The 70466-nt window shown below is 41.2% G+C and overlaps 1 protein-coding gene across 3 annotated transcripts; it reads right to left on the bottom strand.

Annotated features, from left to right (window-relative positions):
• Positions 1-12163: 12163 nt before the first annotated feature.
• C23H1orf159 (chromosome 23 C1orf159 homolog) lies at positions 12164-39139 on the bottom strand. 3 transcript variants are annotated; one of them, XM_032779981.1, is made up of 11 exons: positions 38877-39013; positions 36852-36978; positions 31044-31132; positions 30809-30899; positions 28345-28420; positions 25821-25925; positions 24722-24787; positions 22735-22869; positions 17665-17690; positions 17116-17146; positions 12164-14618 (listed from the first exon to the last, which is right to left on the bottom strand). In XM_032779981.1, exons 4-11 carry the CDS (start codon positions 30878-30880, stop codon positions 14521-14523), a joined length of 609 nt encoding a protein of 202 aa, XP_032635872.1. In that variant the 5' UTR covers positions 30881-30899; positions 31044-31132; positions 36852-36978; positions 38877-39013; the 3' UTR covers positions 12164-14520. The 3 variants fall into 3 exon arrangements, with proteins under 3 accessions (XP_032635872.1, XP_032635871.1, XP_032635870.1); XM_032779980.1 differs by lacking the exons at positions 31044-31132; positions 38877-39013 and adding an exon at positions 39070-39139; XM_032779979.1 differs by lacking the exon at positions 31044-31132.
• Positions 39140-70466: the final 31327 nt, after the last annotated feature.

Here is a 70466-nt window from a genome sequence, read left to right as displayed (position 1 = left end):
TCTAGCTTGCTTGCTAGCATATATATACCTGCCCCTGGAAATTTCCACTACATTCATCTGATGAAGTGGGTATTCACCCACGAAAGCTCATGATTCAAAACGTCCGTTAGTCTATAAGGTGCCACAGGATTCTCTGCTGCTTTTACACTCAGGATGTTCATACCAAGATACAATTCAGCCTTTCTCAGGCCCATCAGTCACATCCACGACTTGGCGGGTAACATCACTCATCCATGAGTCTGTGTGGGTTAGTAAAAATAAAAACCGAGTGTCAGTTATGAGGAAAGGTAAAGAAAATTGTTGCCACATCCTGAACCTTTGCCCCCCACAATGCTGATTAATAAATGATCCAGGAAGGTTATAAAGACAGCAGCGTTTTCGCTCAATTTCCAGGCAACAGCAAAGGGAAAAAACCCCTTTTGCAATCTCGCGCTTTCTTGCCATAAAAAGCCCCAACAGCGGATTTGTAAAGCTGGCTCATCAACCCTGACTTTGAATTTCCTGGCTTGTAGTTGCAAATGCTATTGCAACAGTGGTGGTGGGTTGGCGCAAGGTATTAAATTTAATATCCTTGTTTGATTTTGTGTATTTAAAAAAGGTGGAGGAAACAACAGGCTAATTTTCCAGTGCTGTAGGAGGATGTCGAATCCTCAGAATGGTTCTGAGCGCGCTTTAATCTGCCACACAATCACTTAGTTACAATGCATGCCATTCTCCTCAGAAATTGATGAACAATAATTAACCACAGCTGTTCAGGTAGCGCTGCTGAATGGTGCCAGCATGATTGGCAGGCCGCGGAGACTTATGTTCTCGCTAGCTACAGTGTAGGGCCAGCATGAGCAGTGCGGGCTAGGGCAGATTTGAACTGGTGACCTAGCCACCACTAACGCAGTCGCAGCCCTCCAGCACCTTGTATGACTGGCACCAATGAGTAGATGCAGGCTTAGTTCCAAGACCGGCAGAACCCCCAGTGCAGCGTGGCGCCTGAATTCTCCAGGTGCAGGAGGCCTGCTGGAGAGACGCCAAAGTAACACAGACCCTGCCACTTACATCGAAATGAATCTGCTTGGCCAGAGGCCAAAACCAAGATGCTGCACAAGGCAGCTAAGAGCTTTTTAATTATGGAGCATTTTTATCTTTGTCTTTAATTAAGCACCTCGCCTTCATCTAAGGGCCTGACTGATGGCAGGGGTGAGGCTAGGATATTAGCTAGGCTCCCCTCCTGACTAGAATGAGGTATATTCCCACCCCGTCACCTCCCATTTCAGTGGAGCGTGGAGGAAAATGGCTTATCTAAACTATATAGTATATTTTGCAAGGGAAAGTACTTCCCTCTCAATTCCTTTGTCCACGCTCCATTCACGTCAGCTCCACGGCTAAATAGATTCATCTAAGCACAAAGGTTTGTCTTCAATGGGCTCACACCAGCCATATTGGCTACCTGAAGCAAAACTATTAGCTATAGTTCTGCTAAGCTAACAGTTTTCTTCAGGAGATAAGCCCTAAAGTGGAAATCCAGAGCCAGACACTGGACCTGGATACAAAGTTTTCAATAGAATGAGACCATCTTTCCAGGCTACAGCCAATATTGGAATGGTGGAGACAGCCCAGCCACCCTTCCAGAGTCAATGTGGTTATTCTAGGTAAACGGGGTTTGGCTGGGTTTTCAAACTGCCGCATATGCCTGCCTGGGATTAGAAATGAGCTTGGAACCTTTGTTACTTGGAAACAGCTTTAAAGCCAAGAAATATTTCAGCCCAAATGCCCTACTAGGGAGCCGAGCTGCATTATTTGGAGGAAGCCTGAGAGCGTCGGGACCCTGACCCCAGTGCTACCTCAGACATTTGTAACCTCACCTGCACGCACCACAGGCCAGACATGCAATTGCAATAAATTGTATTTCAAACCCTCAGGGAATCTCCTTTTATTTAAACCCCCTCCCTTCCTTTTTTCAGCAAGCCAGCACTATGCTGCCAGTGGGACATCCACTTGCACATTCAATACTAAGTGTTATATATCTACACGCAGATACGTCCCTTGTCTTCAAAGGACTGTGGCTCCAACCCTAAGTGTGCTTCCTTTAACTTCAATGGGCTTTGGATCGATTGTTAAAAACACATCTAGTCACCAGAGCATCGCAGAGATAGTGAAACCAATCCACAGTCACCAAGAGCATGACACTTTTCCCTACGCCGCACACCGTGGCTACCTAATACTACGCAGAAACAATAGCAGTAGAACGCTTGCCCTTCTGCTCCAAAAGCCCAAACCGCTGGAGAAGCTGTGCAGCAGAACACGGCCTATGACACACAGCTGAACAGTTCCAATTCCATGCAGCAGAGGGCAGTGACGAGGCCCCCCAGCTCATTACAAGAGAAAAGCAACGTGAATCATTAAAAAAAATTGCAAAAATACTACAGGTTAATGTACCTTGAGAAGGAGGCCAGTCCACCAAGAGGCCCTCAGGCTCTTAGGGCCACTTATAGGGCTACTGCACAACTATCATGTCTTTTAGGGTCTGAGCCAAAAACCCAATCAAAAGTTGAGGCTCCATTGTCTTCAGTGGCCTTTGGTTCAGGCTCTCTGGCTGCACGGGTTATACCAAATATTTTCCATCCGTTTCATATTAGACCCAAGCCCTTTATTCGAATGACCCTTGCTAAAATGGGGTGTTGGTGTAGGTATCAAAGTCACATCAGCAGGCTGTTCGGTTTCAGATGCATTGACCAGAGACCCACAATGTGGGAATTGCTCTGTGGCAGGCTACAGACCAACAGAGGGCTAGAGTATTGCGACGTCATGGGTTTAGGCAAGTCTATGATACATTCAGCACACTGTCTGCATCATGTCTTCGTATCACCTCCACCGCTAGCTGCCTGCGAACGGACATGGACACCTGCTGCAATAGTGACGAGACTGAGCAGAGGCTGCAGGTTTGGCTCATGAGATGCTTGCCTGAATACAGCCTGCAGGGTTTGGCATTAGGCATCTTATCATCTGCGTGCTGCAGGAGATAACTCAGATCCTGTGGGTATGTGGTGGGAGACTGGCCAGAGTGCGAATACATTTCAGATTGATAGTCAGTATCGTTACCAAGTCTGTGCACAACCACTCAGGGGTTGTAACGTTCTTCATAAAGCACTTGGAGATCTAAAGGTGACAAGTGCTAGAGAAGAGCTAAGAATTATTATTAAGAATTAAGGTTTAGAATGACTTTTCCTTAGTTTTCTATCTGTTGAACTTCTTCTGTCCCCTGTTTTTGGCCAACAAATATTTCCATTGTGCTTTCTGTGCTTTTGCAAAACTGGCCCCATGTGAGATTCTTCATGGTCGGCGGAGCCCATGTCTGTGTCAGACAATGGCCTAGCATCCATTTGCATGAGACCTAAATTAGTGCTTTGCAAATTTTCTATTTGCAGACCTGCCAATACACCTTCCTTAGCCTGGCTCTTCCAGTCCTGGACCTCTCCTGAGCTGAGCTGTCATCATCCCCCATCCACTCACTGAGAGCTGTGGTTCTGGGAAGTGGAGCTCAGCTCTGACTAGGAGGAGCCTATCAAACCTTGAGAACTAAAGCTTTCTATCTGCCAAGGTGCTGGAAGAGCCATAAATCAAATAACTTGGGTTCCTAATTACTTTAGCCTCTTTTGACAATCTCAGCCTTAGAGTGAATAATCAGAGCCTGAGTGATCATCTCTACACAACCCAGGTAGCCACACTAAACTCTTGAAGTCCTAGCTAAGCTTGCACAAGCTCAGTCTAAAATCCAGCCACACTGCTGGTTTTCCCAAAGCCCTGACCAGGAATCTGGAAGGGAAAAACAGACCCATGTCATTAAAAGCCTCAGAAGCTTCAACTACAACTAATCCCAAGCTGAAAGGGTAGTTGAATGTGGATGATATCCAAAAATGTATTGAACAGTATGAGTGAGAAAACAAAATACAGGATGTCACTGTCCAATGGACAATGAGCACAGCCATGATAGGGGTCATATGACTGGGGACAGGATATAAAGATTAATCTCTTACCAAATATCCAGTGTGTCACACCCTTATTATATCAAGGAAGTTGTTTGCCTTTATGGTGAGAGCAATAGCAGCAGTGCTATAATCCCGTAGTGCCCCTGCTCTGGCTGGTTCTTTAGATAAGATATACGCAACAACAAGCAGTATCATCTGAGGTGCATGAGGTTCACTAATAGTTAACCTTCTTGCAATTTTGTCAGCCTTGCTCACTGCCACAATTACAAGCTGTACCCCTTCTCTCAAAATCACGCTGCCTTCTGCTTCCTATCCACAGCAGTCACAAACCAAACCCCTCATCGCCAGCAATGGCGAGAACTAACTGAACACAGAGACCACAGGCTCAACCTGCCAGGCCGATTAGAATGCAGGTCACTTGTGCTTGGGTACGCTGGTTCAGCAATAAGAACGAGGCGTCCTTGTGGCACCTTAGAGGCTAACAAATTTATTGTGGGCTTTAGCCCATGAAAGCTTATGCTCAAAGAAATTTGTTAGTTTCTAAGGTGCCACAAGGACTCCCCGTTCTTTTTGCTGATACAGACTAACACGGCTACCACTCTGGTTCAGCGATGCTGCCACTAGGCTCTGCTTCTTTGGGTCGACGGGTGCTACAGTAAAACGTGAGTGGTCTGATTTCAAATGGAAGCTGTGTCTTTGTAACGCTGGATAAAGCACCCAAGATGTTTGTGTCTGGAACAGTGTTGTGTGGGGACAGGGAGTTTTAGGTCCTCAAGTCTCCCATCTGGAACTTCAATCGTTCCATGACTGGTGGCTTTTTATTTTATTTTATATATTTTATTTTATTTTATCAGGCTTTTTCTTAATCAAACATCATCCACGTGCAGCTAGAGATAAATGACAGCTTTTTGCTCAACAAATCTGCCCCAGGGTGTTTGTGTCATTTTGTTTGGCTGACAAAACCAAGCAGTTATCTAGTCTGTAGGCTCAGCAGAGTAAGTATCATGGTGGGACAGTGATTCTGGCTTGCTGCGTTCAAACTGTCAGCTAAACGGCAATTGCAGAGTCTTCATTACCTGGGTGCCCTCAGCCGTAGCTGGGTAGCCAGACTGAGCCAGGGTGTGGGATAATAAACAAGTTGAAATATCATCTTTTGACTTGTAAACTAGGCTAATTTGATCTGGAGTCACAGGGAGAGAATAAATAGAGAACTGCATCACGGCTGTAACCACACTTCAAATTGAACTTGTCAGACAGCCACAGTATAATTCAGTCTCTTTGGGGATTGCTTTTACAAACAGTTGTACACTCCTAGCTCCATCACAGAGACAAAGGCAAATCCTGCCCTTCATCTCTGAAAGCAGCAGCTGGGGTGTGATTCTGCTTGAGAAGGAGGAGGAAATTTGCTCCACAGAGACGCCTGCCACATAAGAGATTTTGAGAGCAGGATGGATGACTCTGCAAATGTGTAGAACCACAGAGAATTGTCTGTGAAGTCAGTGGAGCAAGATAGAGGATCTGGCCCAAAGCATTATAGGCCCCAATTCAGGAAAACATTTAAGTGTGTTCCTGGACAGGGATTTGTGTCCAGACCAAAATCAGATGTAAATACAGCCAGTAAATCCACATGCCAAGCCAAATGCAGCTTATTTAGAAGTCATCAGGAATGTGCATCACGGGCCATATAGCACAAATATTGCTAACAGTAACTCCCCATAAACACTGAAACAGACCTTCCACCTGTGCCTTGGTACATATCAGCTAGTTTTGCTTCACTGCGTTTGTTATAAAATAACTTCACACTTCAGGCCTGTAAAGTGGGGAGGAGAGATGCTGGTGATGTCTGTTTACATGATAAAAACAGTTTGTTGCCACTTATAAACTAGTTACAAGGAAGAAATCCATACAGCCCAAGTGACGTTTATTGGCATTTCTGACATCAATTGGCTCTTTACTTGTACCCTTAAAATGGAATAATCTACAGGATGACATCGTAACAAGGCAAGCGCTTCCATTTAGGCAGCCTAGGCAATCGCCTAGGGCACCAGGATTATTAGGGGGCAGCATTTTGCTGGCGGAGGGCGGCAGGTGGCTCTAGTGGACCTGCCGCAGTCGTGCCTGCGGAGGGTCCTCTGGTCCCACGGCTCCAGTGGAGCTGCCGCAGGCATTCCTGCGGATGGTCCGCTGCTCCCGCGGCTCCGGTGGACCTCCCGCAGGCACGGCTGCAGCAGCTCCACTGGAGCCTCGGGACCAGGGGACCCTCTGCAGGCAAGGCAGCGGCAGCTCCACCGGAGTCGCAGACCAGCGTGCGGGGTGACGAAATGGCCATGCACCTAGGGTGTTAACAACACTGGCGCCGGTTCTGCACAGTAGACACTATGAACTTGACTTCACACAACGTTTTATTATGACCATTCAGCCAGCTAAGAAAATTATGCAAACTACATGGTATATCAGAAAAGGAAGGGGAAAGGTGACAGTGGAGTGTATCTAAACAAGAAATAAACACTATTGTCAAGCACGTGACTTTCCTTCAAGACAAGCAGGAGGAAGCAACTATTGAATATTACAGATGATAGTGGAATATCAGGCAATAAAATGAATGGGGAAACCTTCCTGGATGCTTAGAGACCTTTATGGGCTAGCCCTGTTCTTGCTGGAAGTATCACAACTAGGAAACTTGCCTGGACACTAGATCAACAAGGAAGAACTGGGAGGATTTAAGCTGGGGTAGTGTTCAGTAGAGAGAGCTGTATTAGAGGCTTACCTACGGTATATTATTCATCCACTAGCTGTCTGCGTGCTGGACAGAGTTTGTGTAAATAGAGACAAAGATGGAATTTGAGCTGTGTGGACAGGGCCCTAGCTTAAATATCCAGTATAGTTGGCTCACATTGTTTGCTTCCTGCCTCTCTTCCAGTTTCAGTTCTTTCACATGCAACCTACCCACCTATAGGGGAGGAACAATCCATTGGCTTCTTTACAAATGATCTGCCATTGAGTCCCTCCCTGACTGCTTGGAGTAAGATAAAATTCATCCTACAGTGCCATCAATTATTTATTAGTAACCACATGTTCGCCAACAAGTCTCACATCAAAATGGATGGGGGTGAGGAGGAAGATTGCACTGGCTTCTCTCTTCTTTTGGCCATGAAAATAAAAAGACAAAGAGAGAGAAGGAGTGGGGGGCGGGTAATAGGTAAAGAAATCATCTCTTTTCTCTTTGTCCTTTAGTGTCCCTCTTACTTCTGTCCTTTTTTCTTCTCTTCTCCCTCTCAGCACCTCCTCTTCCCTTCCTCCATGACACTTTCTCCCTCTTTCCCCCAAATATTGGAACTGGAACTACAGAAAACACACAAGATACTTCATCCTGAGCCTAATTGCTGCTCAGAATGGAGAATGGGTGCAATACCCAAACACCAACCCTGCTAGTGTGGAGAATATACCGGTATTTAGCTGGGATATTGTACCTGAATGCCATTGGGTACTTTTCCTCAAGATTTTTTATTGGAGGGCCAGTGAACACACCCCAAGTAAACTCCACTGTACAAGTCAGCTTGAGTTTCATTTTGGATTTCCTGTGTGCCAGAAGACAATCTGCTAGCAAGAACTCATTATTTAAAACTTTAGGGTTGATCTTACCAATGTTTTGTAAAAGCTTCAGAACCCATATTACAAGTTAATAATGAACAGAAAGTGTTTGCCCTTCCCTGTCTCTGTTTATCATGTTCAGCACCGTGGAGGTCAGCAAAGCAAGGATAGGAATTCCAAGAAATGACAAACAACCAAACGGTATCTTTCATGGTGCTGAGTCATTAAATCATGTTGCCCTTGTATAATTCTCATCTGGTTCAGCACTTTTAATATTACGTCAGCTCTCAGGTCAGAGCACAGATGCAGAAATAATTGATTACAAAACTAGTATGTAAAGTCTTTGGATTGCATGTAGTTTCTGATGAATACACATAGTACATAGGTTACTATGTGTTTAGATGCATTATCTCATCAGCCAGCGATGCTATTGGCAATCCACACCCTTGCCTTCTTGTGCCCTGCTGGTCACCTGACTACGAGTTATGTTTCAGGTTTCAATATGCTCTCACCGCAAATGGAGCTTGGCTTACTTTAAAACCAAACCAAACCAAACCATGCACACGCACACACAGTTGCTATACTCGTTTGGGGCACTTTATTTATGAAGCATTAGAGCTTTACAAGGCATAAAAAAGTGCTGAACAAATAGACCTCCTATCCCCCAAAATGTACAAATCTAAAGGCTCAAGTTGATATAATAATGGGTTGTGGATTTGTCTTAAAGTGTCCTTGCAACTTTAGTAGTTATGGAAGGGGCTGCAATGACAACTCTGGAACCTGTGGGCCAGAACCTCCTCTCCCATTATTACACTGGGGTAGCTTCACTGGTTTCCATTCTGCTATTCCTGATTTACTCCAACATGAAAGAAAGTCAGTCCCTGAATTGATTTACTCAGTATCAAGCAAAGCAGAAGTTGCTCTGCCAGTTTCTCAACTCTGACCTTTAGTAACTGGAGAAAAGTTCTCTCTGTGTGCTCATTCATTCTTGGGCCTCTGTCAAGACTGCCAACTCGGCCAGTTAATATCGGTTCTGATAGTGGTTTGTGACATGGCCACTCACTCATTGGGAAACTGACTCAAACTCATTTCACACAGGCCAAAGTTATGGCATGGCAACAATCTGTGGTCATTAATGATTTGGGCTGGACTTGAATCAGCCGCTGATGCTAAGCAAGGCTCTGATTCTCATTAACTGCCTTCAGCCAACTAGTGACTTGGCTTTACTAATTACAGCTCATTTCCTAATACTTTACATGTTGGTAGCTTATTATATAACACATAAAACGCCCATCAAACAAGAATTCCTTTCTTTGTACACTTATCCACAAACTTTGGTGGTGTTGCATATCCACTACTAGACACATTTTTGTATCACTTTAAGGCACTGATTAAAATAGTTTGTGTATCATTTAAATAGCTCACAAAGTGCTTAGGAAAATACAACTAGTTGGAATCAACAGTTCCCCCCAGTAGAGCGGTAGTATTTCACATCATAAGGCTGCCAATGCCTGTTCTACAAATAAAGATTCCACCTCCTGTCCTCTCCAGTCTATTTCTGAGGCATGTAGTGCTCTGATGCCCAAGAAACAGAATATACATGATGGTCAGGGGTGCAATTGATTGTGGTGGACAGTAGCATTAACTTTAGAAACAGGGCCATGGCCATGAAAGGACAGTGAAGTAGTGGTATATTTTAGAGAGGAAGTGATTGAAATGAAAACTTTATCAACACTGATGTCACCAGGATAGCAAGCTATGAGGTCATAGGAATTTGTAGAGCTGACAGATTGTACTGCAGTGTTCTGGATCAGCTTTAGGAAGTAAATCCAAAGGATTACAGTCTTACACGGACTCAGGTTGTGAAACAGAGGGAAACATTTTAATTTAATGAGTATGATGGTATAGGGAAGAGAGGTTGCAACAAAGCCTAAGATCTATTTATAAACATTGCTCATTATACAATGAAACTGACAGGTCTACAACCTAAACCCTCCTTCATTAGTTCTATTATCAAAAAATCAAGTCAGGGTGATGGTGAAATCCTAATCCTTTCTAGCAAATAACTTTGAGTTGCATTATATCATATTGAAAATTATTGTTAAAAACAGTTTTCTCTGCATGCTTTGGGTAAAGATACATAATTGCATTTCAGGAATTCAGGCTTTTTCAGAGACTGGAATTTATCTGAATGCTGTTGCATCCAGTCAGTTACCAATAAAAAAATATGGCAAGGCACAGATTGTAAAATGATCAAGCTGACACCATTTCATTTCTTCTTTCCCAGGCAGCATTAAAAATAAATGACAAAGATGCAAAGTAGCTTTTATACATGCTAATAGACCTGACAGTGTCTTGTGGCAAGAGACATGCAAGCAAAATTCAAACACAAAATTGAGCCTCTAGGTATGTTCCTTAAAACACACTTCTACACATGGCAGTGCTAAGACAGGACTAAATCATCCTCTGGTTTAAGCAGGTACGACTCCTACTGAAGCCAATGGATATTGTATCATTGCGGAGACTGTTTTGTTGCAGCACAAAAGGTGTACCTGTCTGTGGGTCTCACATGGCCATTCAGCTGGTTAAAACTCCCTGCACAGCCCTTACCAGGGGCTTAAATGGGATGGAGGGGTTTGGGCCATTCTGCATTGGCTTGATGTTTCCCCACCCAGCTCCTTGTAGCTGCATAGAATGAATGGGCAAGTGATAAGCCTTAGCTAAGCCATTTGCCTGCAAAGAAACACTGTCTTTTATCTCCCTCCGCATACCCACACTACTTCTCCCACACTCAACTGATTTCTTTTTCGTGACTTCCTCCTGTCCCTGAGTTTATCATAAGGAAGCTGTAGAATTCCCTTAAGACACTGTGTACATTTCCAAGAGATACTCCCTGGGGAAACTTTCCCTGGAAGGAATGAGTGCAAGAAAGGCTCAAGAGGCAATCTCAGGACAGTTAGTTTCCCAAAATCTAGGTCCAGCCTCACTTTGGGCTCCAATCCCAGCCATTTATGGCAGGGTCAAGAAGGGGAGGAGTCCTAACCACACACAGTTAGCTGCCCAGACAAATTTACAGACACTAGCCATACAGTGAAGAATTGCTGCTGTACTTGTCTAGCTGAAGGCAATGTCATTTCTGCATCAGTTACTCAGTCTAAAGCAGCAGGATGCCAGCACCAGCATTTTAGAAAGAATATATAATCGGGTATCAGATTTTAGTAATCCAATGTTTTATATTTATTGTCCAAAAAGTGATGGTCCATCATACTCTCCTCAATACAGTGTGCACTCACCTTCAGCTTAAGGCATGAATATCTTAGAAAAGAGACAGTCCCTCTCAGGTATGCACTATATGCTGCCTCAAACTGTTCTCTGTTGTTGTACACTTACTTAGCTCCTACTCTCCTCAGTTCACTTCCTGTTCCATCTCTTGAAATCAGTCAAGTGGCTAACAGCTCGGGCACTGACCACTTCATCTTCAAGAAGGTTGTTCTGTTTTGGCCTGTGCTTTGGCTCAGAGTCCAGTTAACTGACAAAACGTTTTTCAAGTTTCCTTTCCCAGGGGATCATTTGCATTGCCTGTATCTTTTCATACATTGCACTCTCCTCCTTGCTCTGACAACACTATTTTGGGATTTTCCCAGTGCCCATATAGTAGGTACAAAAGCTTTTGGCTTGTCCTTGCTCCGACACATACTTTGCTGAAAATAGCATATTTCCCATGTATAGGATCACTGCTCCATTCTTACATTTGCTGGCTTTCTGGAAGAGCAAATACCTTTGTATTTATTTAACCATCTGTAGTTCAGCTATCTGATTGTGCTCAGCTCTCACAATTACCCTGAATATTTTACAAAGTAAATTTGAAGAACACAAAACATAGCTTTCTGTTTACAATAAGGAATATCCTATCTACTGCATCAAACTCCTTTCAGAAAGAAAAGCTTTACTATGAAGGGATTAGAGGTCTGTAAGAGTTTGATTATAGCTAAAGAGAACTTATTGTTCAGATTTACAAGAGTTACACTATACCACTTTCGTGTGTGGAAGGGTCTACTTTACCTGATAGCCTCATTGTGTTAGATTTCTTCTTGCTACCCTCCTCTGTCTCTTTAGTACAAGATTCACACAACCTTATGTCAACTCAGTGATGTGAAATTTAAACAACCATTTACTTTAGACCAAATTCTCATCTACCATAACTATATTGACTGCAGTGGAGTTATTGCCAGTAGAAAATTTGGCCCATCACCTCTGAATTCAGGCATAAAGGGTGATATATTCCTTGCTTTAGATCCTTGTAAATGAGCATTTATAATGGTAAACAAGTTAAAGGGACACGTTTAAGTGCTTCCAGAGGCAAACAGATTCTCCGCAATCATCAAGGAATTCTGCTCCTCTCCCCTCTTATTACCCTATCATATTGCATAATTGGGCAGGAGACTTGTGGACATTTTTACTTTCTCCTGAAACCTGAGCTCTGGAAGAGGCAACACACCAAGTGAGATAGATCAGTGATTTGTTTCTTGTGCTAAGTTTGCCCCTTTCTTCCTGTGCTTAGAAAGGAAATACATCCATGACCTCAACAATAGTTAAAAAAAGCTGAAAGGTGTTTATTTTGGCACAATTTAAAAATACCCCGGTACATTAAATATCAATCCTTTGTCCTTGAATTAATCATTTATAGCTCAAGACTCAGACATCAAGTGTTCAATAAAGCCAGCTGTGTGGGAGAGAAAACAACAGTATGCATTTAACATGACAGTGCAAAAAAAAAAACCCTAAGTAGGTTCTATCTAGGAATCCAGTTGGGTCAGACAGCATTAATGTGATCTGAGCAAACTACAAAGCCCATGGGAATAAAGTTTGCTGTGTTTGAAAAGTTTGACAGAAAGCGACATTAGCACTGAGAAATCTGAACTCTGTCTTGGGGATAGGGGAAGAAGCATCCAATACTTGGCACTAAACTGTTATAGCGATGCACTTGGGGGTCAGACAGGGTTCATCAGACAGATACAGACATGTAGCAGTGACATGGGCCAGTGACAGTTCCCACACAGCAATGGAGAGAATGACCCATCAATGATTTATATATGGAAAGAACTGATGAGCAACTATGCCACGCATGGATGCAGTTTCATTGACAGATTCATAAACATTGTATCATTGCATAGTTACTTCTTTCTCCTATAAAGTTAAGTTATTTCCGACACTTTGTCAGTTCATAGCCTCTATGTCTTCCTACCACCTCAAAATGTCATTTGTATCAGAGGCAAATCCTATTGATACATAGAGAACAGACATAGAAAGTAACTCTGGCAAAATTCCTACCTCCTCGTTTGGGAATAGACAAAGGATACACATACAGTACTCAAGAATGGAAGCTTCCCCTCTCAAACGGCTTGACTTACTGTGGCTGTTAAGTTTTAGCAGACAGAAAAAAATAGCAATTAAAACTAGATTGGATTTAATCAAACAGGGGAGTCAAAGTTTTACATATAGTGATTCAATGTGTGTGGCTAGCAGGCCCTGCTCCTTCACAGTTTCCTCTTAAGCCCCACTGTCTTTGACCTCACTGGAGGAAAGCTGCAAAATGAGAGAAAAGAAATGCAAACAGTTTACACTGCATTAAAATGTGCATAAAATAGATATCTAATAAAAAAAGACTAGCAGCTCTTCCTTGCCCCCAACCCAAACCTTACTCTATAGCTTTGAGCAAGCCTCTGGCCGGAAGCAGAGAGGGTATCTGAATCATGAGGTTTACACTCTCCACACTGCTGTCACGTTGGCCAGAGAGAGCTACTTTAGCATTTTTAAAGATAAGAACCAATTGTTGTGTTCTTGAAATCATGATGGCTACCACTGGCTGGTGACAAAAATCCACCACAAGTCATTTCCTCTAAAGAACACACTCTGGTAGTGAGGTTTAAAGAAAGGCTGGTGGTGTATGGGGGAACTCAAAGGCTAAGGTGCTGATCTGTAGGCCTTATGTGCATGGAGGATTAGACTGGGGAAACCCTTACTTGTGTCGGTGAGAATTCCCAATACAACTCCAGTTGAAATCAATGTGTGTAAGTGCTCAGGGTGGCTCAATCTAGCTTAGAGACTGTGCCTTCCTTTAGACCGCAACAGCCACCCTCATGAAATGCTGGAAGGAGGGAAGGCTGGGTGTCTCAGTGAGGCAGAAATGGCAGCTTATCAACTACAAAGCCACAGCAAATGGAGCCTCATGTAGGGCCTGATCTAAAAGTCCATGAAATTCACTAGAGAAACTTCCATCAACTCCATGGGCTTTGGATCAGACACATACTGACCACAGTCTTCAGCAGCCCTTAGGATGACAATATCTGGACACAGGTGGGTCTAAACCTACAGTTAAAAACCATGGCCCTCTATGACTAAGAATCTGAAGAAGATGCTTCTGAAGGCATCAATTTTTGCATTGAGATACTTCATGTAAAATACACTTGTATTTTCCTGCAGCATTAAAGCCATGGCACTTAAGAGTTAACATTTACAAACATGTCCTTTAAACAAGCCCACCTTGAAAAATTTGTTTCGGCCTGCTGAACTGAGGACTTCTGCTCTACAGCCAGACAGCTGACCGCAATGCAGGAAAATGATCTTGCCAAAGCTGAAAGTGTTCCAAAAAAGGCAGATTCTTTACAGATTTTAACATAGCTTCTATTAGGAGACAAATGAAACCACAGAGCTGGAAAAGTGCTTTTCAAGCCCATCAAAACAGTTCACAGAACTGGATATATCCTATAATCATCATGTTTGCATTAGTTCAACTCCTCTGTCCACATTTGGCACAAACCCATTTGACACAGTGGCTCGGCTTGTTTTTAGGTCAGCTGCTCCTGACATTTTCCTGGCATTCCAGTGGCTACAGAAAGTTTTGCCAACACTGTGCATATTTACTGAGTCCTCAGGTAAGTTTTGAAGGCTAAACATTGCTGACCCTGGTTTCAGCAGAAGGGATCATAGCAGCGGATGCAGACATCACTAATGATCGCTCTCGTCTGACGTAGCGTGGCTTTCGAACTGAAAGAGTGGGCACAGACACACAGTTAGCAACTGCTATCCAGTCATGGCTTCATAATTAATTCATACTTAAACAAGTCAGCCAATGATCTGAAAGCGGCTACTGTTGTTCTAGAATACAGAGAAGAAAATTCGACTGATGACTAAATATTAAGAAAGCCCACTAATACACCTCTTATGAAGGAAGTACTTTAGTTACTTATTGAATTGTGTGCTCATTGGATATTAGTGTTTCCATTATTATTTCCATTTTCAGCCTTACAGAGATAAGCCACATACTACTCATGTTTTATGGCTATAGAAACCAAGGTAGAGAGGCTAAGACACTTGCCCCCACTCAGGGTCTCAGGGTCAGAGCCAAGGTTAGAATTCAGGAGTTCCTGGCACTATCAGATTATATCTCCCTGAAGACCAGAACAAATTCAGACAAGGGCTTTGTCTACACTGGCACTTCATTGGCAAAGCTTTTGTCATTCAGGGGTGTTAAGAAAAACTACACACACCCCCAAATGACAAAAGTTTTACCGATGAAAAGCGCTGATGTGAACAGCGCTCTCCTGCCAACAACGCCGCTGCCGCTTGTGGGGCGGAGGAAGTTTTTTGTCAGCAGGAGAGCTCTGGAGAGTTTTTTTGTTGGCGGCAGCTACACTGCCTGGCTTTTAGGGCACGGTTGTTGCGGCACAGCCATGTTGCTGAAAGCCTCGTAGTGTAGCCATAGCCTTAGAGTCAGCATGCTGCCTGCAGGAAGGCCTAAAATTAAGATCGTGGTAACAAAGATTTAAATCTTAATTCTTGCATCTTAGATTTAAAAATAATCCACGTACACCTCACAATGAAAGTAAACAGTTTGGCTTGTTTAACATCCTCCTCCCCCAACAACATTTTATTCAGTTCCTGGAAGGTTTGATCGGTCTTCCTTTAAAGTCAATAGGAGTTTTGTCATTGTTTTCAGAGTACACAGATCAGGCATATCTGTAGAATTGCAGGGTTACGAACACCAGAGTTACAAACTGACTGTCAACCACACACCTCATTTGGAACCAGAAGTACACAATCAGGCAGCAGCAGAGAACAAACAAAAAAAGAGCAAATATAGTACTGTTAAACATAAACAACTAAAAAAAATAAAGGGAAGTTGAAAAAAATTGACAAGTCAAGGAAACTTTATGTGCTTGTTTCATTTAAATGAAGATGGTTAAAAGAAGCTTTTTTTTTTTTTTTTGCATAATAAAGTTTCAAAGCTGTATTAAGTCAATGTTCAGTTGTAAACTTTAGAAAGATCAACCATAACATTTTGTTCAGAGTTACAAACAACTTCCATTCCTGAGATGTGCATAACTCTGAGGTTCTGCTGTAAAGCATAGACTAGTTTTCAGTAGTGTTCTGATTAAATAATTGGATATACCCTATTAGGCAGTACAAGTTTCTTTGATACCTACATGTGAAATAAGCAAATACAGTTTTGTAATATTTGCAATGTTAGGTATCGCTGAATTTGCTTTTAACTTTGCATTGTTTTCAGAAATACTTGAAACTTGAAAGAGTGCTTACTTTTTTATTTGACAGAGTGATTGATTTCACCTTCTCCTATGTTATGAATGGAGAAGTAGCCAATATGATTCTGTTTCATTAAGCTTTCTTGTTTGCACATCAGCATCACAGACAGCTACAGCTTTGAGAATAATATTTGTTAGTGTACTGACGCCTTTTTTGGTGGCCTCTGTGTCTGCTTTTTTCCTGAAATTCTCAGTAGAAGTTTGTTAAGAATAAATAAAGGCATCCCTAGGACGGATTATTTAATCATACACTCAGCACCACTTGAAAGAACATGTGTTTAAAAAGAAAGAATGAAAAAGGACCGGTTAGATGAGCACCAATCCAGAGAACGGGTTACTACCTGAACTTTTCATGCTTATTAAAACAACTTTGCCAACTTCTGCACAATTTTCATGTTCCAAACACCATGTAAGTGTCATTTGTTTCAAGAGATGTGACGTTCAATCCAGTGAGCCTGAAAATGAGCCACCCAAGAATCCTCATGATGTTCCAGCCCTCAAAACATGTCCCACTCTGAATAATTCATTTTTTGAACACCTCTGAAAACCTGAACACTCATCCAGCTATTTCTAAGCCATCTATCATCTAGCTGCCAAAGATACCATTAAGGAAGCATCACTTCTACTAGATAATGTAGTTGTCCATGTTAATGACTGAAATTACACCAGATTAACAAATGCTAATATTACAGACATTGTCACACATCTGTTCCCTGAACAGACTTTGTCGTTTGAATTTTGGAGTTTGTTTATATATTTATACTTACTGGGTATTCCTGGCACTCCCAAAATGAGATTCAGATTTTTGGGGATATTGGTAGGTAGTTTTGTATTTCCTAACTACAAGCTAACAAAAAAGCTATCAGAGCAAGTTGTTGGAGGTGAAAATATTCACTGAAAAGTTTAAAGATCCCTCAAACATGGAACAGATCATCACCTACCTGAAGAAGTAGGTGGAGGTATCATTGATGCCTGCAGAACAGAATAAGGATCAAGTCAAATATAAAAGATCTTTGCATTTTCTAATAGTGCAGAAATTAGAAGTAGACACCAAGGTTACAATTATTTTTAATAAGCAAAATGTCCTCACTTGTGCTAACAACTCCTTAAAAGAGTAACATCTAATATAAATTCTAAAAAATCTATTCTCTCATTATTACTGTGTTTACTTTTGCATTTTTCTCAGGATGGACAACAAACTTGTGAGACTTGCTTTATTGTTTTAGTCAATTCTGCTTCCAATTTCTTGTATGCCAATACAATGCCGCAAAGTTTTGGCTATAAAAACTGCAGGTGAATATCTGTTTTAAATGGTTTGGACTTGAATTTTTAAAAGTAATTCAGGTACAGTTCTTTTTAGTTTAGGTTTTATAACAGTTTCATTTCTACAAAATTCTAGATTTGGGCCAAAAATGTGACCTGACAGTATCCCTATAAATAACACTATTTGAAAGATGTTTATGTTCCTTAGAAGGAACGATTTTACTTACTGTTTCACTGGGCTGCAGAACTGATGCTAAGGGGGAAAGAGACAGGCCGTTATTGTTCTAAAAGGTTGGAACTGTTTGCTTCAATTGCTTATGTATTGTAGAAATTCTTCCCAATGAACAATCTGATAGGCTCAATACCCCAACCAACACTCAAGAGAATTCTCCCTCCATTGCTTTGGAGGAGACATCAGTACAAGAGTATTTGGAAATCAGAGCATGTTGCCCAGAAGATGCTTTTGTGCATTAAGGACAAAATGGCATAGGATTCTCAAGCTCTCCAGGAAAGAGTTATTTTTACAGGGTTAAATCAGTTCTTATTTTGCTCCCTTAGGAGGCCATCGGAGCATCACTTTGCTTTGAAGGAGCTGTCATGGAAGGAAAGCAGTAGAAGCTAGCTGTCAGTGTGTGCAGGCAGCAAATGGTGTGGGGATAGAAGGGTACAGCAGTCAGAAGCAGCAGAAGAAACTGGGGAGATCCCAACCTTTACAGACAACAAAGCAAATAGCCAGGCAAAATGAAATTCAGCCTGGCAGAAATCCTAAGAGATTCCCTCCTGTAGGCTCTTAACTCTTCTCCCTCAGATAAAAACCTCGGTTTCAACATTGTGACATGTTAGGACAAAAGGGAACCAGCAGTTACAAAAAGTGGAAATTCTAGTCTAAATGTTGTTAAACAGCCCAAGTTTTGTGACCTGCCAGATTAGATGTCACAGCATGATAGCTCTTGACCCACTTATAAACACCCAAAGGGAGACCTGTGGTACCTAAACCTATTGAAAGAAACTTGTAAGAACAGGTTTCAATTTGTCCGTTTTCATGATACTAACAGTTTCTTTAGCACAAAATAGCTTAGCATCTAGGTGTCTATTATTGTACACTTTATATTAAGTGGCATCAAATTCACTGGAACTGTGCTATGCAATTAAGGTTACATATCACTTTGATCTCACGTTCCTCTTTGCTTGTGTATTGCTCTTCTTTACTGATTTCTGTTGAAACTGTCTTGTTCTGAATTGGCTGTTAGAAGCAAAATGGAGGTGAGGGGGTACCCAGCTGATGAGTGGATGGATCTGACTAAGAGTAGCTCATTGTTAAACTGGTAGAACCGCTTAAATGGTAGCTATTACATGTGGGGTTGACAGAGAAGGGGTCGGGACAAGTAAAGAAATACAGATACATTTCTATTATTTCAAAATTTACTGAGCAGAAGTTGAGCTACGCTATATTTACACACTTGCTCCCTGACCAGGAAAGGTTAGGGTGCAATAATATACACAGAGAGTGTGAAAAATCCAGCTGACTCCATAAAAATTACATATTGGGCAACATTTATACCCGGTATAATTCTACTAGCTTTCATGTGTTACCACAGGGATGAATCCAGCTCATTAGATTATAGCTACACAGCTGCTTTTCAGATTTACATTTTTTTTCCAATATCGTTCTACAAAAGCAGAAACTAAGGGTGGGCAGGGGAGAGCTCACTATAAAATGAAAGAATTCCTGAAGTAAAACGTGTCATTCCTCTGTTTCTGGGGCTCCCAAATAATCCCATGTGAAACACAGAGGCAAGTCTAGTGGTTAGAGCAGAGGAATAACCAGGAATCTTTGATACTCTTCCTAATTCTTCTGCTGCTGCCTCATCTTGGGTAAATCCCTTGTCCTTCTGTGCATCAGTTTCCCTGTATGCAAAACTGGTATAAAACAACAGTGTTGTGGGGCTTAATAAAACTTTCTAAAGTGCTTGGAGCGCCTTGGATGAAAAGTATTATTGTCAAATTCTATAAAAATGATGCCTGTCCACATAGCATTAGTGTGTACTCCAGATATAGACCATTTAGTACCATCTAATGTGAAGGGCTGGATTGCTGGACCCTTTGAAACCATAAAATAATTCAACTAGTGTTAGTCACTGATGCTGCACAAGAAGCATCTGTGCAAAAACGAAACTGAAAATAGATAAGTTCTGTACTGCCAAGAAAAATATACATGGAGTGCAGAGGAAGTGTTTACTCCATGTATAAGAACACAAGAATGACCATACTGGGTCACACCAATGGTCCATAAAATCATAGGACTGGAAGGGGAACCTTGAGAGGTATTCTAGTCCAGTCCCCTGCACTCAAGGCAGGATTAAGTATTATCTTGACCATCCCTGACAGGTGATTGTCTAACCTGCTCTTAAAAACCTCCAATGACGGAGATTCCAAAACCCCTCTAGCCCAGTATCCTGTCTTCTGACAGGGGACAATGTCAGATGATTCAAATGAAATTAACAGAATAGGGCAATCATCAAATGATCCATCCCGTTATCCATGCCCAGCATCTGGCAATCAGAGGCCTAGGGACAACCAGAGGAGTTGCATCCCTGACCATCTTGGCTAATAACCATCAATGGACCTATCCTCCTGATGAAATTATCTAATTATTTTTTAAATCTATTTGTGGGTTTGGCCTTCACAACATCCCCTGGCAACAAGTTTCACAGGTTGATTGTGCATTGTGTGAAGATGTACTTCCTTTAGTTTGTTTTAAACCTGCTGCCTGTTAATTTCATTGGGTGACCCCGGTTCTTGTGTTATGTGAAGGGGTAAATAACACTCCCCAAGTCACTTTTTCCACACCATTCATGATTTTATAGACCTCTATCATAGCCTTCCTTCATCATTCCTCTTCCAGGCTGAGCAGTCCTAGTCTTTTTAATCTCTACTCATATGGACGCTGTTCATAAGAACATAAGAATGGCCATACTGGGTCAGACCAAAAGTCCATGTAGCCTAGTATCCTGTCTTCTGACTGCAGCCAATGCCAGGTGCCCCAAAGGGAATGTACAGAACAGGTAATCATTAAGTGATCCATCAGGTCGCTTGTTCCCAGCTTCTGGCAAACAGAGGCTAGGGACACCATCCCTGTCCATCCTGGCTAATAGCCATTGATGGACCTATCGTCCATGAACTTATCTAGTTCTTTTTTGAACCCTGTTATAGGCTTGGTCTTCACAACATCCTCTGGCAAGGAATTCCACAGGTTGACTGTGCAGCTTGCAGGAATTTCACTTTTTGCACTGTACCTTTTAATTTCTAACTTCCTTCTTCAATTTTGTGTACTCCCACACTCTGAAATCAAATGCTAGGGTTGTGCTGCTGTGATGTTTTCCCCATCACAGGGATGTTAATATAATTAAATTTGTGGTCACTGTTACCAGTCAGTCCAGCTATATTCTCCTCTTGGACCAGATCCTTGATTTAGTCCTAAGTGGAGCACAGAATTGCCTCTCCTCTTGTGGGTTCCAGAACTAGCTGCTCCAAGAAGCAGTTGTTTAAGATGTCAAGAAACTTCATCTCTGCATCTCGTCCTGAGGTGACATGTACCCAGTCAATATGGGGAAAGCTGAAATCCCTCATTATTATTGAATTTTTTATTTTAATAGCCTCTCTAATCTCCCTGAGCATTTCGTGGTCACTATCACCATCCTGGTCAGGTGGGCAGTAATATATCCCTACTGCGATAGTCTTTTTATTAGAGCATGGAATTAATATCCACAGAGATTCTATGGTACAGTTTGGTTAATTTAAGATTTTTAAATTATTTGATTCTATGCTTTCTTTCACATACAGTGCCTCTCGTCAACCAGCACGACTTGTTCCGTCTTTCCAATATTAGTATTAGAAAGTATTATTGTGCCCCATTGATTATCCTCATTCCACCAACTTTCTGTGATGCCTTTTATATCAGTATCATTTAATATGATGCACTCTAGTTCATCCATCTTATTATTTGACTTTTAGTATGTGTATATAAGCATTTTAAAAGCCCGTCACTTTTTAGCTGTCTGCCATTTCATTTGACTGTTTCTCATCAGATCCTACCTGTATTTTATCATTTTCAATCCTCTCCTCCTTACTAGGACATAGAGAATCTCCATTAATAGATCCTCCTCCTAAGGGATGTGTCTGTTCGAACCACATGTACCTGTCGGCTTTCCCCCAGCCCTTAGTTTAAAAACTGCTTTGCGGTCTTTTTAATTTTAAGTGCCAGCAATCTGGTTCCATTTTGGGTTAGGTGGAGCCCACCCTTCCTGTATAGGGTCCCACTTTCCAGAAAGTTTCCCCAGTTCCTAATAAATCATAACCCCTTCTCCCTACATGATCAACTCATCCTTGCATTGAGACTCTTCAGTTCTGCCTCTCTAACTTGCCCTGTGCGTGGAACTGGAAGCATTTCAGAGAATGCTAACATAGAGGTCCTGGACTTCAATCTCTTACCTAGCAGGCTAAATTTGACCTCCAGAACCTCTCTCCTATCCTTCCCTATGTTACTGGTACCTACATGTACCACGACCACCGACGCCTCCCCCACACTACACATAAGTCCGTCCTAGAACCCATACCCTTAATCATTTTTGTTGCCCTTCTCTGTACTTTTTCCATTTCTAATATATCTTTTTTGAGAAGGGTCAACCAGAACTGCATGCAGTCCTCAGTGCGCGGGCATACCATGGATTTATAGAGTGATATGATATTTATGGTCTTATCTATCCCTTTCTTAACGGCTCCTATCATTGTTAGCTTTTTTGATGGCCACTGCACATTGAGTGGATGTTTTCAGAGAACTATCCACAATGACTTTAAGATCTCTTTCTTGAGTGGTAATACTTAATTTAGACACCATTATTTTCTATGTATAGTTGAGATTATATTTTCCAATGTGCATTACTTTGCATTTATCAACACTGAATTTCATTTGCCATTTTTATAGTCCAGTCACCCGGTTTTGTGAAATCCCTTAGTAACTGTTCTCAATCTGCTTTGGACTTAACCATCTCGAGCAATTTTGTATCATCTGCAAATGTTGCCACCTCACTGTTTACCTCTTTTTCCAGTTCATTTACGCATACGTAGGACTGCACTGGTCCCAGTACAGAAGTGCACAGAACAGATTACAATACGTACATTAAAAATAATGTAGAACATGGAACTCTAAAACATAGGGAAAAGGTTTTGGCGTTCTCTCAAATTCCCAGCTAAACTGTAAATAAATGATGAAACAGAGAATGACTAAGAAACATTACCTTTATTTCTTCTGTAGAACACATTTGGAAGTTTATTGGCACGTTTGAGGTAGAAGAATGAAGCCACAGACAGTATCAGGAATAAACTGATGAAGAATGTCCCTAAAATGAGAGAGGCTGCCACTTCTGGGCCCCCTGTGAAATCAGAGGAAATAGTCTGTTATTTACTAGAAACCCCTATGATACAAGGGGCAAAGGGATTTATTCTCCCATCACTGCTATAGAGAATACAGAGTAAACTTCCTTTCATTTAGATGACAGAAGAACATTCCTTTTGTGTATCAAAATATCAAACAGAAAACCTCCCTCCAATACTAATTTTCCTGTGTTTTAGCCTCTACTTACACTATTTTAATTCTGTTTTCCTGAAGATATCCACAGATTTTTGTCCCAAGTTGTTTCCTTCCTTATACTTTTCAAACCCGCTGTTGTCAGGCATTGAACAAAAGTGGATTTGTAACCAAAATAATAAGAACACCTAAGGTAAATTTAAATTGCCCAATGCAGGATTGAGTCAGGCCATTAGTCATTAAATCTGGTATTCTGCCTTCAAAATGGCCAATTTGTAATGCCTCAAAGGGAAGTTAGACACTAGCAAAAAAATTTCTCCAGAACATTTGCTCAATTTGCTTAACTTATTTTGTTTAAGGTCATGATCACATGAGGTGGTATAGATTTATTTTACGAAGCAGAGGAATGCTGAAATTCTTGTGTTCCAGACACAGAAACAGCAGATACACCATATCTCTGGTATTTACTGTAAATGGAATACAAAGACTTTATCGCAGAACAAATTCTGGGTTCATTCTGTTTTTAATATGTTTCATTCAGGGTCAGGGACAAAAGATGTTTAATGAGATTTTAAACACTTGGCATAGTGAGATTTTTAGTATAACACTACATAGATTGTCTTAAGTTCCCAAAGCTATTTCCTAGATCTTGCAATTCCTTTTTTTAAAAAAAGCTATATATTAGTCCTCAGTTTCACTGGGCAGGATAGCTCTTCTTCTTTACCATTTGGGTACAAGTTTCACAGAGCAGATGCAAAGGTGATTTACCTCTATTACATCACACAAAGTTTAAAAGGAAATAAGCAGCACTTGTTTTATACTCATAATAAATTAGAACTTGATTGACAAACCAGTAATGAGGCTTACTCATATCCAAGAGCCCCCACTCCCCTTCTGTGCAGATCATAAGATAACACAACTGGGCATCTCTGGTGGGCTCTGCCAGAGAAGTACAGGGATACAATAGCAAGAGGTGCTCCAGGTCAAGATTTATGTGCACTGGCAGAGCTGTCTGGAAGAAGCTTGTACAGCACCCAACTATATGTGAATCTTGTTAAGGACTATACCATTTACGCTCTCACTTCATGAGCATTCATATTAAGTGGCTATTCTAGAACAGAGCACTAAATTACCTTGTCTGGGATCTTGCTTCCAGTAGTGGCCCATACTTCAGCAATCTAATTATTTTCAATTTATATTTGCTTGCAGTACAAGTGAAACAATACAAGTACGGAGTCAAGTTAAAGAGATTGGTGTAGTTTACAACCAGCTCCAGAAACAAAAAGTTTCAGGCCCCAGAAGAGCCAGTCAAAGTCATTCGGCATCAGATCTATTTAGAATTGGCAACTGGCATACCAAAAAAAATCCCACAACACTTGCTGCAGCATCAGGTTTAAAAGTCACCTAGAAAGTAACTGGCATAACTGTTTCTCTCTGCGCAAATTGCATCATGACAAAACACCATCCTGCAGAAGAAGTGCAGTTATGTCAAAATTTGGCTTTTTAAAAAAAAGTAATAAAAACTCCTACAGTCTGGAGTAATTAACTACTCTAAAATGGCTGCTACACTTAAAAATATGGGAGAAAACATCTCACCGAGATTGTATCAAATGCTATGTTGTCAAGCGGGCGCAGATGACAACAGGAAAAGCTTTAGAGTGGCTATCCCCCAACACAAGACAATTTCATTTACTTACCTATATTCTGTAGAAAGGGGGTTACGGTACTTATATTCATTTGAAAATTCATTCCTCTGGTACCAGCTATATGGGGAAAAATGCATTTTTATGAAGCATTAAATTCAGTGCAGCTTTAGAAAAGGTTTTGAGTGACATAAGCCATCATATCATATCTGATGCCTGGTTTCTCTCATGAGATAATAGCACCTCTACCACTTCCTGGGAGAAATAAAGAAGAGGCGCATGATCACCCTCTTCTGGTAAAAGTGTTCATTACTGCATTGTCTTACAGGAAGCCTCTCAAGCTCTTCTGTTAGTTTTGCTAAACGATTTATTAATTAAATGGAATGGACTGCTCAGAGGTAGGGTGACCAGATGTCCCGATTTTACAGGGACAATCTCGATTTTTGGGTCTTTTTCTTATATAGGCTCCTATTACCCCCCCCACCCACCCTGTCCTGATTTTTCACATTTGCTGTCTGGTCACACTACTCAGAGGAGAATAAAAATGAGAAATGGGACCTCTTACATATGGGATAGTGCAGTCCAGCTTCCTGAATAAAAGAGCTATTTGAGGTCTGAAGGAGTCCTTAGTATGTGCCTATGTAAATACCTGTTTCTGAAAATAGTGATTAAATCATTCAAGAAATTCAATGTTAATTATTTGTTTGTTCTCAAAAAGAACTCGAACACATTTTGGTATTTGAGTTGTGCATGTTACAGATACTGAGAGTTCTTAAAAGTCACAGAAAGATATGGGTTGGATATTGCATTTGATTGTAAAGATCAGATATTCTAATATCAAAGGTGGCTAAAGATTAGGAGACAAAAGATCATAGATTACAGGATGTTGTGCCTCACACTGCTCTACTGCAGTCTCTGCTGGTTGATTTCAGGAAACTTCTGATGGGTTTTGAAGGATTTGTCACCCGAAGGTACAGTAGGGCTTCTGAGAATGATGGAAATTTCAGAGAAGAAAACTAGGAATGGAAATCCTCAGAATCTTTTATGGGACAGGCTTGGTTGAACTGAATGTGTATAAAGAGACCCCAGTGCAAAAATAAATAAATAAATAAATAAATAAATAAATTCAGGACCGGGATAGCAGATGACTTACTATTTCTACAATCGGTCAGATTGTAAGTTGACGCAACAGAAATGGTTTCATTCTTGCATTTAATGCAACTGCTACTTCCATCCTCATTCCACTCTCTGTAACAACCTGCACAAGAATAAGATGTACACTGAGATGGAAATGGCATGAGAAATGTCAGGAATATCCTTCTACTCTCCAGAATCAAGCATCTGAGAACACAGGCTTCCTGCACAGAATGTCTCTTACTTACTATCATACTACACACACACACGCAAAAAAAAAAAAAAGCTTTAATTTCTAATGTGCCTGCTGCAACAAGAAAACAAGGTGTTATACTACATATAAAGGACATTAAGGAGAAATCAGCTACAAGCAAGCACATGCTAGGACAGTGTTTCTCAAACTGGGGTTGCTGCTTGTGTAGGGAAAGTCCCTGGCTGGCCGGGCTGATTTGTTTACCTGCCCCGTCCGCAGGTCTGGCCGATCGCAGCTCCCACTGGCCGCGGTTTGCTGCTCCAGGCCAATGGGGGCTGCTGGAAGTGGCACGGGCTGAGGGACGTACTGGCTGCCGCTTCCAGCGGCTCCCATTGGCCTGCAGTGGTGAACTGCGGCCAGTGGGAGCCGCGATCGACCGGACCTGGGGACAGAGCAGATAAACAAACTGGCCTGGACCGCCAGGGGCTTTCCCTACACAAGTGGCGACCCCAGTTTGAGAAACACTGTGCTAGGAGGTTATTTTCATGTAGCTCCATTCACCATTTAGTTTGTTAAATTATGAAGAATAGAAAAATTTACCAATCCCTCCATGCTAACCCTTAAAAACTTCCAGACAAGAAGAAACCTCTCTGCTTATATTTTTCCTGCATTCTCTGGGTCCCCATCCTGCTAAAAGAAGATTTAAGACCATGACTGTGTGTTATATCATAAGCTAAGGTAGAGAGAGAGGCATAAGATGCTAAGAACCAGTAAAGGAGCTCCTGCATCAGGATATATTGGACTCAATCCTGTCAGTCACTCGAGGGCTAGTAATGAACAATATGAAGGTGGCCTATAATATAGTATTTTTCTATTGCCCAAACTTCTTTGGTATTGTATAGTTTGCATCAGTTTACAAGGACTCAATCCTGTATAAACTATTACATGACAGGTAAGCGGGGTCTTTTCTATCAGCCATCCTACCAAAGGGGGCTGAAAACTGATTAAATTTGTGTCTTGAGTGATATCATCTATCTCTCAATTTATGTTTAAAGGCACAAGTTTTTATCTTTGACAAGACAGGAAAAAAAGCTAAGGTAAATCTTCAGCACTAACTTTATGTAATAGAATAAAGCAGTAGTGGCTTCATTCTGTGTCTTATGACCCAGGAGCTGGATGATTAGAAGGATATTCCTGCTAGACCGTGTTACAGTCTAGATTTCTAAAGCAAAAACTCACTATGTAGGCCAAAATCCAGTCCTCCACAGCCTTTAGCCAAACTGGAATCAATTATCCCATAAGGCACACTATTAGTAAAGCACTGATTGGAAAACAGCTCTGCTGGTAGGTTTTCCTCCGAGGGAAGCTGCACATTTGATGCCCTTAGTAATAAATTACACCTGAAGTTTAATCTAAACACAAACACACCCACTGTAAGGGCAAAGTCTTTCTATAGTAAATAAGAAGAAAACAACAAAGTACTTTATCTGACACCAAAGATTTCAGTAGTATAACATGTATAGCATGATGCAAAAAGATGTGAATCTATAAGACTTATGGATTGCGCCACATCTCAGATCATTTAAGAACTGGAATTAATGTAGTAATCATGTAACGTTTAAGTAACTGAGCAGCAAAGCATTTAGCTTAGAAAAATAACGAACCTTAAGATACCTTTTAATATTTAATGTGAGGAAAAGACAGAACCCATGGTTTTAGTTATAAGAAAAAACGTGATTTTCAATTCTTTAGTTCTACACAGAATCAGTAATATTGAAGCATATATGTTCTCTTACCGATCTTGAGTCTAGAAGAGTTTGGTTATTTTTTAAAGCTTTCCACTTCACCTTAAACAAGGGTGGATTTTTACAAACATTAGATCATCTTTTCAACTGGCATTGTTGGAGAATGATAGAAGGAGGTGGGAAATCTACTAATATTGGCACAAAAGGAACCCACATCACTTCCTCGTAATAAGAGATAGTACATTTGCATCATATTAGCCAAGGCTTAAGTCTTTCTTCCCGTCCCCTTAGCTGTATATTACTGTATTTTTGCATCACATGTGCTTGTAAATATTAATTTATAGTACACTTTGCATCATACCAGTTTATGGTATGTGAAAACTGAAGAAAAAGTTCAGCAATGCCTGGCTACTATCCTCCCCATGTGAGCATACAGTTTCCATGAGAATTGATGAGAGTTGCATGTGTTCATACAGAGAACATTCCTCAAGATGCATGTGTACAGTAACTTTTCTTTCCTTCCCTACCCTAATTAATTAGATTCTGTGTTTTGTCACTGGCTACAGAAAAATGCTCTAGGAATTTCTCTTGGACAAAGACACTACCTGGACTGCACTGGTTAGTGACTGGACAGGTGCTGTTAGCATCCAATACATCCATACAGCATTCTGGCTGTGAAACCTAAAAAGAAAACATTATAGCACATTTCCCACAGCTCTTGGCTTTATTAAAAACACAGTTCAATCTTACCCAGTACATACTAATGAAAAAGGAACAAATTACAACGGCAGTTGAAACTGTATCAATGAACACTTCATTGTCAATTTTTAATAATAAGCAGTAGAGGATACAGAACAGGTTGGATTACATCAATGAGATCATTTTGATCAGTTAGCAACTGCCCAAATTAGGGTTTTGAGAACAAATGTAAAAGAAGGTACATGTCAGTGTTGACTTTAGATGCGACCTCATAGAACCACTTTGTAAAAGCATTTGCCAACTTTTCTAGAACAGTGTACAGTTCATTTCCATGGGCTGGATCACTCTCTCCTGAGGTAAAACCCTGGAGAAGGAGATCTCAGCATGGTTGCCATAACAGATTTTCCCTAATCATTTTCTTTGGCCCTTGCAGAACAGGCCATAGGACCACTCTAAAAGTTGCAGATTCCAGGGGGGCAGCAGGCCAGGATCATCCATGAGGGTCTGTGCTTCACAGCAGCTCTAACTCCTGGCAGCCCCAGGAGCTCCCCTGGGATACAGCTGCCCAGAAACCCTCTGTGAAAGAGAATCCCCACCAGAAGGGGGACTCCATAATAAATGTGCAGGATGATGCACCTGTCTCACTTAGTCCTCATTGCTTTCATCTGCACAGATCTTAGACTAGCAGAGAGTGCTCTGTGGGCTCTAGGGGGACTGCTGCAGAGGCAGCTAAGCTAGGTCGCCTCTGTGCACAGATCTGAGGGTCTTCATTCCTCCCCCATACTCCAAAGTGAGAATAAGGCTGATTTTTTTTATTAAACTTCACATTTTCATTGGAGTTTCCTAATTTCACAGAACACCTTTAGAAAAGGGAGATTTGCATTAATATTGTAGGTGAAAAACATAATGCATGTCAGAATCATGGCAAAAACCAATCTCATGTGAAACAGTGCCCTGAATAAAACTGATCTCTTTTTGACGTTCATATGCAGCAACAGTAGAACTCAGTTATAAAAAAAACAAAAAAAACCCTCTCTCACTGTTCGGATGTCAGTACTATAAAGTGAAAGCACACATTAGAGCACTTCATATTCATGTAAACAAGCCAAACACCAGATGACAAATTTTAAAAATAAAAATGTGTGGTTTTGCAAGACAGATACAACTATCATAACTCCTCCCTTACAGAAAAGCCATTCTGTCTCTGGAAAACCATGTTACAATGCATGAGAGTGTCATTTAAGCTACACAACCTCTTCCTCATGAGGCTAAGAAAAATGTTCTGAAATAATATGGGTTAGTGGACTGAGCACAGAGCTGGGAGCCAGGAACTTTGCAGTTGTATTAAATCTGATTTTTTTCTCAAAAATACCAAGGTGTTCAAGTCTCAAAACTCACAGATTCACTGAGCTTGGTGGAAAGTAACATAAGATCAGGCTAGAATCCAAGCATATGGCTGAAGGGTCAAAGTCAGTCTGAACCAAACCAGCATAGTATTTGCTATTACATGCAGTCATCAATTAATCAAGCAAGTGATAAGGTACAAAGATATCAGGAACAGTGTATCATTCATCCCTGACCTGGTTGAGATAATCAAACCTGTAATGACTGCAGCAGGCTTCACCCAGTTAGTGGAGTTTGGGAGGGGAAGTCAGGGAACACTAAAGAACCAGAAAGACTCACAGTCAATGAGAAAATAGGCAGCTTGGTACATACAAAGGCTTGTAGGTCAAACTGTCCTGGAGATAGGTTATAAATTTCTGCCCATTCACTGTGCAATAGGCAGCAGCAGTTTCCTGTAACCTTGGGCAGCTTTTTAAAGCTGATTTTAGGTTTCCATATTTTGGGCTACTTTTGTAGCTATTGTACTGCCACGCAGCTAGAAAGATTAAAAGCTCTCAAAATCACGATTGTCTATGTTTTTCAGCGTGTGACCAGCCGCATGTCTTCTAGCCAGTGGGTTTGTGTCAGGATGGGGAGGGGTAAGAGTCAAAGATTTGACAGGCAGTCTTCAAAACAAGTTCACCTTCACAAGTTGCCAAATTGTCTAGACAGAGTATCCAATCAATACTGCAATTTTGGGTTTAGATCTTCATTCCTGTTGGGCACGATTTGCTCCGTCGACCTACCATATTGCTCATTGGCAGCAAACGCTGCTTGAAGGAAGGAAAAGCTGATATTAATGTTTATAGGCAAGTTCTGGGTGTGCTGCTTTTCCTGTGATCAGAAAATCTTCTATAAACAGCATTTTAAGGGGGAAACTCCTCACTTCCTTCCTAAGAGAATTTAGTATATAAACAGGCAATTTAAACTCCATTTCATTCATAGCAGAATGAAGTTTCATGCAGAGCTATGACACATAATACATACCAAACTTTCAGTGGATTTGCTTGTAACTTCAGCTATGAGTCTAGTTAGGAGAAGGACATATGACATTGCCATGCCCAGGAATGAGAAATGTCTAAACAAAAAGAGAGATAATGGAACACTATATTAAGGACAAAGAAAGTAGAAAATCTCTCTCTCTCTCTGCATCCAAAACAAACTTCTGATGAAATGTTAATTTTAACTGAACACAAAGGCGTCTCAGAGGAGAAAGACTTACCTTGTTTAAAGGTACAAATCTGAGACACTCAGAATTTTCACTCCAGTTGCAGAGGGGCAGGTTTCTGGATATGGCAGACTGCGTGGTTGCTAGGAAACAAGGAGCTTTATCAGTCTGCTCCAAATAGGGCTATGCAGACACTATTCCACACCCATGATCTAAAAATCAATGGGACTGCAATACGAACAGTTACTGCCTGGCACCATCGCTGATAAACCTGCCCACAACCACCACCGACTCCTCTGGCTGCAGCACTGAACTGCAAAGGATTGGTATCAGGATACAGAGTAACAGCCCTTCAGAAAGGTAATGCCATAGTTATTCTCCCCAGCACAGAGACCTGAAGTCTTAATAAAGTTTACAAGTTAAGTTGCAACATTATCAAATTCAAACAGAAGTTTAGCTAGTTAGGATTTCTGGCTGCAATAATTTAAATTAGATTATTTTGAAAATATCTCCATATAAAGCAGAATGTAGTTTTTCAAACTATTGTTACATACAAGTGTCTCCTCTTCCCCACTTTTTCCAGCCAGGCCCAAAAATGACCCTAATGGAAGTCAATCCCCTTCTCCTGGTCCTAACAAAGTTTAGCTAGCCAAAAATGTATCCTCAACTCCTTGATCTGACTCTGCTGTTCAAACACTTGCTATGTTATCACCATGTTATCAAAACACTCTACAGGCAATACAGTGTGTCGCAGCCAGACCCATTTTCCTCTGAAATACTATGAAAAAAATAAACTTTCAAAGCAGCCTACCTGCAGGGAAAATATTTCAGAGGAAACATGAAAGACCTCCCAACTGAAGTTTAATAAGAAGAAAAAGTTAAAAATGGTGACTGCAGGCTGAAAGCTCCAGATGGGCCTTCAGTGTCATTTAATAAACGGAAAGTAGTTATTGAAGTGTTGTTGCATAAAAAGGATCCTGTGGGTGAATTTTAAAATAATTTATATTACCACCAAATTACTGAGAGTCACGTAATGCAATGTCGACCAATTATAAAAAAAAGCTAAAGGAACCCACATAAACCATGTTAAACAAATTTGACTTCTATATTGAGAGAAAACCTTCTTAAATCTTAACTTTCGTAAGTCTTTCTGTTAATACCAAGCGATAAAGTAGTCAGACATACTTCTTGTCCCTAACTCCAAAAATTGGACTAAACAGTTTGGTGGCCTTGGTAGGAAAGGCGTCCATTTCTCACAGTGACCATTACTATAATTAGCACCCTTAACAGCTCTTTCAAACCTAGAGACTGAGGACTTGAATGGGCTATGGAGATCACACTCCTCTCTTCCTCCCAGAAGAGGTCCCTCCAGTCAGGGATGATTTAAGCACATAGGTAGAGCAAAGTGGGGAAAAGACTACACTGCATACCAGCTCATCCAGTGGACACCAAAGAATGTCAAGTCTCCAGTGATGTCAATTCAACAACTTCCACAATTCCATTAGTTCAAGTTTAAATTTACACACATGACTAAAGTGACACCACTGCCAAATAATAAACAGTCAGTTCAAGTTCATTATGTACTTGACACTATCTGACACTGATAATTGAAGACTCCAGGAAAAGATTGAGCACTTGATTAGACTTGCTAGTACTGGTGCAGATTACAGTATTTGGAGACAAAGTGTATGTATTCCCCCATGAACAAGATGGTTCTCCAAAATGAGATATTTATAACAGAGAATTAATGAACCTCAGGAATGACAGTTACGTACATCTTGCTTTTACGTTATGAAGCGCATGCTGAATGCACTGCATTAGGAAGGGAGTTCTTTGGGTCACCTCAAACTATAAAAATGGGCTATTGAGGTGAGATAAATCAGAAGAAAAAGTGCATTTGAAAGGATTGGAAAAGATTCAGATTTGGGGATCACAAAATTGGACATCTTTAGGGCAGGATGGAAATAAATTTGTAATTCACAATAGGTCCCCAAACCACTGGTGAAAACAAGGTATATTATTCAACAGCATGTTTGAAACCTCAATCGCTAGTTTTAATCCAAACCTCAATTATCAACATTCTTCTGAGATTACTTAAGAAGACAGCTTGTCTAGAGATTAGAGTATAGAAACAGGTGCCAACAAATCCTAAATGATAATACTGCCTCTGCCACTTATTTCTTGTACAGCTTTGGGCAAGACACTCCATTTCCGCCTCCTCAATTTACACGTTTGTAAAGAGAGATCACAGTTACCTACCTCATAAGGGTGTTCTGAACATAAATCTTTGTTTGGTATTATCAAAGTGTAAAATGGGTATATAAATGCTAAGAATAATTCTACTTTGAGTATGTGGCTGCAGCTTTGTTTCAAGTATAAAGCCTTTCAATAATAAGACTCCATAGGATTTAGTTTAATGTACTCTTACTGTGACAAGAGTCTAGAAATTCAATAGTATTGGTGAAAAGGGAAAATAAAGTACCAGCACACTAATACTATAGATGAGTAATGGTCTCAAGTTGCAGTGGGGGAGTTTAGGTTGGATATTAGGAAAAACTTTTTCACTCAGAGAGTGGTGAAGCACTGGAATGGGTTACCTAGGGAGGAGGTGGAATCTCCTTCCTTAGAGGTTTTTAAGGTCAGGCTGACAAAACCCTGGCTGGGATGATTTAGTTGGGAATTGGTCTTGTTTTGAGCAAGGGGTTGGACTAGATGACCTCCTGAGCTCCCTTCCAACCCTGATATTCTACGATTCTATGAGATACATCCAGTGGCCAAGTCTGAGTGACAAAATTCCCTCTAGCAAGAAAATGGAATAATGGAGATTACATTGGTTTTATCACAATGCAAGGGTAAACATTTCAAAATGACCTACCTTGTGGAAAAATATTCCCGTTTAAAATAGCCTATGTTTTCCATGTTTTATAGTAAACAAAAAGTTTTAAAGCCTTCGCTTGTAACTCACAGTGCAATTGACAAACAAGATCTAAAAATGTCCTAAGATTAAAAAAAAAATAGTTTGGTCTATTGCCCAGACTGTTACCAAACCCAAATCCAGGTTCCTTGTGGGCTTTAAGGAAGCATATTCCCTAGAATTTTCAGATGGTAGTAGACCTGTTTCTCATTTTTAAACACTTGACTCAAAAATATATTCATCACATGGAGTACTGGTAGAGCTACATACAAAGGACATATGCACTTTAGGCTAGATTTTCAGCTGCTAAACAGACACAGGAGAGACAACACTACTCAATACTTTTTGAGGCAGTTCAACACTGCAATCAATTCTATACCTTTAAAAAGCATGTTGACAGTGTGTATAGCTTTAATATTTTGAGTTTCATTAATACATCCAACTCTGAGACAGAATTTGTCTTATCTTCTATACATCATGCTCCTCAAAAAGGTAAATATTGCCTCTGATTATTTGTGACTTCCACTGAGAAAATGTCCTCAGCTGTTATAGTCAGATGCTGATCAATTTTTCATCACTTTGGACTCTATACACAAATATCTGTCAACACTTGCTTCATTAGTATACTAAAGTTAAATACTGAGGAGAGTCAGAGGAGAAAACTATTTATTGAAAGAAGTACCTTCCTGTCATCTAAATAAATTTATCTTTCAGGAAAGAAAATTTTAACATCTTCTGCACAAGAAAACATACTAACTAGTTGCTTTCAGAATGACTGGTACTCATTCTTGTTGGACACAAGTTTATGGTATTGGCTCCACACACCTCTTGTATTTCCATCCCTGAAATATATTAGAGTACTAATCAACAGTGAAACAATTACATTTATGGACAGCTACTTGTTCACAGCTGCTAGTGATTGTAGTGAACTAGAACATCTCCCCTGCAGCTGTTCCAGCAGAAATAGGACACTGGACAAAAATGCCTTTGAATCTTTCCAGTGAATTGATCTTTTTCTCTCTCAAACTATAAAGGCATCTTTTATATTTTATTTGAACCAATATTTGCTCATAGAAATATCTATTAGCAAATAAATGCAGAAGAGTGGAAACCTGTACATATATTAAGAATACTTGATTGGATTAGGCATAGGACATTCAGTGAAGTGATGCTGGTAACATCATATATTTTGTTTAAATGAATAGTAATGTTCATGAAAGGAGTCTGAAAGAATTAGAAACTCAAATTTGTTATTAATAAAACAGGTAAAACATACACAAAGTTTCTTAAATTCTGCTGCCAGTGTTTGATCCCTTGTGCAAAGACAGCTTGTAGTAAGTAGTTCATTCTCCGTACTAATCAAAGTGCAAGACAGTCAAATAGGGCACCAACTTTGATGATAGTCTGTGCTGTGGACAGCCATCCACTAGAATGTAAATCAAGACCATGCATCTCATTTTACATGAGCCTTTAACTATCAAATACTAATAGGCTTATTACTAACACCATGGTCAGTACTTTAACTAGAGGGAAAAGACACTGCATCCCCTATGCAATCAGAAATGTAATACTGTTGACTTTAGAATGACATTATAACAGGAGGAGATAGCTTATTCAGAATATAATGCATAATGAAACAAATTACATGCAAATTAGAAAAAACAGTTCTCTGGTGAGTACTACATTTGGCAGGACTTTCACTTTCGGTTTTTTAAAAAAAGACAGGCAAACTGGAGCCCAGACCATAAGTGCCAACATCCTTTATTTTGAAAACACAGATATTACAATTAAACATTAGTAAGGGTAAGATTCTGTCACAGAATTTTTGGTAAAACTCAGGGACAGGTCGCAGGCAATAAGCAAAAATTCATGAAGCCTGTAACCTGTCCCTGACTTTTCCTAAAAATACCCAGGAAGGAGAAAGAGGGGAGGCGAACAGAGTGCTGCCGGGGTTTGCAGCTGCTCCAGCAGCAGGGACTGACCACTGCTGCTCCAGCCCCCAGGGGGCTGACCCAACCGCAGCTGCTGCTCTGGCAGGCCTGGGGCTGACCCCTGGTCAGTTGTTTGGCAGCCCCAGGACTGACTGCCGGCCAACTGTTGCAGGGGCTGGTCAGCTGTTTTGGTGGCCCCAGGGTTGACCGGGCAGCCACTGCTCTGCCCAGCACTGACCACTGGCTAGCTGTTCCAGTGGCCACTGCTCTGACTCTGTCCCAGTAGTAGTCTTGGAGGTCCTGGAAAGCCACGGAATTCATGACCTCAATGCCAGAATCATATCCTTAAACATTAGACACTTCCTATCATAAAATGCTAAAAATAAAAACTAAAACTTTAAGTTATTGTCAGTTCTGATCACATGTGCTCGAATAGGCATAAGTTACATGCTTTACATTTTTACTCAGCAGTATTTATTTGGCTCTTGTAGCCTGACAACCAGAAAATTATCCCTTTCCTGGATGCAGGGGTGCTTCTGTAACTCAAGGTTTATTAAAAATAACAAAACTTAAATTAAAGATAGTCATTAGTTATACTAGCATAGGTGTATTTTTAGCATTGTGTCCAGTATTAGAATCATAGGACTGGAAGGGATCTCAAGAGGTCCTCTAGTCCAGTTCCCTGCACTCACGGTAGGGCTAAGTATTATGAAAGAATTTGTATCTGCAAATTTGTTTTTGTTTTTTTCAGGTATAGGTCAAACAAAACAAAAAAACAAAAGAAAAAGGAAGGGAGTGGGTGGTAGAAATTTGGTGCATACCTTTCAGGTGGATTCAGTCTTTGGTTATCAGATAAGATTTTGAAATTTTATCGTTTCCATTCTGCTGCCAAATGCATTTTTAGTTCTAAAGTGACCTTTAGTTGCTTGTAACTGTCAGGATATCATACAGGCAAAATAAATTAGATCCCAGTTTCATAAACCACATACTTGCAAAGGCCAAAAAACTCTCACTTACCAAATTTTTCAGAGGTTCATACTGAAGTACTGGATCTTCCATAAACGCTTTTTATTCAGGAAGGAGGAATTTAACATGGTGTACTGATAGGTTCTCATTCATACCGCAAATACATGTAGCAAGACACCTATACAGTAGAAGGACAGGCAATTATTTGGGCTGTGCTTATCACAATCCTTTGCAAAGGAAAGGTGGGTTTTTTTGTTTGTTTTTAAAGACTTGTTTTTCCAGCTCCTTTAACCTGTTTTCCCTGCTCTTCTAACACATACCCATGATAAGGACAGTGCTAATTTAGTTGGGACCTACAGAGTTGACCTAAGCATATGTGAGGCCTCCTGCAAGCACTGAAACAGACCCTACAAGAGTGGAAAGTTGCACTCACTTTAAGCCTTGTTTCTACTGAAAAGAAGATAGTTACATAGTTTGAATGCACCTAAAGCAGCCACTGGGTGATCCAAAACTGAAATCGTTGTTCAGTCAGCCAGAAGTTTGCAATAACTGCTTCTACAATGACAATTGTTACTGCTACCTTCAAAGTTTGACGAGAGAAATTAATGTTGGCAGGGTTTTGTTGCCAAAGTATAGTTACATACTCCAGTTACAGGTGCTTTAGAAATGCCTTGAGATGCTTACTAAGCCTGATCTTGTGCAATTAAAGAGATTAAACTGGTAAACACACTTTAAAAAGTACTTCCTGAAAACAAAACCTAAAATCCAGGACTGCCAAACTATGATAATTTGAAAAAGTGTTTTTTTTCCCCTTAAGAATACATTACAAAAATTCTTTAATTAGAGAGAGATTCTGTACTGTCAAATTATCCTAAAAATGTGGACATTTCCTTGTCTCAGCCTTGGTAGAGATCTGATTTTACATAATTTATTTGTAAGGATTGGGAAGAAGAGAGAGATTTCTAATTCCTTGGCTTCCCCTTACATACCAAAATGTTGCAACCGCTCCCCGACTTAAAATGTACAGTAGCTTCTTTGCCAGGGAATGTATTCTCCACACCCCCTATTTTTCTGTGGTTCACATTGCTTGCTAAATATATTACAACAAGCTATTTTCTGTCTGCAGCTTTGAAACCTTTGTGCAACTTCCCCTTCCCATTCCAGGAATTTTACTAATTACTAGTGTTAAGACAGGCATTTGTTTTTATTAAGTTTTTTTAGTTTTTTTTTTTTAGAAGAATCCTAAGACAAATCATTTTTGCTATGCCTGTTTTAATGCCAAATTTTAAGTCGCATTCAGGTTTAGTTTACTTTTTAAGCCTTCCTCATTCTGATTAAACTAGGTTGAGCAAAGCCCAGTAAAATGAATCTCAAAAACGTGAGCCCACCGCCGCCAGAAAGGTAGGTGTAGTGGATATTCACCCCTGAAAGCTCATGCTCCAAAATGTCTGTTAGTCTATAAGGTGCCACAGGATTCTTCGTTGCTCTTGTAGTGAAGGTGTTACTGGAAAAAGGCACGAGCGCCATTTGGATCCCAAATATCTGTCCCCCACTGTCCCCTTAAAAAAGGTGAGTATATGGGGGGGGAAGGTTACAGGAAGAGACACTGGGGCATTTCTCCTCCTCGTGCTTCATCCCACCAAAGGAAAAAAGGGACATTAGTAATTCCCCATACTCTTGTTGTCCACCCAAGTACAGAAGATGGGGGCCCTTGGCCTTCACTCCGACTTGTCCCCCACAAAATATGTGGGCTTTGGTCTGCACCCCGTCTTCTTGATTCCCCTCCCTCCCCACACTGCAGAGGGAGGCAGAGCCTTTGGCCCCCAACCCCCGAGAATGTGGGGGGGCCCGAGCCGTCATCGCCCCCTCTTTCTACACCTCAGGATGCGGAGGAGCCCGCGCCCTCTCCTTCGCCCCCCACGCTGGGGGACCCGGCAGGCCTGAGCCCCCAGAGCGCGGGGGGAACAGCGGAGTATCGCCCGGCCACCGGGGTGACTCTGCACCCCCGGGAAGGTGGGGTTCAAACCCTGCAGGCCCAGAAAGGATTCAAGCCCCTCTCCACAACCACCCCCTCACCTGGGTGAGGAACCTCCAGAGCCGCCACCAGCAGGTTCCCTTTTGTACCCCCCGCCCTCCGGCGGCGCCCAGCCTGCTGCCTCCTGCGCCTCCCTGGGACTTGTAGTCCTGCTCTGCCCTCCCGCCCATTGGCCCTGGAGAGTCTCTCCCAGTTCGGAACTACAATTCCAAGCGACCTTAGCGCTTCCCCCACCTGTGTCCCCTCACTCCACGGGGAACCCCGCCGCGGCGCCGCCTCGACGAGCTCCCTTCTCCGGAGCGCGATGCCTACTGGGAAATATAGTCCTTCGCCTCGGTAAGGGACGAGGCTCGGGGGGTGCCAGGACTATAATTCCCAGAAATCCCCGCGCGGCCCAGCCATTTTTACCGTTGCTTGGAGACAGAGACGCCCCTGGAGGAGGAGGAGGAGGGAGCAGGTGAGGGGAAGAGTTGCTGGGTAGAGAATAGCCCCTTATGTTGGGGAACCCCACGAGCCTTGTACCTTGGTGCCACTTGGGTTGGGGAGGAGTAGGGTGGTAAGTGCGTGTGAGGGGGACGCGCAGTTGGACCTCTTTCCTCACCCCATCAAGTCAGTTACAAAATGGGTGCAAAGAAATGGGGTTCAGACAGGAGTTTTCTGGATAAATGGGTGGGGATGAGGGAGATGGTCCTCCAGGATTTTTAGGGGCTGTCCCCATTTTGTAGGGAGCTCCCCCAAATGCTGCAGAAGTTACGCAAGTGTCTTGACCTGGTTGTGCATCGCAACTCTCATGAGCACCCCGATTTCAATGAGAGATGGGTGAAATATGAGATGAAGCTTATTTCCAGAAGGATGACACCCACCCTGCAGAGTTTATTTACACAGACCTACCCTGGTATCAGTGTCTGATCCTTCCACTGATTATTGCTGAAATATGAGACAAGGGGCATTCTCTCTCGACATACTGGACCAGGAGTCAAAATGGGCTTGCAAGGTGGTGCTATTCTTTGGAGACTGCCATTTTGTGCTAAACTTTTACTTAAAAAACAACCTTTAGACAGGGATGAAAGTAACTTACAGGATTTACCTTACTGCCGGAGTCATGAGGGGGTGTGGCCTCATCCAGAAGAGGCGTGGCCCCAAGCAAAAGAGGCGAAGCCTCTCAAGATTTAAAGGTCCTGGGGCACCTGAACCCTTTAAATCCCTTCCCCAGCCCGGCTGCCGGAGCCGCAGGTGAGATTTAAAGGAATCTGGGCTGCCCGCAGTGGTGGGGAGCTCTGAGCCCTTTAAATCCGGCCCCAGCCCAGCCACCGGAGCCATGGGCGGGATTCAAAGGGCTCTGGGCTGCCCGCAGTGGCAGGGAGCTCTGAGTCCTTTAAATCTCAGGCCCTGCCCGGCTGCCGGAGCTAGAGGCAGGATTTAAAGGGCTCTGGGCTGCCCACAGCCACGGGCAGCCCAGACCCCTTTAAATCCCCGCCATGGAAGCTGATGTGGTCCAGCACAGCGTACTGGCTCTTGCTAGTACGCCATACCGTACCGGCTTACTTTTGCCTCTGCCTTTAGAACTTATGGGTGCAAAGGGAAATCCTAGTGTAAACACATATGGTGTCTGCAGACAGAGTACAACCAATATCTCTGAGAGATGTGAACATCTCAATGTGATGTTAACTCCGAAACATGACACATTACATGACATCACTTAACTATTTCACTGCTGACGTAAGCCGGCGAGAAAAGGGACAATCACATTATGAAGATGTACAAAATATTGTCTATGGCATCTCATTTTGTTCCAATAAGATTGGGAAAATATCATGATTTATTTTTCCCTCTCTGATCTATGCATAGACCATGGAGACATTATGTTACTTTATTCTGTAGGATAAGAAATAATAGACATCTTTTAAAATAAGAGAAGAGCAATTACTCTCTCTATGACAAAGCAATGTCATTGTAACGGAACAAAAGTTGTCTTATAGGGCTAACTGATAAAAGGCAACAATCTTATAAAATCCTGTGTTCTGTGACAAGCCTAGATTATGGAAAATTAGATAGAAACACTGATGGTTGGCTAATTAAGAAAATCCCAATGTCTGAAAACTTCTTTTAAATACTATGTCTAGCGTACATTTAAAAAAAATACTTTGAAAATTGCTCTCCTCTTGATATTTATAAAGATCTTTTCAGCAAGGGAGACCCTAATTGACTAATGGAGAATAGTGAAACTGACTACACACAAAATATTGTCAAATACACACAGGTTCACTGTAATATTTAGAAGGCTGTGTAGATAGATGGAGAGCTGAATGGAGCTCCTAAGGAACTTTTTACAGTAAGCTTCAGCTTTACTTTTTGAAAATTGACCTTTTTAAAATTTCTCCATTAGCAACTTTGAAAAGCAGTTAGAGAACTAGTTACAATGCCAAAGAAGCAAAACCAAAAATCAAACATGGAGAGACTTATTTTAAGTACACTTCTTGAGACCAAGGCCAAAGAAACCTCAGCTCAAAAAAAAAAAGATGCTGCTGCTGAACTTTGAGACAGTACTCCTAGAGCTTCATTCACCCAGGGTGAACATACAGTACAAGCCATCAACCTTGCTAAGGGGATGTGAGAAAAGATAAAATATTTTGAATTTTCTGCTGTCTACATTTTAATTTTGTTTGGCACTTAGACATCATAGTGAGAGATGATTTATAATAACTTCAAATAAACAGATGCACAAAGTAAACTGAAAAAAGCAAAACAAAAAGGTTGCTTTTCTGATAACTTCTTGCATGTTTCACAAATAAATCACATGGGAACATACAGCACAAAACCCCCCAAACGAACATCAACATTAGTAAGATCCAGTGTATATAAGAGGCAGTCCTTTAAAGCCTATGCATAGTTTTTACAGTATCACAACTTTCCACATTTTCAATATAGGAAGGCTTTGTAAAACTCAGCATAATTTCTGTGTAAGGCAAGAGATATCACTTACAAGGTTACAGATGGAGGGGAAAACTGTGTGCTGTTTAAACCTGGAATCAGTGAAACATAATAATTTACAAGGGAAAGAAAATCCATGCACTGACAAACATACCCAGTTCTATAAATTGTTCTGTTTGTATAACTCAGAGCAGCACTGTTGTGAAATAAAATTGCTGGAAAAGGACTTTCTGGATGTTGACACTGCAAATGAGTACACTAAATACCCCCTCTTTAGTGCCATTCCCATATTCAGTACTACTGCAACATTTTAAAGTTAGAATAGGGTTCTCTCAAACTAGTTGTGTGATCATGGACACAAATTTCATCATCTAGCTAACTTTAAGTAGATTGAGCAGATAAACTGGGCATGCAGTCCAGTTAAATTTCTAAAGTGATCTTTCCAAGTGAGGATGGTGGAAGATTACATCCTTTTTGGGTGCAATATATAAGCTAATAGGCATACAGTGGCAATTAACTAAATCTGGTTGCATGATTTATTTAAATTTGTTCTTGAAATTTAGCCAATTTATAATATTTATTTTTAAATTATTCTATAGTGCTGCTCTATTGACCCTACAGCTCTATTGACCCTACAGCTCTGCCTATTGTCCATGCTATATGTCCCCATGTCACCCCAAGATGTTGGCAATCATTAAAATAGACAAAAGAATATCTACTAATATATGAGTACAGTACTTGAATGGGGAGGTGTTAGGAAGATAACAATCCCTTGAGTAGATATTAGGGAGAATTATAGATAAGTTTGCTTCTAAATTAAGGAAAACATATTTGTGGAAAGAAAACATCTATATTACTACATGTGAATTAGCTGGAAGATGAGATCGCAGATACTAAACTATATTTATTAGGCTATGAGAAAGGGAGCAAGAAACTTTAATGGACAATTTTATCTATTGTCTGACTCCCTATGATATTTCTACACACCGTAACATCTAGAGGCTAACTAGAAGAAAGTTTTCACTGTGAGAAGGGAAGATGCTTTTTCTGATGCATGTAGGTAATATTTCAGTGGTATGGAACTAAGTCTTGTATCACTTCTGTACTATTTTTTTAAATAAGTCTATTTTTTCCTACTTCTTTTGATTTGTCACTTTCCATACTGTTACCAATAAAATATCCTTTCATTTATGACTTCTGTAATTGTGGCTCAGAACTATTAATTGGACGGTCACTGACAGATGCCTGAGGTGGGGAGGGGGAGGGGGAGAGAGAGAGAGAGAGAGAAAGAGAATGAACTCTGATCTTGGTTGTGGCAGAGCCAGGAGAACGCAAGGCCTTAGTGTAAGCGGGTCTCTGATGCAAAAGGAGCTGTCATGGACCACAAAAGGGCTGGGAAAGACAAGGAGATGCAAACAATGTACAATGCGCATGGTTACATGTGCAGTAGTTGTTTTTGATAAGCATATTACTGTATGCAGTGATTAACTTTACAGAAAGATACCATATAAAGGCATTATATAATGTTGCAAAGGGCAGCCTGACATGTAACTTGATTGGGTTTTTTTTTACTTAAGACAGAAAAAAATACCAGTTGCTTTTTTGAAGTTACGCATTGAAAGGATGATATGTTTTGGGTTTGATTTTTGTTTTGTTTTAAGGGGGCATGAGGCTGAGGGTTATTGTAGAAAACTAGAGGCATCTGAGCATGGTCTGTCCCGTACTAATCTGGACCAATAGCGTATTCCAGTGAGTTTCAGATCTTCTTAAGGCAAAAGATTTGGGACATTAAAATCAGATTGTGTGCGATATGCAAATTTCATACATACTGTCATTATCTGAGAATGTTTCTAGTATTTATGTCCTATTGTTCTCCATGTGGGTACTTTTAAATGGATGCAACATTGTACAGGTTTCACATGACTTGAGGTGCTGTTAGAGTCCTCCTGGACAACTGTCATACTGTTCAGAAAGTGAAAGGTTTCTTCACAGAGATTCAGATATACTATGTAACTTAGAGAGGCTGGAAGTGTTATCCTTATGATTTCCCTCAGCTCTCCAAATTGCCAGAGATTAGTTTTGATTCCTAGCATTTTACCTGGTAGTTATATTAGGCTGCCAGAAAATCCACTTAACTGCCACAATTTCATATATTCAAGGTGATTCTCTTAAGTAAAAAGTGCTTATTTCTTATTAGAGATACAAGGTGAGTGACGTAATATCTTTTATTTGACCAACTTCTGTTGGTGAGAGATACAAACTTTTCAGCTTACACAGACGTCTCATTTCTCAGTGACCATTTAGATCAAACAAAGCTAAAAGGTAAGTTTCAGGTCTTGATTCTCCTCTCCATTACTTGCATCAGGTTTACACTCATGTAGTTACATTGACTTCAGTGGATTTACACTGGTGAAAAGGTAAATCACACCCTCAATATTCAAGAAGAACCTTCACTGAGTTATTGTTATGGATCTGCAAAAGGACACATCAAACAATACCTGCCAGGTGGCAATGATAGTTTGTGTTTTGTAATGTACTTGCTCATCGTGTTATCTTCCCTCAAGATTACTTGGGTGACGTATAGCTGGGCACCCAGGCAGAGAGCTATTACATTTTAGCAAGAGTGACCTACATACCCAAAGGAAAAACACTAACGGTTGCAAGTCTTTGTGTCTGGTCCAGAGAATCTGTCCTAAATTGCCATAATTTTGTGGTCCACTAAACCAGAAACAGAATTTTGGTATCTCAAACAGGGAAGCATCTCAACATTTCTGGCATATACAGGTACCCTTGGGAGGACTAAATTACATATTGAATTTGATAGAACTGGTTTGATTTTTACCGTATCTTGAGTTTACACCTACACTGTGAGAATTGAGTCGTATGCAAGAAGTTATCTTAATTGACTTCTGTTGCATGGTTTCAGAGGGGTAGCCGTGTTAGTCTGAGTTTACACCTACACTGTGAGAATTGAGTCGTATGCAAGAAGTTGTCTTAATTGACTTCTGTTGCATGGTTTCAGAGGGGTAGCCGTGTTAGTCTGTGTTGAATTGGCCATGTTAGCACTGACCCCCACTTGGTAAGGCAATTCCCATCTTTTCATATATATACTGCTTACTGTATTTTTCACTCCATGCATCTGATGAAGTGGGTTTTAGCCCACGAAAGCTTATGCCCAAATAAATTTGTTAGTCTCTAAGGTGCCACAAGGACTTCGAGCTGTTTCTACTGATTGGTACAGGGGGAATCAGAGAACTTCCTAAGAGCTCTTACTCTGCACTTTTTAATCTATTCATGTGGACTGTGTAAGCAGAGTGTAGGCTAACTTGTCTGAACAGTGTCTAATAGCTGATTTAAACAATTAATTTAGTTCTTCCAGTTGCTGATTCTATTTTAGATACAGCGAGAATATTTTTGGATCCGTTTTCATAAAACATCAGGATAGCTTGGATCTAATATTTCTCATATTTACTATACTGTTGAAGTGATGAGCTCCAACAGGATTTTTAATGCCACTGGGTGTCACATACACACTACTTGGCTCAGCAACTGTATTTTAATTACTAGTTTTACTTTTTCGTAATTGCAGGTCCAAAATAGTTATCTAGAAAGAAGCATGGAATCAGGAAGGAAGAGAAACTGCTGTTTCATGGTGTATCTTGAAGGTTTAGATCAGGAGAAAAATGAAAAGGAAATAGAGACTGTGGGCATCCAGAAGGCCTTTCAGAAGTTCAGAAGAAAACGACAGGTAGGCATGATTGATCGGTGTCTAATTTATGTTGGGGTTTGAGATCAGTAATCCAGATATTGCCACTAACAAAGAAGAAAAGACATCTAACAAAAAATGATTCCATAGTATGGGGATGCATGTGTGTCTGATGTTGGTAGTAAGCAGAATAGCAGAACTCAAGTGCGTTTCCGCCCCCAGGATGGAATTTCCTTGTATTTCTTTCTGGCAAATTTGTTAATTTTACAATGTAAAATGGGAAGTAGGCATTATTTCTATCTGAAATATTTGTTTGTATTTTTAAGTAGTTACTGTCAATACTATTTCAAACATACAGGAATAGAAATTTGGGAACTTGATCCTGCACAGTGCAGGGGGTGAAGGGTGAGTCTAGAAACACATGATAAAATTAATGAGCAGTGCAGGAATCATGTGTTAATGAAAGCCACTACTTTACAACTGAAGTAACTCATGGAGTAAGTCCAAAATGGAGAGCACATCACTGTGTGCTTGCTGATGGTTACACTTATGTCTCTCAAATATGCCCATTGTCTGCCCACGTCCCATCTCTTCTTGGGTTATATATCTGCAACTAAGATGACTGTTATGTAGGGGAAGCGAGACCTATTACTGCTCAGTGTAGAGGTCCGTGTCAATGGTTAACCTTACTTGTGCCTGTGTGTAGCCTTTGGCTGCAGGAGTGCAAGAACCTGGCGCTTGCAGGGTCAAGGCCTCTAGGTTGCTGGACTGATGTGAATTTCCAGAAGCCATATTTACATATTTACAACCAGTTTTATTATCTATAAAATACATTGCCCCATAAGTCTATCACTGCTGGTTTTCCACTGCACTTGCTGTACTATTGTATTCTGTTGCTCTCAAGTTACAGTGGGGGAGGTCTAGTTGGATATTAGGAAACACTATTTCACTAGGAGGGTGGTGAAGCCCTGGAATGGGTTACCTAGGGAGGTGGTGGAATTTCCATCCTTAGAGGTTTTTAAGGCCCGGCTTGACGAAACTTTAGCTGGGATGATTTAGCTGGTGTTGGTCCTGCTTTGAGCAGGGGATTGGACTAGATGACCTCCTGAGGTCTCTTCCAACCCTGGTATTCTATGATTGATGTCAGTGGAATGTTAGGAGATACACAGTGTACTCCACAGCATAGAAGGTTTATTTTACAACTGATCAGTCACTGATAATAGTTCTATTTATCTCTTTTGCTATTGTTTATGCATATGCGGCATATTCAAGACTGAAATTACTCTGGTGCCTCTTGGGCATCTTGCCACCTCATGGCACTTTTGTTTTTTAAATATGATATTTCTGGTATCTATCTTGGGACTTTTAACGAGGCCTCTTTGCAGCTCATTTGAGCATCTGTTATGATCAATGAATCATCATATTACCCATGGAAAATGAGTCAACTGTTCAGTTGCATCTGATGTTTTTTTCATCATAGTTTCAGGCTGATTGCACCTGACTAGTGATATGCAAATTAAAAATCTTTTGGATTCCACCCAGTGATGTGGTTTCTTATGGGTGGTAAACAGGATTACCTGCATTGCGTGGTACCCAAAGAGTGTTACTTGGTACATAAAGCTAACAGGAAACATGACCACATGGGGATGAACCCGATAATGTCACATTAGCATCATGTCTAAATTTTATAGATAATTTATTTGAAAGACACAGAAACCAGTTCCATATTCAGGTTGGTTTTGGACCATTCTTCACTGCAAGCAATAATCAAGATAAATCTTCCTAGCTGGCAATAAATCTTCAGTTTTGAATTTATTTACTTTTCTGGGTTTATGACATCACCCCAAAGTGCTCACATTTTATTTTAAATAATCTTATGGAAGACTAAGATTTTTTCATACTTCCGTGGAATAGCCTCTGGACATATTAGGCTGGGCTGTGAGATACTAGCCTGGTTATACAATTCCTAAGTCAATTTGATGACATATGGGATGGAAGCATATACTATGGCTCATGGCAGTGGCTATAAATGCTTAAAATCATTAGCATGCTAATAATTTTAGTTCATGAATGAGGACTATGTGTATTTCCTTAGAAAGGACCAGTAATTTCGGCTGGTGCGTGGAAAGATTTGAAAAACACACAAGTTACACAAATTGTTAAACTTCAATACTGAACTCCAGGTGTAACAGAGAAAAACATGACCCATAACTTCAATAACAGGAAAAAGAACAGGAGTACTTGTGGCACCTTAGAGACTAACAAATTTATTTCAGCATAAGCTTTCGTGGGCTAAAACCCACTTCATCGGATGCCTACAGTGGTTTACCTGTTGCTAAAAATCAAAGTCATTTTTTGCCTGGAAAAATACTGAACACGATTAACCAATCAAAATAGATCTGAATAGATGGATACTACAATGAGTGGGAAATCCCACAGAGACCCATTGTTTAAGGGAAAAAATGGGAAAAACTGTTACATTAGTGGGCATACCATCAGCTGCATTTTAACCTCTGAAAAAGATGGTTTTCCACTTAATATAATAAATTTGAAAAGTATAGCCAAGGTGGAGAGTTAATTTCTTCATGTTGTCTCTAAATAAGCAATCTGTTTGTTTAATGCTGTGAACTGTTGTTCCATACATTGTATTGTAATTACTGTTAAAATGATAGTGTTTTTCCTTCTTATCTACTCCTGTGTTGTATTTCAGATTAAAGCTTTGTATGTAATTGTACTGAGTTTTTGTACACAACCATTTGTGAATGTGCACAATGGTTAAGTTCTAAAAACTGTAAGACCAATGAATCTGTTATTCTTATATTGCATTTGATGGTGTATTCAGCATTTATATATAAATTATATAAGTTACAGTTTAAATGCTTCAACACTGTAAAATGTTCGTGGCAATTTACATGACACATATACCCCACATGAGGGGAAAAAGAAAAATATTGAGGGAGAAATATGTAAATTTGTCTCTCCAAGCTCTTGCTACCAGTACAAAGATTAAATACAAGTTATGTAAAACATACTAGAGAGAGTATTAAAGTTTTAATATTTCTAGTAATGTAAAGGTTTCATTATTAGTACCGGGACAAGGGTTTTCAGTTATATATTAGCAACTATTGGAGTGTTATTAAAAATAAATTTCATTTTGTTTGGGTAGGATTTTGTTTTCATTTGAGCTGATGAGCACAAAAACTTGATACTAGTGAAAGTACATTGGATGTTTTAAGGAAATCGATTATAAAGGTCCTAGAAGGATATAGTATATACTGGCGTGCTTCATATATCTTATAAAATTAACCAGTGTACTTGCAAATGAATGAGCAGCAGCTGATCTTACAAGATAAGCCACGGTGTCTCTCTCCAAGTTGAGGGTGAGCTGAGCACATAACATTCTTGGGGCAATCCAAAGAGAATTTAGCTACTGAGGTTGAAATAGTGTATCATCAAATTCTTACAGTACTGGAGTTAATTTTGTGGTATATGGTTAATTTGCCAGAAAACTGCTTCACAGATCATTACTTCTTGCAAGATACAGTGCAGTCTTAACCTGGAAGACCTACAATTGCTTTTCACTATTTCACTAAGTGTATACTAAAGCAAGACATATAGAGTCTACAGAGAACCACCTGTAGGAAACTAGAGAGATTACACTAATTTCATGGTCATTCTTAAAGACCTAAATGGATTTGGGAGTCCTAACATGCAAATTAGTTCCCTCAAGTGGAGTCACAGTGATACTCTAAAATCCTCTCTGAAACAATTTGAACTTGAGTATTGTAGAAGCAAAGCATTGCATTTAGTTATATCTCCACCTAGTCTGAGCACCTGGCACATAACTTCTGTGCTCTGCTTTCCTTCCATGCCTTGCTACAACTGTCCTAGAGCAGAAGATTCCACCTTAATCTGTTATGCTGATCATCAGAGTTCACTGTGTACCACTTAGGCCTGGGGCTTCCCAGATTTCATTTGAAAAACTATTTTGGGCTACATGAAATTAGATGGACTCAGATACTTTCTCTGTTGCATCATGGCAAGACTTATACTGAATGTTAGCCATTGTAAGGCATCATTTGTAAAAGCAGCACATGCACAATACACAATTACAGTGACTACAGATTGGCAAGGAGAGTCTTGGCTGTTGACCTATGTGAGAGTGTTGAAGAACACTGCTTTATTGTAAAAATTTTGTCGTATACTTTGTAACAGGCTGGATGTTGAAAGAATTAAGGTCACACACCTATGCCTCCCCTCCAGTCTCCCTAGAAGTTATTTTTTATCAGTTGAAATGTTCTCATTTTCAAGCTCTCCCCCCCCACCAAAAAAAAAATCATAGGCTTTTTCCTGGTGTGCACTGTAAGGACACATGCACAGAAGCAAACTCAGCTTCCCTATTCTGCCAGAGAACAAAATCTCAACCACAACTCAAACAACTGTTCTGTCCCTGATACAGCTGTGAAATAATCAGAACAGCACATCTTAAAGTTCTTTTGGGGATCAAAGCAAGTTTCCTTCAAGGATGTCTTTGGCACGTAAACTACTGCAGTTTCACCATACCCTTCTGCGTTTATCATGATGCATCATCTTTCATCTCTCCTTATTCAGTGCCTCCTTCACAGAGCACTGAATGCTGTGAGGCACAGAAAGATCAGCTTCGAATGTGAATACTTACAGATTTCCCTGACCCTGAATGAGCAAAAAGAATGTCTGGAAGAGAAGTTTGAACGGCCCTTGGATTTAAAAGAAGGAGGAAGGTATAAAACAAAATAAGAAAGTCTCTAAACCCTGCATAGCACTCATGGGATTGATTGTTTTTGGTGAAAAACACTAGAAAGGAAGTAACAGGGAAATAGATTTACGCAACAGGATTTCCTTCCAATGGGCTTCTAGCAGCTACTGAAGTTGGGTATTTTAATAGCTCTCCCATCTGGGTTTATTAAACATGAGGTTTCTACCATTTATCAACCTTTCTTGGGGTTTCACTTTTTCTTTTCCTGAGCAAACAGTTGATAATCTGTAAAAGCCTCTCTCACCTAGGAAATTCACAATGTATTTCAAACTGTATGTGTGTAGCTATATACTGAGAGTTCTCTCTTCAAGGTGAAGGGCATTGTATCCCGTTAGCACACCTAAAAAAATGGTTATTTCCCCGTTCCCTTACAGTTTTCAGGAATATCACCACGTGACATCTGTCCTTCTCTAGTTCACGTCTCTGTAGTGGATCCCACCAGCAAAGCAGAGGGCGACTTTAGTTCCTGATGTTTCTAAGAGCAATTCACCTATGAATTATGCCAGCTCCAGAATTTGAATTTTGATTTAAATGTTCAGTTATAGCAAGGAAGGCTCTAGATGTGACCCATTCATTCAACTTAGATATGTAGGACCCTGATCTAAATTAGAAATAGTAAAAAAAACCCATGAAACAGCCAGAAGATTGGTAAAATCCTACACAAGAGTTTGCTCAGTAGAATATAGCATCCATAAAATTGAATCAATTTTTTTTTCCGAAATAGAATTGAGTCAGGCAGTCATCCCATTAGGGGACAGTATAATAGTAGAAATAGCTGAAGGACGGAAATACTAAGGAGGCAGAAGAATTTTAATGTGGTACAGGGAGATACAGTTACAATTTGTGGAATCAAATTAAGCAAATGAAACTTTAGGCTGAGTTTCGGGGAAAGTTTTCTGACAGTGAGGCCTGTGAGGTGGCGGAATAGTCTCCGAAGGGAAGTTGTGACAGTTCTGTCACTTGGGATGTTTAAAGTCAGACTAGGGGAAAAAAACCTAGAAAGCACTGGAAGCACTCATAATCCTGCATCTACTGGGAGATAAGCTGAGAATAGTTCTGTTATGTTTCTAACATCTATGATACTGTCCTTCTCTAGGGTCTTGCTATCAGTCAGACAGCCAGAACTAAAGCACTTCAATAACCATTATCCCTGCCAAGAAGAGGAACATTTCCTTTCCCTCTTTTCAATAAATAATTTTCATCTAGGCTGTTGGATGTCAGATGCCCACTGAATCCAATACGGTGCCATAGCTCATATCCTCAACATATTTGTCCACCACTAAAAGCCACAACGTGTAATTAGCAGTTTAATTACGCACTCTTTAAACAGTACACTACCCCTACCCAGGACCTGTGCTCTGAGTGAACAAACAGGACAATCTCACATTTTTTTCTATATATAGGCTTTAGAAATGTGACACACCCAAGATACAATCCTAAAAGGGAATTTAGGAAACTGCTTGTATCCACAGTGCAGACAGCTTATGAGTGTTACGCATGGGGAAATTCTGCGCCACTGCGCAATGCAGAACTTTGCAGAAATTAACGTGTGCACAGAATTTCCTTTCCCCCACAGAAATGGGCTGCAGGGCTTCTGGCTGCCCCTAGGGGACGCTGGACCCAGCAGAGCCCAGCTTGCACATAGAAGACACTGCTGGGGGGAGGGGGAGGGAGCTAAAGGGTTCCTGGCAGCTGCAGTTCCCAGCATGCCCTAAGGGAAGGAGACGGTGGAATGCAGGAAATTCCATGCAAGCCCGGGACCAAGCATCAAGCTGTTTCTCTCTCTGGATCCCTGGGCTCTGAGAGGGAGGGGGCAGGTGTCTGGGCTGGGGGGGCATGGCTGGGCTCTGAGGGGGAGGGGGTGCAGGTATCTAGGCTGGGGAAGCCCTGTGGCTGGGGTCTGTAGAGAGGGGGTATGAGTATCTGGGCAAGGGGGGCACCATGGCTGGGCTCGGAGCAGGGGGAAGGGGGCAGAGAAACAGAAACTGTCATGGGGTTTCTTTCTCTACTCCTGGGGGAACTTTTGTGTGTGTGTGTATTGTTACAGACATACTCGCTGACACGTATTTTGAAATAAATTACCAAAATAAATGAAAGTGATGTAATTATGTAGTGTTATTTTGATAAACAAAATTTGCAGAATTTTAAAATATTGTGCACAGAATTTTTATTTTTTTGGCACAGAATGCCCCCAGGAGTACAGTGTGATGAACTCACAGGTAAACTACAAGCTTCCGCAAGAGCCTGAGAGACTTTAGGTATGTAGAAGAAGCTTGTTTCTATTTTAGATCCGCTCCCTGGCTACGTTAGATGTTTCATCCTAATAAAACTATCATAGGTCCCTACATTTACATACTCCACCTCTTGTCAGCCAGTCTATTGTAGGCAGAAATACTAAATTTTTGACCTTTAAAGCCTTCTAAGCATCACATGTAACAAAGACAGGAGTACAGAATTAAAACTGAGCTTTCTTTACTTCATTTTACCTGCTTTGACCCTAGCCCTTGATCAACCCACACAGAAAAAAATCCCCACCTAGCCCTCTAGGCTTCCTATGTATGCTTACCTGCTACCCAATTAACATCCTCTAAAGGGCACATCTGCATCACTCAAATATCAGATCACTGCACTGGAATTTTTAACCCTATACTTATCTTGCATTACACAAAAGATAAAGCTACTCCTCCCGTCCGCCCCCAAATGTTTCTCTTCTATTTTACAGCTAGTATATCTGGCCAAACAGCTTTTAACACAGTCCACTGTGTCATGCCATAAATCAAATCCCCTGTGTCCCTACACAAAGGTAATCCACCCACTAGGCCGTGTTCAAACACTTAAAGATGATTTTCTGGCCTAAGACTTTCTGAAAGTGAAGGATGATTAAACTAGAAAACCGTAAATCAGATCTATGAAAAGACTTAAACCAGAAAATGACAGCACCAGTTAAAAAATATATGCTAATATAAAATGTATAGTTTTATAAATTTCCAATTTATAAAAATATGCTTGCTGTGTGGCATTCTTGTGTATTTACAATTTAAAATCACAGTCAATGAAACTGTCAACCAAAAACAACAGTTTACCATCAGGGCTGGTGCAAGGAAGTTTTACGCCCTAGGCAAAACTTCCACCTTGCACCCCGCCCTCCCAGTCCTGTGGCAGCTCCCCACCCCCCACCCCCACCCCTGAAGCACCCCCCTGCAGCAGCTTCCCCCACTCCCGGAGACCGTGCGGGCACCGTCCCACCCTGCAGCTCACCTCTGGCTCGCTCCTCCCGCAAGCACGCGCCCCTGCTCTAATTGTCCTCCCAGAGGCTTGTGGGCACAAACAGCTGATTGGTACTGCAAGCCTGGGAGGCGGGAGAAGTGGAGCAAGGCGACTGCGCGCTGGGGAGGAAATGTAAAAAAAATTGGGGCACCGTTTTATGCACCCCCAAATCCGGGGCCTAGGCAACCGCCTAGTTTGGCCCTTTAATGGGTCAGGCACCGTCCCTGTTTACAGTCACCTAATAATAGGCACTATTCAGTCTTAGCAAAAATAGCAGCAGCAACTAGGGTGACCAGACAGCATATGTGAAAAATTGGGATGGGGTGGGGAGTAATAGGAGCCCATATAAAAAAAGCCCTAAATATCAGGACTGTCCCTATAAAATTGGGACATCTGTTCACCCTAACAACAACACCAGGACCAAAACCTCTGCCCCCTAACCTCAGGCAAAAGCTTGGGTAAATACATAGGGTAACATTTTCAAAAGCAAACTCAAATTTTGCCTGCCTTGTTTTTGGAGTGCCCAGCTTGAGATTTTTTTGGGTCTGATTTTTAGCACAACTGTGCACCACAACTCCAGCAGAAGTCTGTGAGAGCTAGGGGTGTTCAGCCCCTCTGTAAATTAAGCCTCAAGGCCCAGACCCTGAAAAAGGTATTTAGGTGCATAACTCCTATTGATTTCAATAGGACTTCAGCATCTACATACTTTGAAGATCTCACTCCAAGTATCTCTGACTGGATACCCAAAATCTAAAGCAACTAAAATTAGAGGCTACTTTTGATTATTTTGGCCCTGAGAGGGACCCAGTCCAACTCATTTTAAAGGCCATGGTAGTTTTTCCAGTCACTTTCATGAGAATTGGATGGGCTCACAGGTCTTGTGCTCTGCTCTGAAAGTTAACAGACATGGGGCTCTGTCACGCACATAGAGGTAGCAAGTTCCAGAACTGAGGAAACTTCTGCCTCCATATATTCCCAGGTTAAAATCTAGCTTCTGTCAAAAGAAGAATCTCAGGAGATCTCACATGTTGGGATGGTGCATGTAGAGAAATAGAGAGGGCTTACTGTGCTGTATCTCTCAGGAGACTATTTGAACTTATGTTAGCCTTGTGTGGCGGCCCCTGAAATGTTACAGAGCACTTCCTTGCCCTTGTCTGCAACATGCTGTGCCCCATCACACCCTTACACTCAAGAGGGAGTGGCGTATATTGGCACTAAACTCCTCCTTTTCCAGGGGAATTTCCCCAGAAGGCCATTTTGCCCTGTTACACTATAGATGTGATCTAAGGGGCCAAGTGCTCAATGGAATAGGAACAGAACATGCTCGTGATTAGATCTGAGGCATGAAATGTACCTGTTTTGGACTGTGGTCTGTGTTTCCACTTTCTATACAGTAAATAGACCTAGTGGGTGGAGGGATAGCTCAGTGATTTGAGCATTGGCCTGCTACACCCAGGGTTGTAAATTCAATCCTTGAGGGGCTATTTAGGGATCTGGGGCAAAAATTGGGGATCCTTCTTTGAGCAGATGGTTGGACTAGATGATCTCCAGTCCCTTCCAACCCTGATATTCTCTGAAATTCTGGGACCACCAGACTCACTAAGAGGCAGCTTTGCCTAGTGGACAGACAGCATGGGGCTGGCTGCCAGAAACTCTTAATTCTCTATCTGCACAATGTGGATAATAATCCTCCCCTACCTGAGAGGGGTGTTTTGAAGATGAATTAGTTAATGTGTGTATAGCCCTTTTAAGAGTAAAGTCTTATATAAGAGCTAGTTCTTATTACTGAAGCTGTTGGAAACAGGAAATGAACAAGAGAGGCAGGAAGTAGTTTTGCACAGTCATGGGTTTTAAATCCATATTACATAACTATTATCACTAGAATGCTGTCTTCCCCGAGCCATATTTTGTCATAAACAAATGAATGGAACGTATGTGTTGGAGAGCGGGATAAAGCACTGCTTTATACAAATGGGTCCCTTCAAAACAAACTATAGCTGGAAACTACCACGTCTGTGAACACTTCAATTATATATTGCAAGCCTTTTCCCTACCCTTCATCTGCCTTGGGTCTTTTTGCACTGTAGGCTCTTTGGGGGGCAGGAACTATATCTTCCTATATAGCTGTTAGGCACAGATCTTCATGGGTATTTAGGCTCCCAACTTCCATTTAAATCTTTTTCCCTTCCTCCTGCAAAATACTCAGTTCAGACATGGCACGGCATGGGGCAGGCACCAAAATCCTACTTTATGACATTGCAGTTTGTTCCCAGCTAAAGGATTCTATTACCAAGTCAGCATTATCATCTCACTACAGTTGAAATATCCAGGAGAGAATATCTGAGGTGAGAGCTTGTATATCATGTGTATTGGTTTAAGAACATATATAATAAACATGAACTATGTGAACAATAAGCATAACAATAAAACTAGGGTTTGTTACATTCCGTTTTGTTGCAGAATTCCCAATGGCAGAAACTGATAAAACAGCAGGAAATGTACAACCAACTCTTCTCCTGCCTTTCAACAGTTAAAACACCCACACCAAACCACTTTCTTCAAAGGTGCCAACCCTACAAACACTTATGCATGTGCACAATTTTTCTTATGTAATTTCCCTTGAAATTAGTGGGAATACTCATATGCACAAAGTTAAGTGTATGGGTAAGTGTTTGCAGGATTGGAATCTAAGATCTAAACTGCGTACCCAGAAAGTTCCCAGATGGTATCATCCAGGTGCAATTCAGCAAACTCTTTCAGCCTATTGAGGAGGGAGTTCAGAATCAGTCTCCAGAACCTATAAAAATTCAGGGCCTCATTTCTGATCATAGCTGAATGTTTTACAGAGGAAGGAGTTCTGCCCCCTGCTCTCTAATGTGTGCTACTTGGCAGCCCAAATCTGCCCACCCACCCTCCCACTGCAAGCTCTGATGCACAGAGCATGCCGGAAGTAAAATGGAGTGAGTCTATAGATCTGAGCGCTAAGGGGTATTGTGCGAAGCAGAATTCTGGAGTCCTCTGTAAATTAGACCAGTCCTTAGTACTGCCCAGAATCCAAGAGTGAAAAGGTGACTTAAAAGCTCCTTTACATCCCTCCCCCATGGGCTGCACCTTCTCAAATGTACCTCAGCACAGAATTTTAGCCAAAATATTTAATAATGTAGATCTCTCTGAAGTCACTACATGATTGTCTTGAATTGAGACACTAAAGATACAATTCTTTGTTGTAAATGAGCACAGACTGGGACCTTTCTTTACCTCAGATCCTCCAGGAACTGAAAATCTCTTTAGTATTAAAACAGATTGACAGGAAGGAGGGCACCTAATCTCAGAAAGGATCAGTGAAGGGTCAGAACCACTAGCAATGGACCCAAGCTTACCTTGGTGCCTTATATGTGGTAGAGAATTCTGGGACACATTTATATCTTAGATCTGGGGATATTCAAAGCCTATGAATGATTTTGTACTGAGTATCACATATCCCGAGCTTTAGACATATCTTTTATTCCTTTTCTTCTTCTTTTCCATTTGTCCCCATCAATGGCACAACCCACAGAGATCTTCCCAGAGTTTTTTTCACCTGTTCTCCTACCACAATTTCTGTTTTGATCAAAGGCCTTACATAATAGAGATCGCTCCCCTGCTGATGCCTGCCATATCTATTTATTTTCCTAAAAGAGACTGTTAAAGCTAACTTAATCTGCTCACAAATCTGGAAATTTATCAAGTGAAAATGGGGGAGGAAGCGAGGGAAGAAGGACCTCAGGAGACCATGGGAAGCTTGAAGCTCTTCAAAGGAAAATAACTTATCACAAACATAGATCATTAGCAAAAGTGGCGAGATAGATTACAGAAAACCTGATTATTTATTGTATACCGACAGCACGCTCTGCATTGTATAAACATGTAAGAAAGCACTTAGGAAAAGCAGATAGATGTACAGTTAGTTTAACTGTTGTTATTGAGATACACATTGCTAAAGCCCTCATCATCTGGGCATGCATTATGTACATTAGAGATACATCAAATTCTCATCAAGGGATCCCTGCTCTGCTTTTCTCGCTCCTCACTAAGAACTGTTTACTTGAAGAAAGAATATATCCAGATGGTGGCCATCCAGGGGGACATAGCCAGGGCAATTGTGTAACTGCTAGGAGAAGGCCTGAACAAAGAGAAAAGTCTTGCAACATGACCTAGTGGTGGTCAGGTTTGGTCTCAGTTGGATCTCTGACAGAAGGGAATTTCACAGTTGGCAGCCCTACTCTGAGGTTCCCCTTAAATATTTTAGTAGAGAATGATGTCTGATGTATCTGTGTTGATGAGTTGGCGAGGGGAATGGAGGTATCTCTGAAGTAGTCAGTCAATTTAGGATTGTAAAGCATGCATGTATGTATATCAGGTGTATGAAAAATGACTATTGGGTTCATGAATTTCTCTGTGACTTTGGGAGTTTTGCTGCAGCTGAACCAAGATCTAGAGCTTTATCTTTCTATTTGGTAACTACTGGAAATAAAATATGACTTACTGGTATTGATTCTCTGTAGACACAGAGGGATGATTTCTGTAATCACATTTATTACAGCAATTATATTTTACTTTCAGCAGAGCCACTCTTCTGTGGCAATATAGGTTGTCAGGTTTCAGAGTGGTAGCCGTGTTAGTCTGTATCAGCAAAAACAATGAGGAGTCCTTGTGGCACCTTAGGGACTAACAAATATATTTGGGTATAAGCTTTTGTGGGCTAAAACCCACTTCATCAGATGCATGGAGTGAAAAATACAGTAAGCAGAAAATATGTTATAGCACATGAAAAGAAGGGAATTGCATTACCAAGTGCTGGATCAGCGCTAACGAGTCAATTCAGTTAAGGTGGAAGTGGCCGATTCTCAATAGTTGACAAGAAGGGGTGAATACCAAGGGAGGGAAAATTACTTTTGTAGTAACAAGACCAATGCAATCAAGGTGGCCCATTTCAAAGAGCTGGCAAGAAGGTATAAGTATCAGCAGAGAGGAAATTAATTTTTGTAGTGACCCATCCACTCCCCATCTTTATTCAGGCCTAATTCGATGATGTCATTTGCAAATTAATTCCAGTTCTGCAGTTTCTTGTTGGAGTTTATTTTTGAAGATTTTTGTTGAAGAATTGCCACTTTTAAGTCTGTTATTGAGTGTCCAGGGAGGTTGAAGTGTTCTCCTACTGGTTTTTGAATGTTGCAGTTTTTGATATCCGATTTGTGTCCATTTTTTCTTCTGCATAGAGACTGTCTGTTTTGGCCAATGTACATGGCAGAGGGGCATTGCTGGCACATGATGGCATATATCACATTGATAGATGTGCAGGTGAACGAGCCCCTGATGGCATGGCTGATGTGATTAGGACCTATGATGGTGTCCCTTGAATAGATATGTGAACAGAGTTGGCAATGGGGTTTGTTGCAGGGATTGGTTCCTGGGTTAGTGTTTTTGTTGTGTGGTATGTATTTGCTGGTGAGTATTTGCTTCAGGTTGTGTTTTCTTCACAGTGAGTGACAGGAACTGATATGCTGAACTCTGCTTAGCACCAGATGCTTAATCCTCTGAGTTGCTGAGTGCCCTTAACTTCCACTGAACTCAGTGGGAATGGACAGTGCTTAGCACCTCTATGGATAAGGCCTTAAGCCAGTTAGAGTAAATATCCAATGCATTTGAAGGGAACTAAACCTCATGGCAGTTATCTTTATTTAGAACACTGCAGCTCTGGCCCCTGCATTGCAGGAGGATCTCATTGTCTAAAGCAGTGTTTCTCAACCACTGGTTCATGGACTGGCACTGGTCCTTGAGATCAACCTGACAAAGTTTAGGAAGGCAGCAAGCCAGTTCCTGATATCAAAAAGGTTGAGAAACGCTGGTCTAAAGTACAGTAGGAAAGATTGAATTTACATTGGGTACGTAAACTAGTGTTTGTAAGTGCCTAAATCCAGATTGTAAAAGGTTTACATATCGTATACAAACAATGCCATTGTCCGATTTACTTGGTTATATGGACATGGTATTACTACATTCCTTCATCCTGACCCAACAGACTCAGAAGGCTCTAAATGCAGTCAAATTGCGGTAATTCCACTGTGCATGGGGCAGATGGGAAGAGGCATTCCCTGAAGTTTGGTCTGTGGCATCTTTCTCCATATACCATGGAGGGGTAGTGGGGTAGTGGATGTGCATAGCCAGTGGAACCTCAGCTACCTAGATCTAATAGCTAATGCCAGACTCCCACCCCAAACTGTAGTAGCTGGTGCATTACTGCTTCATTTCTGTCCCTCCCAGACCCTAAAGAGCTTTCACAAGGCCCAGAAAACTTACTAGCATCTGACTGCAATTCTTTGTGTAGCGGCACACTGGGGCCTCCCTGTGCTGTGCACTGTACAAAAACGTACGAAAACATGGTTCCTGCCATGAAGAGCTTACAGTCTAAAACATGCAATATACAAAGGGTGTGGCAGAAGGCTACAATCAAAATAAGAACAGCTCTTAAAAGAACAATATATATTTGTATATGGCTGCACGTGCATCTATATGAGACACATCAACCCTGCCCCATTTTCCATCAGTCTGTTTTTCTCTGTAAATAAAGACAAAGGTCCAGATTCTTGGCTAGTATATATAGGTGAAGCTCCACTGACTTAAGTGGAGCTGTGTTGATTTACAGCAGCTGAGGATCTGACCCAGCAAGTTCTTTGATTTTGTTCTTTCAGCTATCACTATCACTAGATTCCACATTAGGAAAACACTCCATCCTTTCAAGTACAACGCTAACCATTCAACAGTACGTCTAGTCTAATAGAAGTTATTGAGCCGATTGAAAAACACGAAGACAGCATGGGGGCAGTAGCCACAAAGTATTTTATTACATTAATCTACAAAAATAGCATAATAAATATGTATATGAAAGGTAGGAGAAATATATTAAAAAGGTGTCACTCGTAATCCCTCTTCGCCCTTTGGCTCATTAACTGAACTGATGATTCTCACCAGTGCTCCGAGTGCGAGTGTGTTTCTCCAAAGTAGTTCTGCGTGTCAAAAAGCATTTGTGCACAGAACCAGAGCTGAAGATTAAGATATAAATTAAGCATTTATGAAGGCACAAAAAGCATCCTGATGTCCTTTTTTATAGCTTCGTATAAGGGTAATGGCGATAAATTATTTGACATGCTACAAGGACACTTCACCCTTGTGTGAACACTGATTGCTTTACTTTGCTGCATCTCATTGGGATTGAATTTATATCTCATCCCTTATGTTTATATACTCCAATTAGGGCAAGATTTGCTTGTTTGTCCCAAATATAGACTTTAGAATTAAGGCAAACTGAGCTCTTCTCTCACAGACAGGTATATCACTGATATTTTCTTCTACTGTCCAGTATCTCATCTAACTTAACTGGCATAGCCCTATCACGCCTCTAAACAGCTGAACGATGTATTGTATATTATGATAAAACAAATCAATCGCAAAACGCAGGTATAATTACAGGAACCAAAGCTATGAATTCTTTTGACTTATGTACTGGCCATAACTGACCACTAAATAGCATCCAGCCACTGTGCACAGAGATCAACTCTGCGAGTATTTCAGACACTCAAGGAGTCCAAAACAAATATATAAGCTGTATATCCTAGGTATAAAAACGACAGTGGTGATATGTATATGGTAAGTATCTTTGTCTCATCCATCATTGCCCTGCAGGGCTGGTGAGAGGCCAGGGAAGGGACAATTTCCAAGTGAGATGTCTGGGCATTTGGGAAAAGCAAAAAAGACAAGGAGCACCTCCCTACTATAAAGTTTTAGGAGGCTGTTATGTCTCAAATGGCTAGAGCCATGCTACTGGGGGGTTCACAACCTGACCTGGAGGCATTAGGCTTGCTCAATGCAGGAGGAGGTGAATGCCACTAAGTGCTGACCAGTAGAGGTTACTATACATGTATAACAGGTGTAGTTTGTAGAGGACGTGTGAGAGAGGGGTTAGCATCAAGGTCACATCATTATCCAGCCAAACACTACCCACTAGTGTTCTCCATGGAAATCCCAATCTGCACCCCCCTCTCCGTGCTCTAGGGTAGTGCAAGGCGCCAAATAATGGCTGCTTCTTGTGAGAGCTGGGGATAAAGGGGCTCCTTGTGCCCTCTCCCCTTGGAGTGTGCCATAATCTGCCCTTGAGGGTTTTACATATGATCTGAGCCATTTCTGACGATGCATTTTTCTAGGCATCATAATAACCCTATATGAGAGATCTGGGAATGGTACTTCCCAATAATAGGATTGCAGAGCATGATTCTGTGTGCTACTCAGCCCCATCCACTCCCACGAGGTCAGTAGGAGCTGAGGGCACTCTGCACTCTGAGGGATGCACTCAGCACTTTTCAGGATCAAGTCCAGAGAGATTAGAAACACGAAAGCACTACTGCTAGTAGGTCATCTTGTCCAGCTCTCTGCCAGCTGAGGATTTGTGCCTGCAGTAGATTCTCATATACCAAGTACTTTGTCCAATCTAGTAGTAAATGACTCAGGCAGTGAAGCTTCTGTCATTTCTGCTGGGAAACAATTTCTCTGGCTAATAGATGTCATTGTAAGGAACGCTTTCTTGATAACCAGCCTAATATTCCTTTTCTTAGCTGCAACCCATTAGTCCGAATTATGCTCCCTCTGACCACCCAAAACAATGTTAGGGGCTTATTTCAAATGCACTTTCAAATCATGAGAGGTTTTTTTTTGCACTGCTCTCTTGTTTTCCCAGAAAATATGAATTGCTCCTCCAGACACAGGGCTAGATCAATTTACATCATGGGCAGGGTTGAGATGCCGTGACACACACACTGCTTGGCTATTGATGGCTTTATTGTCAAAACATCTTTTGTGCTACTTTGAGTCCTGTAGAATGAACCTAGTGAAAGGGAAATTGAACTGTTCTCAGTGGCTAAAGTTCTCTCCCTACTGCATATTTTGAGCAACTCAGCTGGGCACTGGGTGGATGGTAGGGAAGAATCCTCTGTCCTCAGGCTACTGAACAGGAGAAGAACCACCCTGTGGCTGATATTCAAGACAAATGGCTACAGTACAGCGATGCTCAAACTGAGTGTCGTGACCCCAAAGTGCATCGTGATCCCGTTTTAATGGGGTCACCTGGCATTAGACTTGCGGGGGCCTAGGGCCAAAGCCTCACCTGCCTGGGGCCAATGTCCAAGCCCTTGGGCTTCAGTCCTGGGTGGCAGAGCTCAGGTTACAGTCCCCTCACCGGGGGCAGAAGTCCTTGGGCTTCAATTTTGGTCCCATCAGGCTTTGGAATTGCTGCCTCTCATCCACCCGGGACAGTGGGGCTCAAGTGGGCTCAGGCTTCAGTCCCCACACCTGGCATCATGTAGTTATTTTTGTTGTCAGAATGGTGTCCCGGTGCAATGAAGTTAGAGAACCCCTGCTCTAGTAGCTTCCAAAGCACCTTTCAAGGGAAAGAAGAACCAGGGGTAGATCTCTCAGCTTTGTCCCTCCACCAAGTCCACACACTCTCTGCCCAAACCACAACACAGCACAAAAGCCTCACAGAACTACAATGGGGTGTATACCCCTACCATGGTCTCCTCAAATCATGCCCCAGGACCATGAAACTGCACTAGTTGTGCTGCCACAGCGGGACAGCTCCATCAGCAGTGGAGAGAAAAGGAAGATTTGTCTCCCTGTGTTTCGGGGATTATGACGAATAAATAACCAGATAACACACTGGTGTTAATTGGGCTCTGATTGATGAAGGAGACTGTTAAGGAGTTCATCAAGGGACAGCTTGATTCTTCCCTAGCCTGCATGGCTTTCTGAAGAGTAGAGATGGCCAGAGTAAAGGATATATCCAGTGTTGTTGTAGCCATGTTGGTCCCAGCATATTGGAGAGGCAAGGTGCATGAGGTAATATCTTTAATTGGACCAACTTCTGTTGGTGAGAGAGATAACTTTGGACCCTACACAGAGCTCTTGTTTCTCTCACTAATAGAAGATGGTCCAATCAAAGATTTTACCTCACCCGCTTTGTCTCCCTGAATAAAGGATGTCAACAAACAATGCACTGTTTTTAATCTGAAATGATAATACATATTATTAGTGTAACTAGAGATTTCATGGTTGTGGATGCTTAAACCAGAGACAACAGCGAAACAAGTCCCACAGACTGTCAAAACTTTCTGCCCAGCCACACTTTAAAGAGAAGACTCAGGCCCCGTCTAGACTACGCGCGAAAATCGATTTTAGATACGCAATTTCAGCTACGAGAATAGTGTAGCTGAAATCGAATATCTAAAATCGATTTACTCACCCGTCTTCACCGCGCGGGATCGATGTGCGCGGCTCGCCATGTCGAATCCGGAACTCCGTTTGTTTTGGTGGAGTTCCGGAATCGATCTAAGCGCGCTCTGGGTTCGATATATCCCCGTCTAGACCAGACGCGATATATCGAACCCTGAGCAATCGATTTTAACGCGCCGAAATGGCGCATAGTGTAGACGTGGTCTCATTCTGCAGAGGCAGATTGGAATAATGAGCAGTACTTGAGTGACACCTAGTGGTCAACATTTGATTTACAGCCCAACATGCTAAAATTGTATCCTTTTTTTATATTTTTCAGAATCAGTTCAGAATCACATAGTCAATGGTTCTTTCTGCTGCTTGTTTTTCTGAATACTCACACACTATCCCAGGTCACTGTTGTTATTCTAAAAAACCCTGGGCCCGATTCGCCTATAACACCTATGTAAATTAGGAGTAACTCCACTGAAATCAATAGTTACTCCAGTATAAAGTCTTTTGAGGAGAGAATCAGGCCTTTTGATCTTTTGGATGGTCTGGATATACATTATATTATCTATCTGTATTACTTTGCTTCATGTTGTACTGCATCACTGCTGTGAAATGACAAGATGTGAGGTATTAGACATCAAAAAGAAAATCAATCTTTTTGATTAGGTCTCTCCAGTCTATATTTATAGCAGATCAAGAATTAATTCAGCAAAACTGAGCATTTGAAATGTTAATTGGCTTGCTTGGTGAATAATTCCTAATATGTACTCTAGAGATATAAAATAACTGGGGTTGTTTTATTTTGCTGTACAGATGGTGTCCTTCTTCTACAATGCAATTTCAGTAAGGAAATTTATTTGTGACTGAGAGCGAGTGTCATAAATAGAAACCTATTATCTGCAGTAATGATAGGAAAAGGGCTTCATGTTAGAATGATGAAGAATGAGGAGAGAAAAAAGTCTAATGTTGCAATTAACTTCAGTTTGCGACCTGTCAAAAACCTCCTACTTTATAACAAATTCCATGTTGGGAAAGGATGAAAAGGGGGGTAGAAGGAAAATATTATTTGACAATCTAATTTAAAGCTCACGGTGCCCTCAGATAACACAGTAAAAGATAATCTGGTTCTACAGGGAAATATCCTGTCAAGAGATTCAGAACTGAACCATGATTAAGATGAACAGAGTGCATAATTTCATGAATAATACACATTTTCACTCAATATTCTATATGTCTGATTTCACAACCAAAGTTTAATGTCTATGAACTTCTGTAATACAGATCCTTCAGAGTTTCATTTCCTACTTTTAAAGCAAATTTTGTGCTCCAGATTGATGCTAGATCAACAGCTTTGATGACTCTAGTTATCCACAGAGCAGTGCAAGCTTCCCCCCACACCACTTCACCAGTGTGTCTGAGTCTAGATCTGTGATGCAGACACTAGTCCAGTAGGAACACAGAAACATCAAATCATTTAACACTGGCAACTGAGCAACCATTATAAAATTAATTCCATCTAGCTCTAATCTATATCACTTTTCATTGGTTAACCTCGGAGCGCTTTACATCATTATCTCCCTTTTACAGGTGGAGAAACTGAAGCACAGAGAAGTGATTTGCTCGAGGTCACCCAGCAAGCTAGTAGCAGAGCCAGGAATAGAACACATATCCCCTGAGTCCCAGACCAGTGCCTCCCTGTTACTTGGTAATGTTTCATTGTTTCTGTACTGTCAGGGGCTAGATACAAACTGGTGACCTAGTGATTAAATGTTCCACATCACATTATCAATCCAACCATGATCTATTCCTTTCAAATATAGGATACCCATATTGCCATCAAAAGTATAGCCAAAAATAATTGGCTCAAGTTACTAAAAATTGTTTTGTAAACAATAATCCCTGATTTAGAATGTTGTTACCCATATTAAATGGTGATTTAATATGAAACAGCAACCTGTCAATAATAATAGTCTCAAAAGTAGATCTGAAAGAGCTTTGGAGAGGCAAGTAACCAGGATCATTTTCATTTTAAAGATGGAGGAACTCAGGCAGAGAGTAGTTACAGTTCAAATTTTCATTCACTCCTGAAAATACAGGCCTAAGGTGTCTGAAGTAGAGCACTCAGAAACTGAGGTGCCCAAAATTATGGTCTAAATGGAAAGAATCAGCATTCTGCAGGACATTGGATCAGGCCTATAGTGGCTATTTTGGAACATTTGGGCCTAAATGACTTGCACAAGGTCACACAGCAGGCCAGTGGCAGAGCTCAGATTAGATCCCAGATTTTCTGACTCCTCCTTTAGCGCCCTGCCCTCTAAACACATTGTCACCCCTTCTTCTTTTGTGACCTTATTCTATAAAGAGCTGCTTCTGTTGCGAACAAGAGCTGGTGATGAGAAATAGCCTATCTGGCTATTGAGCATACTGACATGGTAAAAGGTTAGTCTGGCCCTTTGCTATTTAAAAGTTGACTACCATGAGAGGAAAACAGAACCACCAGTGCTACCCAGGAAGAGCTACAACATGCAGATTGTCTTAAATCAGTTCTCTGTATGCAGGTAATTACATTTTTATGAGGGAGTAAATGTTTACTATCATTGTTTGTGTGTCTTAGGCTGGTAAAACATACTTTAGAATTTGCAATGCTTCTACTGCTATGGCAGTCCCTCCTAGTGATGATCAACACTAATTTCTCCTGCAGGGTTTCTCCTGCAGTTCAGAGAGCTGCTTTTGCTGTTATTTGAAATTATCTCTGCATTAAGTATTTAATTCATATACCTGGGGGCAGGGGGAGAGAGACTTGCATGGAGGGATGCTGCAAGCCTGGTAGCTCCCAGATTTTCCCACCATTTCTCCATTTGTCTGTTTGCAAAGTCCACGTAGCTCTTTAAGGTCATTATCCTGTGCCATTGATATCAATGGGAATTTTGTCCCTGACTTCATTGGCATGGGATTGAGCTCTAAATCCATTTCTCCCCAAACAAATGTATCAATGCTGTAGCATATTAAAATTTGTGTTTTAGTCATAGTTTTTCCAATCCCTGAATACCGACTGCTGAAGGAGCCATCATGGGCCAGCTGAGCTGGTGAAACTGATGACAAACTGCTGGGCATCTGAAGCATCTGCCTAACCCCTGACGAAGCCTGACAACCTCCCCTCTTCTACAGCTTAATCCAACATGAGTCCTTCAACTAGCATTCCCCCTTTGCCTGGAGTCAAGTTCACAGGAGAGCAGAAAGGAGGAGTGGTATTGTTAGGCTGAGGAAGAGGAGGAGGACTAGGCACCTTGTCTTTCATGCGTACTACCTAATATGCATCAAAACTGTCTCCTGACATCCTCAGCTACCATTCCCATGACTGGTATTTGTGTTTCTGCTTTGAAAAGCCTACCACCCTATATTGCATTCATGAGCAACCTTACAGCAAAACCCAATCTCTGCTCAGCATGGGCCCGTGCTGCAAACTTTGGACCTGGATATCAAATGACCTATAGTTTGTGGTTATGTGGAACTAGGGTTTTGGTGTTGTCCCACCTCTAATGGGAGCATTTGTTAGGGAAACAAATTTCAGTATAATGCTTTCCAATGGGTCCTTACCAACAGGAAGGGAAAAGATTTTCAACAAAGTGAAAAACTCCTTGACTATGTCCCCTTAAATGATTGTCATAGAGAATTGTTCAAGAAAACATAAACAAAACAACATCCCACATATTGTTCATACCAATATTTCAGGTTTATTTATGACTAGTGTGATGGGGCAAGGCCAGATGGCTACAGTAAAGTACTGAGAAACAGGTATGTTAGCCCCAGGCTAAACAAATCCCTAGTACCCTGGTAACCAAATGGCAGTTGCTCCAGGTTAATCAAGGCACCTGGAGCCAATTAAGATCTTTCTAGAAGGCAGTAGAGATAGCTACTTTAATTAGAACACCTGCAGCCAATCAAGGCAGGCTAATCAGGGCACCTGGGTTTAAAAAGGAGCTCACTCCAGTCAGGCAGGGAGGAGCCAGAGGAGAAGGAGCGTGTGTGAGGAGCTGGGAGCAAGAAGGCAAGGAGCTGAGAGTGAGCGTGTGTACTGCTGGAGGATTGAGGAGGACAAGCATTATCAGACACCAGGAGGAAGGTCCTGTGGTGAGGATAAAGAAGGTGTTTGGAGGAGGCCATGGGGAAGTAGCCCAGGGAGTTGTAGCTGTCATGCAGCTGTTACAGGAGGCACTATAGACAGCTGCGATCCACAGGGCCCTGGGCTGGAACCCGGAGTAGAGGGCGGGCCTGGGTTCCCTCCAAACCTCCCAACTCCTGATCAGACACAGGAGGAGCTGACTCAGACTGTGGGTTCCACAAGAAGGGAAGATCACTGAGGTGAACAAATCCGCCAATAAGTGCAGGACCCACCAAGGTGGAGGAAGAACTTTGTCACACTAGCTGACTAGTTAAAGAAATTGCACTGTCTGACCAGGTGCAAAATATGATGTGATAGGATAACAGAGCTCTACAAAATGGTACTATAATACATCACTGCTTGTGTGATACAAAAGTGTTAAAAGAAATAATTTTCGGTACATCAAAGTTATTATGTACCTATAATAAAATGAAACGATTACCATACATACACATACACACACTACATCCAGAATAAACAGTTAACTAAGGGTATATAAAAGTGATGGATCAATGACATTTGAAGAGAAGCTTTTTGTGAATTCTCCCACCCTTTTAGCCTACTAGAAGAATGTAAACTGCTCCTATCTTTTTCTGCATGGTCATGCTGAACGGCGTAGATCAAGCTGAGACCAGCAAATCCATTGTATTGTTGGGCTCCTAGTGAAATCAAGTGCTGCCTTTTACTTCCTCATTTCAGTCTGGTGATGTGCCCAATGGCAGTATCCTCATTGCAGAGTACCCTTCCTCCAGAAGGATTATAAAGCACTTTACAAACTATACCATGAATATGGCCCACGTTTCAAGGTGCAACATAGCAATTGTTCAAGAGCAGTACCAAGTAGTACTTTACAACAGGAGGTGAAGAATACAGTATCCTCTGAAGCTAGAGAAGAATATCTAGATAAGAATAATGTAGCTACCCAGTTGTCCATGAAACAAGGATGAACGTCCCTCTTGTTGCAAAAAGACCTTATGTGGTCACATGTGGTTAGGAAGACCTTCTTGCTGCACATAGGTCTTCCTCAGAAGTTTCCCAACCATGTCTTGAGCATGCCAACCCCTGCCTAGGAGACCTCATGAGATCACAGGCCAAGGTAGTTTGGCTATTAAACCAAAGGAGGACGAGGAAGAAGCATTTCTAAGCGTTCTGGCTCAAATATGAGGAAAACAGAAGTGTTTCCATTAACAGATTTATGGGCTCATGGTCCTCATGTAGTTTTATCCCAGGATGTTTTCTTAGGTACTGTAACATTCCATCTGTTTTATGAGACTTAGAGAACAAAATCACTAGAGTTTATGAAAACTTTATTTCTGCTTCTGGAACTGCTCCAGAGCCTACAAAATGCATTGTAACAAAGGTGCTCTACATTTTAGTACCATGCTGATTGCATGAAAACCTTTTTTAGAAAAGACAATATGGCAAAACTACACCTTGTATCCCTGTTCCTATTCCACATGAGTGCTAAAAGTCCTATCGATTTCAATGGAACAAGATCAGGCCCTTAACCAGCAATGGGACCCTATCCCACACTACTCATGTCATCTAAAGGCCATGTAATGGGTTAAAGACTATACCTGTAAAAGTGAAGCCCAGAACCAATTATATTTGTAACATGATCAATATAATATATGCCTTCTTAAATCCTTTTTATATCATTTTTACTTAACCCCCTCAATCGCCTTCTTTAAGTCTCCTAAAAAAATCTAATACCATCTGCCGGGCATAATAAGGATAGCAAAAAGAGAAAATGATGATAATGAACAGCCAGATGTGGTAGTGGGGGAACCCTAGAACTCAGCCTAATGAGCAGGGGAGGGGATTGTTGACTTTCTCCAAATAAACCCCAATGATTAGTCAAAAGCTGTAATAATGCCAGGCTTATAGCTCAGAGGGTGGTTCAATTATGCAGTATACAGTACAATTAACTGCCTGCAATTAGAATGAGTGCCTTAATTACTGTGTTTACACTTTGTAACCTCTTTGCTAAGATCAAACAATGTCTTCTCTGCATATTAAGTTGGGCATAAACATATTTTGCTTTCCACTCCTGATTTCTTACCATATGTTAGTTTGCAAAGCCGAGATAGAGTTTGGGGAATGATAGTTACAGTATTTGGGCTGGATGGAGTATAATGTAATAGAAATTACAAAGTTTTGTTAAAGGCAAACACCAGACTGAAGTGATTTCATGCTTAATAAATATATGTGATGATGGTTTTCTATGCCTTTCACACAAACATTCATAACTACTCCTTCCGTTTCAAAGGTTCATAAAACAGACTTTTATCATCTGAAGCCTCTTAAAATATGTTCTCTCTGGTGTCCTATTTCCATGTCTCTGCATTTTCGTTAGAAATATACTTTTGGCTGCTAAAGGAGCCCTGCTGATGCATTAAAATTGGTGTGTGTTTCCACTACTCCCAAGTGGCTGCGTTTTAAGATTTGTGATGTCACAT

Source organism: Chelonoidis abingdonii, chromosome 23 (genome assembly GCF_003597395.2).
Source record: "Chelonoidis abingdonii isolate Lonesome George chromosome 23, CheloAbing_2.0, whole genome shotgun sequence".
Lineage (NCBI taxonomy): Eukaryota > Metazoa > Chordata > Testudines > Testudinidae > Chelonoidis > Chelonoidis abingdonii.
This window is presented reverse-complemented; position numbering and strand designations above follow the sequence as displayed.

What these genes read in the sequence shown, in the direction of transcription:
- C23H1orf159 (XM_032779980.1), bottom strand. Translation starts at nt 30,880, where the DNA reads ATGGCAATGTCATATGTCCTTCTCCTAACTAGACTCATAGCTGAAGTT. An exon ending in CACTAACCAGTGCAGTCCAG is followed by an intron (nt 25,926 to 28,344) that starts GTAGTGTCTTTG and finishes ATTCTTGTGCAG; the next exon opens with GTTGTTACAGAGAGTGGAAT. An exon ending in TTCTGCAGCCCAGTGAAACA is followed by an intron (nt 17,147 to 17,664) that starts GTAAGTAAAATC and finishes TCTGTTCTGCAG; the next exon opens with GCATCAATGATACCTCCACC.